This window comes from Oncorhynchus tshawytscha, linkage group LG32, assembly GCF_018296145.1.
Source record: "Oncorhynchus tshawytscha isolate Ot180627B linkage group LG32, Otsh_v2.0, whole genome shotgun sequence".
Lineage (NCBI taxonomy): Eukaryota > Metazoa > Chordata > Actinopteri > Salmoniformes > Salmonidae > Oncorhynchus > Oncorhynchus tshawytscha.
In genome coordinates this window covers 4655417-4716364 of record NC_056460.1, presented here as the reverse complement: position 1 = coordinate 4716364, position 60948 = coordinate 4655417, and the positions used below count along the sequence as shown (strand labels likewise).

The window sequence follows — 60948 nt, the reverse complement described above, 5'->3', positions numbered from 1 at the left end:
TTCAGATAACATTGTTCTAGGAGCAAACACACAAAAACAAACTCAATGAACCCAAATCCATTACTACTCATTATTAAAATGTGTCCCTAATGTTAATGATAACTACGGCTTATGATATACAGTTATGTTTACACTCATGCATATAGTTTACAATTAGCACATTGATAATCCAACATTGAGGATTATTCAGTCAGTTAACACTAGCACACTATGCTCACCACAGCGCTAAAGTGAACATCGCCGCACACCTGGACAAAGAATCAACAACAACGTATGACAACTTGACACGCAATACATTTTTGATGACTTTTCTATGAAAGAAGCACAACTGTAGAGTTTGTGTTGTTTTGTCTGTCACCTGTGATAGTTAACAGACAAAATGAAAGATGCTATGGACATCACATATATAAAGGGATTGGCAGTCTCTGTGTTGGAGATCTTGATAGTTTACTACAGGGATGGACAACGGAACTCATCATGAGGGGCTGCAGTGGTTCGTGGGTCTGCGTACCCCCCGCCAGCAAAGCACCCCTGTGACAGCGAAGAGAAACATTTGAAGTTTTAAAGTTAATTTCCTGCAATTCTACACATTTTGCCATGGGTTGTAGAGAAAATATTACCGTTTTAAAGCATGTTCTCTGCAATTCTACACATTTTGCCATGGGGTGTAGAGAAAATATTACCGTTTTAAAGCATGTTCTCTGCAATTCTACACATTTTGCCATGGGGTGTAGAGAAAATATTACCGTTTTAAAGCATGTTCTCTGCAATTCTACACATTTTGCCATGGGGTGTAGAGAAAATATTACCGTTTTAAAGCATGTTCTCTGCAATTCTACACATTTTGCCATGGGGTGTAGAGAAAAAATTACCGTTTTAAAGCATGTTCTCTGCAAATCTACACATTTTGCCACTGGGCAGAGAGAATATATTTTTATTTTATAACTCATTTCCTGAAATTCTACACATTTTACCATAGGGTGGATGCAAATATCAGCAGTTTTAATATGATAACTGATGATCAAAGGGCCCCACGCCGGTCGGTAATTCAACCATGCTTACTACAAGTTTAGATAGCTGGTCACTTACCAATCAAAAAACATTTAGCTGACATGGGCTAATTGAGTGACTGCTGATGCACAACCACATTTCTAAATTGCATCTTGTGTATTCTTTATTCTAACCCTCAACAGTGAGTTGAGACCCCGACTAAACTCCTAAGAATTTTTATTTTATTTTAATTTTTTAAGTGTAATTGATCCGCAGGCCTACAAAAGTTGCCCATACATGGCATACTATATATTTTCTGGACTTTATCTTCTTACTGCAGTATGATAGAAGTCTTAAAAGCCCTATTCACCCAAAAATGGAAAATCCATACTGTATAGGATATAATACTTGTCATAAGAGGTCTGATAAGAATATCAAAAGAGCTTCAACCTGTCCAACCACGCTAGAAAAGGTTGGTTCATTTTCCTAAAAACATTTTCAAAAATCTTTCACTGAATAATATCTAGGCTCATTCCTTCCAATTAGATTTTTTTTGTTGATAAAACAACTTGTTGATTTCAATTCACGCAGTTTATTTTTTGTTTTACAATGATATTTCATTTGTAAATTGTGGTAAATGCATTTTAGTGAAAATTTAGATCACCTTTTAACAAAAGATCTCGGTGTATTGTAGTCCACACTCTACTTGTCTAGTGTTATAGTATTGTTGCTGATAAATGTTTAGTGGGGAAAAAATTATAATATGTAACATGTGCATTGGTGACATTTTATATCAAGACATTCTTCTTGTAAGGAAAGTTTTTTTTACTTTCTATAATATTAGAGGTACAGTCATCACTGCAACAGTACAGTGGATATCATAAAATGAGCTATAGCCTCATTCAAGTTTTTACCTAAGTAACTATGCATTTTTCATCCATATGCTCTTTGCATTTAAACAATCACTCACGTTTCTGGCTACAGGAATATTATGACAAATTTATCTATTTTTGGGGGGGGAGCACTGAACAGAAATTGTGGATGCCAACCAGCAGCACTTTTATGCCCAGCTTTGAAGTTCTGTATAACCAAAAAAGCACACGTTTTTGCTTCATCTGAAAGTAACATTTTGGATACACAGCCTTAGGAGTCTTGATCCAATGAAAGTCAACAGATAGCTTAAACTTAAAATAAAGCTGCAACAACAGGATTGAAGGAGCTAGAGAACAAACACTAAATGAATAGTTTTTAAAAAAAAGTATTTTTGGGCCACCATCCGGCTGGTGTTGGTTCAGAGGCCTTAGTTGTAGTAGTGGATGCTTTGGATGTCTTGGATGTGGCAGTAGATGGCTTAAGCATAGGACGAGAAGGGTATGCAGAGTCATGGATGTTAGATTTAGGATAAAGGGACATGGAAGTCAATGGCGTAGGATGTCAATAAAGTGGTTCTTTTTAGAAGCATTTACATTTATTTTAGAAGATTTTAAAAGACTAAATAGCTTTAAAATATACTTTAGAAGCTTTCAAATACTTTTGAATAGCTTTATTAGACCTTATAGAAGCTTTCAAAGACTAAGAAGCTTTCGAAGATCTTTTAATGATCCCTTTTTGAATCTTGCTTTCAGATACTTTATAGAGAAGTTAGAAGCCCTTGACGTGGCAATAAGCTTCCAGGGAGGAGAAGACGATGTACATGAGCCACAGGCTGAAGAAGAGACATGTGGTTGCGATTTTGGGGCCACGGGGCCCACCCAGCTCGCCCCCAATCTCGGGCCGGCGCCGGTACATGAGCACGGCCACGGCGACAAAGGCGAAGATGGTGAATAGGGTGACGGAGAAGGCCAGGGTGCCCGGGTCCACCCGGAAGTCGTTGCCCTTGGAATTGTGGTAGATGGCAGCGATGGACCAGGCCACGCCGATGCCCAAGAAGACGTTGACGGCATTGCTGCCCGTTACGTTGCCGATGGAGGCATCGGCATACTGGTCCTGGATTGCAGCTACCTTGCTGGCAAATGTGTCTGGGGGAGAGAGAGAGATAAAGAGAAAGGGAGAGGACGAAAAATAAGAATTGGGAATGGTGATAGGGTAACACAGATCTGAAATTAGATGTCAATGCATGACAAGAGCTATGACATAGTGTACTATTCAAGAACACTTCATATAAACCCTACATACAGTGGGGCAAAAAAGTATTTAGTCAGCCACCAATTGTGCAAGTTCTCCCACTTAAAAAGATGAGAGAGGCCTGTAATTCTCATCATAGGTACACTTCAACTATGCCAGACAAAATGAGAAAAAAAATCCAGAAAATCACATTGTAGGATTTTTAATGAATTTATTTGCAAATTATGGTGGAAAATAAGTATTTGGTCACCTACAAACAAGAAAGATTTCTGGCTCTCACAGACCTGTAACTTCTTCTTTAAGAGGCTCCTCTGTCCTCCACCTGTATTAATGGCACCTGTTTGAACTTGTTATCAGTATAAAAGACACCTGTCCACAACCTCAAACAGTCACACTCCAAACTCTACTATGGTCAAGACCAAAGAGCTGTCAAAGGACACCAGAAACAAAATTGTAGACCTGCACCAGGCTGGGAAGACTGAATCTGCAATAGGTTAGCAGCTTGGTTTGAAGAAATCAACTGTGGGAGCAATTATTAGGAAATGGAAGACATACAAGACCACTGATAATCTCCCTCGATCTGGGGCTCCACGCAAGATCTCAACCCGTGGGGTCAAAAAGATCACAAGAACGGTGAGCAAAAATCCCAGAACCACACGGGGGGACCTAGTGAATGACCTGCAGAGAGCTGGGACCAAAGTAACAAAGCCTACCATCAGTAACACAGTACGCCGCCAGGGACTCAAATCCTGCAGTGCAAGACGTGTCCCCCTGGTTAAGCCTGTACATGCCCAGGCCCGTCTGAAGTTTGCTAGAGAGCATTTGGATGATCCAGAAGAAGATTGGGAGAATGTCATATGGTCAGATGAAACCAAAATAGAACTTTTTGGTAAAAACTCAACTCGTCGTGTTTGGAGGACAAAGAATGCTGAGTTGCATTCAAAGAACACCATACCTACTGTGAAGCATGGGGGTGGAAACATCATGCTTTGGGGCTGTTTTTCTGCAAAGGGACCAGGAAGACTGATCCGTGTAAAGGAAAGAATGAATGGGGCCATGTAATCGTGAGATTTTGAGTGAAAACCTCCTTCCATCAGCAAGGGCATTGAAGATGAAACGTGGCTGGGTCTTTCAGCATGACAATGATCCCAAACACACCGCCCGAGCAATGAAGGAGTGGCTTCGTAAGAAGCATTTTAAGGTCCTGGAGTGGCCTAGCCAGTCTCCAGATCTCAACCCCATAGAAAATCTTTGGAGGGAGTTGAAAGTCCGTGTTGCCCAGCAACAGCCCCAAAACATCACTGCTCTAGAGGAGATCTGCATGGAGGAATGGGCCAAAATACCAGCAACAGTGTGTGAAAACCTTGTGAAGACTTACAGAAAATGCTTGACCTCTGTCATTGCCAACAAAGGGTATATAACAAAGTATTGAGATAACTTTTGTTATTGACCAAATATTTATTTTCCACCATCATTTGCAAATAAATTCATTAAAAATCCTACAATGTGATTTTCTGGATTTTTTTTTTTCAATTTGTCTGTAATAGTTTAAGTGTACCTATGATGAAAATTACAGGCCTCTCTCATATTTTTAAGTGGGAGAACTTGCACAATTGGTGGCTGACTAAATACTTTTTTGCCTAATTATAATAAAAACCTGTCATGAGAGTAAAAGAGCTAGATGGTGTATGTTACTAGCCTGGTGTCCCAATGCCGCAAACACCAGACTGGTGACAGAGTCTTCATAAGACCCAGAGTTTGTGAATATGTCTTTGCGTGTGTATGTGTGTCTGGGTGTATTGCAGCATGTATGGAACGCACCTGGCACAGACGTCCCGAGCGCCACAAACACCACGGCGGTCACGGAGTCCTTGAGGCCCACGGTACAGCCAAAGTGGGAGGCCAGGTCTCCAATGAAGGCGGTGAGCAGGCCAATCATACTGATGGAGACCACGAAGCAGGCCCAGCCATTCCAGTAGTCGGTGGGCGGCACAAATGCGAACAGGAGCTTCCAGAAGACGGTGAGGAAGTGCATGACGTAATCAAAGCAGGAGGGCAGCTTCTCCTCGCCGCACTCGTCCTCGTCATCATCGCCTGAGACATTTTGAGGGGAGGGAAGATGTGTTGTTTATTTTATTGACCTTTTACTTAACTAGGCAAGTCAGTAAAGAACAAATTCTTATTTACAATTTAGGAAAAAGGCCTCCTGTTGGTACGGGTGCTGGGATTTAAAAAAATAAAAATACATCTACAGTTGAAGTCGGAGGTTTACATATACCTTAGCCAAATACATTAAAACTCTGTTTTTCACAAATCCTGACATTTAATCCTAGTACAAATTCCCTGATTTAGGTCATTTAGGATCACCACTTTATTTTAAGAATGTGAAATGTCAGAATGTCATCACATTCCCAGTGGGTCAGAAGTTTACATACACTAAATTAGTATTTGGTGACATTGCCTTAAAATTGCTTAACTTGGGTCAAACGTTTCAGGTAGCCTTCCACAACCTTCCCACAATAAATTGGGTGAATTTGGGATTGATTTGTTCTGGGATTGATTTGCACTTTTCGCACCAAAGTACGTTCATCTCTAGGAGACAGAACGCGTCTCCTTCCTGAGCGGTATGACAGCTGCATGGTCCCATGGTGTTTATACTTGCGTACTATTGTTTGTACAGATGTACGTGGTACCTTCAGGCATCTGGATATTGCTCCCAAGGATGAACCAGACTTGTGGAGGTCTACAATTTTTTTCTGAGGTATTAGCTGATTTCTTGTGATTTTCCCATGATGTCAAGCAAAGAGGCACTGAGTTTGAAGGTAAGCCTTGAAATACATCCACAGGTACCCCTCCAATTGACTCAAATTATGTCTATTAGCCTATCAGAAGCTTCTAAAGCCATGACATAATTTTCTGGAATATTCAGGCACAGTCAGCTTAGCGTATGTAAACTTCTGACCCACTGGAATTGTGATACAGTGAGTTATAAGTGAAAAAATCTGTCTGTAAACAATTGTTGGAAAAATGACTTGTGTTATGCACAAAGTAGATGTCCTAACCGACTTGCCAAAACTATAGTTTAAGAAGAAATTTGTGGAATGGTTGTAAAAATAATTTGAATGACTCCAACCTAAGTGTATGTAAACTTCCGACTTATACTTATGTATATAAATATAAGACAAAACACACATCATGACAAGAGAGACACCACAACACTACATAAAGAAAGACCCAAGACAACGACATAGCAAGGCAGCAACACATGACAACAACACATGGTAGCAACACAACATGGTAGAAGCACAAAACATGTTACAAACATTATTGGGCACAGACAACAGCACAAAGGGCAAGAAGGTAGAGACAATAATACACCATGCAAATCAGCCACAACTGTCATTAAGAGTGTCCATGATTGAGTCTTTGAATGAAGAGATTGAGATAAAACTGTCCAGTTTGAGTGTTTGTTGCAGCTCGATCCAGTCGCTAGCTGCAGCGAACTGAAAAGACGAGCGACCCAGGGATATGTGTGCTTTGGGGACCTTTCACAGAATGTGACTGGCAGAACGGGTGTTGTATGTGGAGGATGAGGCCTGCAGTAGATATCTCAGATAGGGGGGAGTGAGGCCTAAGAGGGTTTTTATAAAAACGCATCAACCAGTGTCTTGCTACGGGTATACAGAGATGACCAGTTTACAGAGGAGTATAGAGGGCAGTGTTGTGTCCTATAAGGAGCATTGGTGACAAATCTGATGGCCGAATGGTAAAGAACATCTAGCCCCCCAAGAGGCCGATCTATAAATTATGTCTCTGTAATCTGAATCAGGGTTAGTTTGGCAGCTGGGGTGAAAGAAGAGCGATTACAATAGAGGCAACCAAGTCTAGATTTAACTTTAGCCAGCAGCTTTGATATGTGCTGAGAAAAGGACAGTGTACCTTCTAGCCATACTCCCAAGTACTTGTATGAGGTGACTACCTCAAGCTCTAAACCCTCAGAGGTAGTAATTACACCTGTGGGGAGAGGGGCATTCTTCTTACCAAACCACATGACCTTTGTTTTGGAGGTGTTCAGAACAAGGTTAAGGGCAGAGAAAGCTTGTAGGACACTAAGAAAGTTTTGTTGCAGAGCATTTAACACAAAATCCCGGGAGGGGCCAGCTGAGTTTAAGACTGTATCATCTGCATACAGCTATGTTGTTGATGTAAATTGAGAAGAGCGTGGGGCCTAGGATTGAGTCTTGGGGTACTCCCTTGGTGACAGGCAGTGGCTGAGACAGCAGATTGTCTGACTTTATACTCTGCACTCTTAGAGCGAGGTAGTTAGCAAACCCCCGGTAGTTAGTTGTAACCCCAGCTTCGTAGTTCAATTTCAACATTTAACATGGTTAAAACCTCTGCTACAATGTTAAGGTTCTCTGCAATGTAAACTAGTCTTAAACTGTGAGTAGACCAGGAGAAACTAGCCACCACTAGTCCATTCTAAATTAAAACACAGACGTTCAGGCTTTCCTAGTAGTGTTAGCCGTTAGCCCTACTTTCCGTTAGCCCTACTTTCTTTGTCTCCAATTGAATTTGTGTTACAGTAAACATACAGGTTAGGGATGAGATCAACCATAGCCCATCTGCAGCAAAGACTCTGTGCCTATCCTAGTGGAAAGGGTCTTTCTGGATATTAACACAGTTCAGAACTCACGAGTACACACACACACACACACACACACACACACACACACACACACAATGGTCGTGTTCGAATACCCATACTTGCATTCTGAATAGTAGGAATGTTTGTATGTGAAATTTCAAAATGTTTGTATGCTTTAAATCGCAGGATGTCATACTAATTTCAGCTTTTCAGCCAGTAGAATTCGCTGTACACCTTTGAGGAAGAAAATCGTCTTTCGAGAACCAAGTGTCTGACAACAGCTGATAATGAGCTGAGGGGACGCGCTGTATCAAAATGAACGAATGGCAGGAATAAACGGAATTGCTCATTAGATTATGCATCCTCAGGATTCTAGTATGCTGATATTGGTTGCTTACTTAATACATTTTTTTGAACAGTATGTGATACTAGCACACAATATGCAGTTTAAGTAAGTAGTAGGAAAGCCCGATTCTGGACATGGCCACAAACACACATGTAGTTTAGAACCCCATGAGCAGACTAATTCATTACATGGACTTTTTAATGATCTCATTACTACTGTATCCCTGGAGGAATCTCCTCTGGAGTGCACTCCCATGGCTAACAAGCTTTGTTAGCCAGAGAGAAAGAGAGAGGTGGAGAAGCAGAGAGAGAGAGAGAGAGCGAGAGCGAGAGAGAGAGACAGTGGTGGAGAGGCAGAGAGAGAACGCAGAGCAAACTAGAATGCTATTTTGCCCTAAACAGAGTACACAGTGGCAGAATGCGCGACCACACACACACACACACACACACACATTTCCACTGAGGGCCTGACCGCTCAGGCCCTCAGTGGAAATTTGTGTGTGTGTGTATGTGTCTGTCTGTGTGTGTGTGTTCATGCATGTGTGTGTGTGAGATGTGTGCATATATGATTGTGTATGTGAGATTGTGTGGGTGTGTGTGTGTTGCTTGATGAGTTTGTTGTGCTTCAGCGCTACCTTGATGATAAATCAACAGTGCATTGTGTCTGGAATGTGCTTCGGAGGGCACCGCTACAAGAACTTCACAGTTCCCTCTAATTACAAAAAGCATTCCAATTAAGATTTGGGCAGATGGCTTTGTGATTGTGTAGCCAATTAAGACAAATGTGATTTGAAAGGAAAATAGCATAATATTTTCTCTTTTGGACAAGATTTGATTTTGCTCTGAATACATCATCCTGTATTGTTGTCCAAGAATCAGAATATAAGCTGGCTCCCAAATGGCAACCTATTCACTATAGTGCACTACTTTTCAACAGAGCCCTATAGGCCTTAGTAGTGCACTATAAAGGGAATATGATGCCATTTGAGACGCAGATATGGTATTTAAGAGGCTACCTGGAAGGGTTCTTCCTACTGCACTTCCTAGACCTAGGGAGTTTCCCCCTGCCACTCTAGTTGTGGTTTGCTCTTTTGGGGTTGTTAGGCCTGGATTTCTGGTTAGTCACTTTGTTACAAACACATTTCTAAAAAGCTCTATACGCTGCCAATTAAATGATTGATTGATTGATTGATTGATCTGCTTACCAGAGCTGACTGTGATAGCTTCCATAAACTGCTGCCTCCAGCTATTGGTTCCAATCAATAGAGCCAAGTTGGTCTTCTTAATCAGTTTATCCACTGTGTTCTGTGGGGCACCAGAACATAATATTTCAGTCTAATAATCCTCAATCCTGGTTATTTAGCATTCCACAAACATAGATACAAGCCCAATGAATACACCTTGGCAGTGCACATGATGCAAAAGTCTATACAATACAATAAAGACAAAGCAGTTTGATTTATCAGGCCAGACTGGGAACTAAACCATATCTCAACCCCTATATCAACCTCAAACATACCCCAACTTCTACCCCTAAAACTACCCCAAACTGCAAAGACATTTTTAATGCTCAAATCCTGAAATGTTCATCCTAATCACTGTCTCTTTCATGTGGAATATGGAACTTACAGTATCAGTATAGCTGGCTACCTTTTGGATTGACAGATGGCCATGTCATTGAAAGTTGGAGTTTGGATGAAATTAAACATTGAAAGGACTCCAGCTGGGCCGACTTAATACACGGGAGATACCACTTAAGACATCGGAGGTACGACTTAAGTAATGGGAGATACCACTTAAGACATCGGAGGTACGACTTAAGTAATGGGAGATACAATCTCAAGTGCAGCTGGTTGTCTTACTCCTTTTCCAAGTGGTGGAGTGAGTGGTTTTATAGTGCACTATTTGTTTTAGGGTCCTATCAAAGCTGTGACTTACTATTATTAAAGGTACAATTTGCGGATTTGTGCGCGACACAAAATATTTCAGATATAAATGAGAGTTAATGATTTGTCACTCTCACTGAAAGCAAGTCTGGTAAGTGGTAGACCTGTTCTTTGTGCGGTATGCCTTGCTTCCCCTCTGTACGTTGTTGCTTATTTTTATTTTCAGCTTTGTACTTCAGCTTCAAAGAGCTGAAAATACAATATTTTGGGTTATTCAAAATATATTTTCTCGTACCTTGAACTCATACGACTCCTCGATGACGACTTCCAGTTTGACGTGCTCCCCCAGGGTGGGCCGGCCCATCTCAGCGATGCGGCGTTCCTCCTCCTCCTTCTTAGAGAGAGCTTCCTCGTCCCCTTCCTCTGAGGGAGAGAGGGGGAGAAAGATAGAGAGAGGGAGAAAGAAAGGGAGTGAACACATTTGGGTGGTTAGTGGCCATGACAAGGACGGCACCCATAAAAGGCCATGCATGTATGTCCGTGAGTGGTCAATTTAGCTGTTGACTGCTCAACATCTGCTCTTGAAAACATTTACACTTTTCCAAATATTGTGCTCAGCTGTGCCTTGGATATTTTATTTTCACATAATCCTTTCTAGCACAGCTCCAGCTACTGTGTTGGATGCATAACCTGGCCAGTGCATAACAGTTCAGCTTGGTTCAGTTTAGCGAGGCTCATACGTGTGAAAATGTCACTTGAGTCCAGGTTTCTGTTGCAAGTGTACCTTCTTGTGCTCTGTTTATGCTAATTGATGTACGATAAAGTGAGGACTAAAAAAAGTGTAGTAGGAGAGGCACAAAGGTGTGTGAAAAAGGCAAATTTTCAATAGCTGCATGATACTGACTATTAGCTTTGCAGTGACAATCTAGCCATTTGACTGGCCCAAAGCTAGTCACCAAAGCAGAAGCACTGACGTACTGAGCTGATAAGAGAAAGGGAGTTCATTCAAAAAGAGTGACACTGGAAATGAAAAAGCAGACTGTTAATTCACAGAGATTTCCAGCCGGAGGCAGTATTGAGACATCCGTGATAAAGAACTCATGAGTCACATGAGTGAGATGATAGAGAAGTGAGGGAGGATAGAGGAGAGCGAGACGATAGCGAAGTGAGGGGAAGATGGAGAGGACAAAGGGAGGATGTATACCTGCAAGGCTGATAATGGTGGCAGGGACAGGGTTATCCCTACCCTGCACTTTCCGGTAGACGTCCCTGCCTGAGGGATAAGTTCACAGTTCAAAGTTCATTGCACAAAGAGCCCCCATTAGATAAAAAAAAACTGTTTCCCAAGGTTTCCGGATAAGTCAAAAACACTATCCAATATATGTCACTATATTATGGTGGACGAACACAGGTTTCATTTGAAAGGTTGTTGAGATTCTTTGATCCCACTGTAAACATTACTTTGTTGAGTACATTCATTTGAGTACATTTGCTTTTAGACTTTTGTTAAAGTTGCAGCTCTAGAGGAATCATGTTTTTAAAGTTATCCGGGGGAAACCAGTGACTGTGTTTGATTAAAAATATTATTTTTCATATAGCATTTCGATCACAAACACACCTGATTCACCTAATCCCAGCCCAGACTGAAGAGCTGAATGAAGTGTGTAGCCTAAGTGCTATCAAGTGTGTTAGTGCTGGGCTGGAACAAAAGCCTGCACAGCCAGTACCTCTCTTGAACCGGAGCGACCACTGATATAGCACATACAGCAATCACATGTTAGGTGAAATGGCTATACAACTGGTCACGCCTTACACAACAAGAACACATTCATAAACCATTTAGGAATAATTTGTAATACCTGAATTACAAATAAATCAAATCAAATCAAATTTTATTTGTCACATACACATGGTTAGCAGATGTTAATGCGAGTGTAGCGAAATGCTTGTGTCAAGTATGTAAGCTTTATGAGTGTCTATTTCCTGTAAAATAGGGGGAATTCAACTCAAGTTCCTTGGGACATGGGACAATGATCTGAATCAGAATTGAACTAGTTCCGTTTCGTTACGTTGTTATATTTACCTGGTCAGTAATTAGCCTACTGTATATAGTTGAGTAAGTACAAAGTGTTGGTGGAAATTGCATTCCCAAGAGACTTGATTGAACCCTGATGAATAGTGTGACCTGGCCATTAACGGTCCACGACCCAACCGTTAAAGGACCACAGAGTGTGCTCAGTGATACCAGTGAGTGTCTGATCACGGGCGTGGTGCATATCAGCCAAAGTGGACAGAGGGCAAAAGCTGTCTCTTTTGGAGGTCAATCTAGGCTTTGAATCATTCCATGAACCCCGGTGGCATGCAAATGACACGTGTCTCGACGCGTACACGCCAGTGGAGGCTGCTGATGGGAGGAAAGCTCATAATAATGGCTGGAATGAAGTCAATGGCCAGGGTTACTGTCCAAAATTGTAATCAATAAAGTAACTTTTGGATTACACAAACTCGGTAACTTAATCTGATTACATGCAGTTACTTTTAGATTACTTTCCCCTTAAGAGTCATTAGAAGAAGACAAAAATGTATGTTACCAATCGAATGACATCTATTGCAGGATAAATCAATGTTAAAGTTTACGTAACTGGCCATATATGGATGTTCAATTTTACTTGATGGGTTGGTTATGTAGGCTTCTTCTAACCCATCGCTTTTTACTACATATAATAATATGACTCAATTATATCTTTACATTAATATATATAATTTATAAGTCCAAAAATGGATGTACCAACTACAGATCAGAAGTGTGTGAGTTTGAGCATGTGTCCATTAGGCCTATGGTTGTTTTTTTTATCAGCATGAATTAGATTGAGCAATAAAATCCCCACTTTTATTCCATAGGCTGGGATCTGCACTATGCAGCTATTGCAAGAGTGCATTTTTCACTGGCTGTCCAATGGTTTAAAAAACAATGATTGATAAGCACCTTGAACTTGTTGAATTCAACCATTATTGGGTTCAAATACATATTTAGATTTGTGAACAGCCATCCACAACAACCACAATCTGTAAGGCGCAAATAGCTAAATGAGAGAGCAGTAGAGTGATTCACATCAATACGCTATGTCGATATCAATAATAAGTTATTTCCGGATCGCCGTAGACTACACCACTACTGTCATCCTTTCCTCCAAGCGTTTATTACATTTGATAATCTTCGGATGCCGACAGCAGGCGCACCATGGTAAGACATAGCTTGGACTGTAGCCTACAAAAGCTTGTTTGTGCTCTTTTCCCGCGATCCATCAAACATATTTGGTGTGTCATCATAGTGGTCAGACTGGGTCAGGTGGAACAAATTTAAATGTGCACCTTTTTCAATGCTGATTTGAATGTGATTGAGAAATCAAAGAAGTGTCAAAGATTTTTTTCGCAAACATCCTTTCTGAATTCAAAAGTAAATCCTCGAAGTCATCTAGTTTTTCAAAAGTATCTGTAATCTGATTACAGTATTTTTTTCTGGTAATGTACCGGATTACAGTTACCAGTTGTTTTTGTAATCCCTTACATGTAACAGATTACATGTAATCTGTTACTCCCCAGCCCTGTCAATGGCATGGTATCAAACACATCAAAGATGTGGTTTCCATGCGGTTAATACCACTTCATTGACTCCATTCCATTATTATGAGCCCCCTCAGCAGCGTTCACTGGTACACGCCTACAGAAACACACAGTGTGGTCACACGCAGTGAGGTCATTCATCCTCTTTCGCACACAGTGAAGTGTGACTCATTCAATGATAGGATAGGCCTACATGTTGAATGCCTGGAAGTGCAAACCAAAAAAACGACATTTCTAGTATTCATCAAAGAAAAGACTATAGTAGTACTACAGTAGTACACAGTAGAATATATTCATTCAAGTGTACACAGTGCTGTCTTTGGAGTATATTTGATAAAAATATGCCATGCTCAAATCAACTAAAGTCTATCAAAGCTGTATCAATATAATCAATCTATTACATTGGTTTATTATAAATGTCTATGTCTAAATAGACATAGTTACAAAGATAGTCTAAACAATGAAAGAGTAGCCTGGAAGGCTTGTGCCATTAGTAATGGGGAGTAGAACGCATGATTCGCATCAAGGTGACACATTTGTTACTTGAATTTAACTTGCTTTAAATTTCAACGATTTAAAGCAATTAATTACAACACTGAATTGTTTCTTACCATAAAGCCTTTTGTCTATTAAAATTAATAAAAATGACCCATTAATTAATTAATTAATCAATCAATCAATCAATCAATACATACATTGAATCCAAATAATATCATTTTTGTTTGCAATAGCAATATTCCATACCTGTCTTCACGAATCCACCTACAACCATAGAAAATAAAGAAAATAAATCAAACATGCCTTTTGGTTGCGAGTGGGTATTAGTTTACATGAAGTATCTTAATAGTATTATTCATTAATGACAAATTTTGATCAGCAAATAATAATTAAACTCTAGTAATAAAAATACTGTATAAGCCTACTTCCAACTCACTTAATAAGAACAATTACACATGTTTTCTTGCAACTGAGAACATAATTTAGGAAATTAATTTACCCTTCTGTAGAAGGTTACCATGTACACGGACTGCCAGTGTATGCACTTTTGACACTTCACTACAATAGTAACAGACAATGAATGGCATTTGAAGTGATAGGTGACTTCAGAAGCGAGGGGAAACAAAGAGTGACAGCACACCAGAGCAGACTAACGAGAAAATGTAGACTGCTTACCAATTTCTTGAAGCAACACAGCTGATAGGTTGGAAACAGATGAGATAAGAGACAGTTGAGCAGAGAGAAACGAGACATGAGAAACAAGATAAATGGAAACAAGTAACAAGGGAAACAGAGGAATGAATATACACAAGCCGGCAGCAAAAAGTTAGAGCCATCAGGCAAGTTAGTTATAATATATAGTTTTCGTGGTTAGGTTGTTGTTCACTACAGACTAGACATGTCTAGCAAGTTTTTGAAATTGAAATCAGACTTGTAGGACTCTAAATGTTATACATTAAATGGCAATGAAACACTTGGGCCAATCAAATCTCAGAGGTACTATATATTCGGCACAATTTAAATTCACAATATCTGTGAGAATTTTAAAATGTTACATATTCGGAAATAAAAACAAGGTATCAGTGTGGGTTTCATAATGGTATTTGTTACCCGCTAAATGTTTCCACTGGATGAAAGTTTAAACGATGAGAAATGATGCCTAAACGCACACTGAATAAGTCAAAATGATGCGCTAGCATTATCCTGCAGCGTATTGTTTTGGGCCCAGTTTCCTGAGATGGAACTGAAGTCTCATAAGAGCATTTTAACGATGCACCGTCCCTAATGTCCGAAAATGTAACGTTACAAAGGTTTTGGGAAGCAGGGCCTTAGGCTCTAGCATAGCTTCATTTGGAGGTATACATAAAAAATATGAAATGAAATGGCACCACAATAAACATGTACAGCAATCACTTCTCTGTGATGGCAAAGTTTCCATGATAAATTAACCACCGCATCACAGCCTTTTTATTTGAGTTATTTCCGTACATTGAGAGTGGTGATTCAGTATATTTATTGGTACCTTATATAGAGGTTAATATTGTATTATGTAATTCTAAAAATATATCTAATGGCATTTCTTCCAAAATCCTACAGTAAGGAGTTAATCAAAGTCCAACATGTATACTGAAAAACTTATGTTTTGAGTATTGTGAGTGTGTGTTCCAAGCAGCACCCCAAACATAAACAGTGGAACACAGTTAGTACCAAGGGGTGTGGTTGTAAAAGGGTAAACTTGGACCATTTGCTTGGCTGAAGACCACAAGAGCTCAAGGGCTAGAAAAGCACCTTCTTGAGCGTACTACCACTACCAGTCAACATTCCACCTTTGTTTATCAACCAAAAAGCTATTATCGCTCTGCACGCCTCATAGGATGGGACTCCTTAACAGGACGGAAATAAACTTCACTGACTCTGCTCCAATCCTGTTCCTGTTCCAAATCCTGTTCACTGAACAGCGGCGTTGACCAGGGGCAGTAGAAATACAAGAAACCAGAGGAGAGGGTAGGTAGCCTTGCAACAGTGGAGAAAATACGAGAGGGAGTAGAAGAGGGTAAGAAAAAGAACAGGAAAGATGGCAGTAAGAAGGAGTGGGAGGAAGAAGAAGAGGAGGAGGTCAGAAGCTTGAGCCCATCTACTCTTTTCAGTTACTCTCACACCTGTCAATCGCCTTTTCCAATGGGGCTCCTGCAGCTCTATGTAGAATCTGGCCTGTCTTTCATATTCGTCGTGGTCAAGTATTCTAACCGCTATGGTTTTCCTGCAAGGGGACACAAGACAAGGTATAAAACAAAAAGGGAAAGGTGAAAGACGAGGGCGGGAAGTGGGGGAAGGGGGAAGGATAGATTGTGCACGTTTCACAAACACACACACACACACACACAGCAAAAAGGATTTGGACTGGTTTCGATATCCACCTATCCACTGAGCCATCCATGGATGTACAGATGGAACAGTTTGTCGGGGTTCGGGGGTAGGGGGGGAAGTCGAGCTCTGTTGCACACTCGTACCACCTCATGGTGCATACATGGAGGGACAGTTGGAACTCTGTTTGGAAGCCTCTATGATCTCAGTTTGAGTTTAAAGATGAAAGCTTTTCATTGATCTTCACCTCTAAACATAATATCACTATTGTTAAGTCTGTGCATTTGATATCGTTATGTCCTGGTATTTACCTCTCATAACATTGATATTGTTTTGTCTAGGTGCTGAGGTCAATAAAAGGTCACAGATAAAAAAGTGACTATAAACAAGTGCTCTGTAGTCTCGGTCTGACTAAAATTGTTTTAGGCTCAATGCTGGTCCTGGAGGACCACGGGATTCATAATCAAGAAATCTACACCTGACCATTATACAAATATGGTTGAAAGGTAACAATGAAAAAATACAAAAAAAAGAGAATCCAGTGGGTAGGAAAACCTGTCTATTACAGTGTTCCTCTTGGACCAGGATTGTGAAAATGCTCCATGGAGGATGTAAATGTGGCCTTTATCCATGTATACCCAATACAGTAGGTCTGAGCGAACGCAAAGTAATAGTGGATGGATCCAGTAGGGGACGCCATACATGGTGAATGGAATGGGGGCGGGGTTAAGGGGTACAGGGTTGGGACCAAAGCCTGGGAAGGGAACGCCCCACCTTTCCTCTCACTCATCTCCAGCAGCTGAGGCTCTCCCATCTCAAGGAAGAAGTTCTTGTTTTTCTCATACTCCTCGTCATCGATTATATTGATCTGTATAGATTTGCTGAAACAGAGAGAGAGAAAGAGAGAAAGAAAGAACACAAGGTTGCAGATAGAAAAGCGTATGGAGAGTGCGAACATGAGGGAAGAAGAACGACGAGCCATGCATTGTCAAACGACACAAAGGCGACAGCACAAAAACAAATGGGAAGATGTGTTGTAGAGTGACCTCAAGCGATTCCGGTAGGGGGAGACAATAAATCACAAACAATGAAATCAATGTCTTTTATACAAAAATGTACTGGAAAAATGAAAACACCCCCATATATCGCCTCATCAAAATACTACATTTAAGTTCTGAATTAAAGTAATTTGAGACAAATGAGGGACACAACAATTCACAACAAGACTGAAATATTTTCAAGTGTGACTATGCAGTGCTGCATTGTACTGTTAGTGTTCTTATAGGCCACGGGCCCTACTGTATGTACAGACAGGCATGGTGGACATGTTTTCCCTCCAATACATATTACCTCATTTTTTATTCTCAACAACAGGCCAAATGTAAATTGAGCTTGGCTTGGCTCAGTAATGCGAAAAGGCCTAGAGAGTCTATCAGTCTATTTTATAGTCTTATACTGTGGCTCAGGCCCATGTTTGAGAATGACCAGGATCCTCTCAACAGCGATGCTACCCAAATATGGAGACTAAAACAACTCTCTGAGACAAAAGCAGAGCGCCCATGGGTTGAAGATGCACTCCTGCATAATGTTTATAAACTAAACCATGGGGAAATGATTTCCTGATCCAAGATATGTTTGTTCTGTATATCCAACTCATGACAATGACCATAGGAGTTGGCAAGACAGCACAAACAGATCTGGGACCAGACCAGACCAGGGGTAAGGTGAGAGGGAGATGATAGGCTTGTCGCTCTAACAGCTAGCCAAACATGTCTGAACATGTCTCCAAACACCACACTACTAATATACTTGGACAAAAGATGCAAGTAATGACAAAAACTATGTAGGCAGCTTTGAATCTCTCTTAACAGGAGATGACATTGTCAATGTATAAGTTATTAGTTGTCTGATTGCTACTGCTAAATAATGCAGAAACTAGCTGCTGTGGCAGATGGCCATTTGCTGTTGGATGTGAAATAACAGAAAATAATCACAACAGACTGTGATCATTTTAGGGATGAACTATTCACAAAATCCACGATTTGTTGACAATTTATCATCCTCAAAAAATAAACAGCCAATCCATGTGACAAACCAATTCAAAATGTAACCTTGTGGATGGTTGATGAACGATCTTTCAAGGCTGCTGTGTTTGCCATATTTCTCCCGTGACAAGATGGACCATTTCAATCTGGCAGATAACTGCATCTAATAACAGAACATTTCTGTGGTCTGACATGTATTTCCCCCATTAAAGGTAGGCTAAACACTGATTGTGAGTCCTAATAGAAATAGCATAAACACAAATCAAATCCAACTTAATTTGTCACATGCGCCGAATACAACAACTGTGGATCTTACCATGAAATGCTTACTTACAAGCCCTTAACCAACAGTGCAGTATTTACCAAATACACTAAAGTAAAAAAATAATAAAAAGTAACACAATAACACAACAATAACGAGGCTATATGCAGGGAGTACCGGTACCGAGTCAGTGTGCGGGGGTACAGGTCAGTTGAGGTAATTTGTACATTTCGGTAGGGGTGAAGTGACTACGCATAGATAATAAACAACGAGTAGCAGCAGTGTACCAAACAAATGGAGGGTGGTGTCAAAGTAAATAGTCCGGTGATGTCACGCCCTGACCTTAGTTATCTTTGTTTTCTTTATTATTTTGGTTAGGTCAGAGTGTGACGAGGGTGGTATGTGTATTTTTTTCCTGTCTAGGGTTTTTTGTAATTCTATGGGGTTTTGGTATGTCTAGGTATATGTAGGTCTATGGTGGCCTGAATTGGTTCCCAATCAGAGACAGCTGTTTATGGTTGTCTCTGATTGGGGATCTTATTTAGGTTGACATTTTCCATTTTGGATTTGTGGGTTATTGTCTGTGTAGTTTCCTGTCAGTACTTGTGTCGCATAGCGTCACGTTGTTTTGTATAGTTTGTTCAGTGTTTAGTCTTCATTAAAAGAAGAATGTATTCTTATCACGCTGCGCCTTGGTCTCATCATTACGACGAACGTGATAGGTGGCCATTTTATTAATTGTCCAGCAGTCTTATGGCTTGGGGGTAGAGGCTATTAAGGAGCCTTTTGGTCCTAGACTTGGCACTCCGGTAGCAGAGAAAACAGTCTATGATTCGGATGACTGGAGTCTCTGACAATTATATGGGCTTTCCTCTGACACCGCCTATTATATAGGTCCTGGATGGCAGGATGCTTGGCCCCAGAAATGTACTGTAGTGAATTGCGGTCAGATGCCGAGCAGTTGCCATAGCAGGCGGTGATGCAACCGGTCAGGATGCTCTCGATGGTGCAGCTGTAGAACCTTTTTGAGGATCTGGGGACCCATGCCAAATCTTTTCAGTCTCCTGAGGAAGAAAAGTTTTTTTCGTTCCCCCTTCATGGCTGTCTTGGTGTGTTTGGACAATGATAATATGTTGGTGATATGGACACCAAGGAACTTGGGTATCTGGGAGGATGCTGTTGATGTGAGCCATGACCAGCCTTTCAAAGCACTTCATGGCTACCGACGTGAGTGCTATGGGGTGGTAATCATTTAGGCAGGTTATCGTCGCTTCCTTGGGCACAGGGACTATGGTGGGCTGCAGGCATTAGGCTGTAGATATTACAGATTCAGTCAGGGAGTGGTTGAAAATGTCAGTGAAGGCACTTGCCAGTTGGTCTGCGCATGCAGGTAATCCATCTGGCCCCGTGGCTTTGTGAATGTTGACCTGTTTAAAGGTATTGCTCACATCGGCTGCCGAGAGCGTTATCACACAGTCATCCAGAACAGCTGGTGCTCTCGTGCATGCTTCAGTGTTGCTTGCCTCGAAGCGAGCATAAAAGGCATTTAACTAATCTGGTAGGCTTGCGTCACTCGGCCGTTCGTGTCTGTCTTTCCGTTTGGAGTCCATAATAGTTTTCAAGCCCTGCCACATCCAACAAGTGTCAGAGCCGGTGTAGTAGGATTCAATCTTAATCCTGTGTTGAGGCTTTGCTTGTTTGATGGTTCGCCTGAAGGCATAGCGGGATTTCTTATAAGCATCCGGATTAGTGTCCCGCTCCTTGAAAGCGGCAGCTCTAGCCTTTAGCTCGATGCGGATGTTGCCTGTAATCCATGGCTTCTGGTTGGGATATGTACGTACGGACCCTGTGGGGACGACGTCATCGATGCACTTATTGATGAAGCCAATGACTGAGGTGGTTAACTCCTCAATGCCATTGGATGAATCCCAGAACATATTCCAGTCTGTGCTAGCAAAACAGTCCTGTAGCGTAGTATACCCGTCATCTGACCACTTCCGTATTGAGCGAGTCACTGGTACTTCCTGCTTTAGTTTTTGCCTGTAAGCAGGAATCAGGAGGATATAATTATGGTCAGATTTGCCAAATGGAGGGCAGGGGAGAGCTTTGTGTGCATCTCTGTGTGTGGAGTGAAGGTCGTCTAGAGTTTTTTCCCCTCTGGTTGCACATGTGACATGCTGGTAAAAATGTGGTAAATCTGATTTAAGTTTGCATGCATTAAAGTCCCCGGCCACTAGAAGGGCCGCTTCTGTATGAGAAATTTCTTGTTTGCTTATTGCCTTGTAGAGTTGGTTGAGTGCGGTCTTAGTGCCAGCATTGGACTGTGGTGGTAAATAGACATCTACGAATAATATAGGTGAGAAATCTCTTGGTAGATAGTGTGGTCTACAGCTTATCATAAGGTACAATACTGTACCTCAGGCGAGCAATACCACGAGACTTCTTGAATATTAGATATCACTCACTAGCTGTTATTGACAAAAAGACACACACCCCTACCCCTCGTCTTACCAGATGTAGCTTCTTCTCTGTTCTGCCGGCTCTATATTATCCGTGTTGTTGTTCAGCCACGACTCGGTGAAACATAAGATTTTACAGTTTTTAATGTCTCGTTGGTAGGATAATTGTAGGTCATCAATTTTATTTTCCAGTGATTGCATGTCGTAGAATGGATGGCAGTGGGAGTTTACTCGCTCGCCTACAGATTCTCAGAAGGCAGCCCGACCTGTGCCCTCTTTTCCTCCGTCTTTTCTTCACGCAAATTACAGGGATTTGGGCCTTTTCCCGGGAAAGCAGTATGTCCTTCTCATCGAACTCGTTAAAGGAAAAAGCTTCTTCCAGTTCGTGGTGAGTAATCACTCTTCTGGTGTCCAGAAGTTATTTCCGGTCATAAGAGACGGTAGCAGCAACATTATGTACAAAATATGTATTAAAAAAAAACAAGTTACAAACAATGCAAAAAAACGGACAAAATAGCACAATTGGATAGGAGCATGTAACACGTCAGCCATCCTCTTCGGCCCAATCTTATTACAAATGTCAACATTGGTGCGATTTCAATTGCTTACACATATTCAGAGACTGGGGGATAAACAGGGTCATTAATTGGAGTGGAATTACACTGTCTCTTGATAAAACAGTGCTGCTTTGTAGCAATTGGAAATGTCAAAACCTTTTGGAAGGGAAAATTGCCATAGAAAATAAACACGTGCTGCATATTCAACCTGGTCTCAGAGCATTTCGTATTATTCTGTATGTAAATCGGAGACACTCCTATTTAGTATGATATCTTGGTAAGTATTCATTTGTGGATGTCCATCACCCATTTTGTTTGATAAGTGTATACATTTTAATACTTTATTTTGTACTGGTCCCCGTGGGACTCAAACACGCCACCCTGGCGTTGGTAGTGCATGGCACTTGCAACTGAGCTACACGGGACTACCATCCACCCTGACCAACCACCATAGTAAGTAAACATCTGTCTTACATAACCATACCAGACGTAACATATCATAGTAATTTGAGTATCTCGGATATACATTTTCTATGTTACGTCTACTCTAGGAGATCAGGCTGGTAAATGTGGGTTCCACAGTGATTTGTGGGTATATTCTCAAAGGCATATTGGAGGTATGAGGTTTTTGCTCTTACATTGTTCCTAACATTACATGGTTTTTGGGTTAGAGGCTACGAGTCAACTGGAAGCTAATCTTACACAGTGTGAATACAGTATGGGTGAATTGTCAGTAATAATGTAATATGTTACCTTTATTTAACTAGGCAAGACAGTAAAAAACAAATTCTTATTTGGCCTACCCCGGCCAAACCCTAACCCGGACGACACTGGGCCAATTGTGCGCCGCCCTATGGGACTCCCAAACACGCCCTGTTGTGATACAGCCTGAAAACAAACCAGGGTCTGTAGTGACGCCTCTAGCACTGAGATGCAGTGCCTTAGACCACTGCGCCACTCAGGAGTCCGAACACTTTGATTACTTTTTCAAAGCTTCATTAGGTGGAGGCTAGAGAGGGATTGACAAACCACAAACTAGTTCAAACTTATTGGAACCTCCAAACTGATTAGAATTAGGGCAATTATGTGGGATAGTCAACCTGAGCATGCAACACTTTAATTAATGTCTTGTTTGTCCATTCTGTGAGATTTAATTTGTGATTTGGTGTGGAAATGTCACATCCATCACGCTGGAATTGTCCATTACTCAAGTCAACTACTAAGTGACAGGGGACCTTTTTATAGAGTCATTAAGCTGATGTTCATGTGATTGACTAAGATTAACATGAATTATTGATCAACGGCCTCTTGGTGCCACGTAGGTGAATGAGTCTCTGGTGAAAGGAAATAGCAAGAGTCCTGCTGGGCCCTTGGGTGACATAACAGGGAGTCAGTCCCTTCCTCTTGTGACACCTCCTATTCACCCTCTCAGGCAGCCCTGGGTGTCATGGATTAAACCAGGGGTGTCTTCTACGAGGTACGGCGGGCCGCACTGAAAATTGGTTAAGTTTCCTTGCCATTGTTTTGGGAATTTGCTTCCTGACTGTCTAATGAATATTAGCGACTTGGACATTCAAGGAACTGTATGAATGTAGGTCCATTGACTGTGCACAGTAATTATTCGTGAGCTGGACAGTCAAGAAACTATATGAAGATATTGTAGGTCCATTAACATTTCACACAGTTTAGATTTGGTTCTAGTTATTTTAAAGTATATTGAGTTTGTTTCCCCCCTCAATTTTCAATCTACCTGTGGGCAATGTTCCCTCTAAGCTGCGGAAGGGCGCGCAGATCCTTCGGGACTAGCACACTGAAGAAATATGAACACGCACAGAGCAGCACGAGATTGAACTTTAATCAACTTTCTAGAGTTTTCTCCCTTAGTTAACACTATCAAAGTTTCCCTTTACTGTGGGAATTGTGTTCGAATCGACACAATATTAGCCACTTTTAATTCAACATAATGAAATAAAATTTACTACGCAAGACTTAGAATGCAAAACTAACTACGCAAGAGATGTTGTTGTAGGTAGAAGACATTGGAGTAGGATTCTATTGCATTGAAATGCATGACGCCATGCTCTTTTTATTTTACTAGGCAAGTCAGTTAAGAACAAATTCTTATTTTCAATGACAGCCTAGGAACAGTGGGTTAACAGCCTGTTCAGGGGCAGAACGACAGATTTGTACTTTGTCAGCTCGGGGATTTGAACTTGCAACCTTCCGGTTACTAGCCCAACGCTCTAACCACTAGGATACCCTGCCACTCTACACATACCTGTGTGGCATAAACAATCCACAATGCAGTAAGCAATAAACAATGCAGTAGACCTATATGCAAATAGGTATTTTCATTTCCCACATATGGAACTGTGCCAATCACTTTGAACTGGACTGTGTTTACAGCATGAGCGGTCGTGAGTAGATGCGTTTGTTTTGAGATCAAAGCAAGAGCTGCATGTAGTCATGTGTGCACATTTGTTAATATCCTTTGCTAGTTAGTGAGTTTTTAGCCCAGTTACAGATCATTTGTTGTCAGCAATGGGGGAGTGATTGCTTCCTACAAGAGCACAAAACGTGTACATTTCTAGACATCTGAAAAGCAAGTCCGGTAAAGAGCTTTTTTGGTCTTAAAAGGGCAGTGTTGCATTTTGAAACAGGCTTGAATAAGCTAAGTAGCCAATAGGCAGAGGGCAGGATAATTTGTCTGATTCTCAAATCAAATCAAATCAAATCAAATCAAATCAAATCAAATTTTATTTGTCACATACACATGGTTAGCAGATATTAATGCGAGTGTAGCGAAATGCTTGTGCTTCTAGTTCCGACAATGCAGTAATAACGAACAAGTAATCTAACTAACAATTCCAAAAAACTACTGTCTTATACACAGTGTAAGGGGATAAAGAATATGTACATAAGGATATATGAATGAGTGATGGTACAGAGCAGCATAGGCAAGATACAGTAGATGATATCGAGTACAGTATATACATATGAGATGAATATGTAAACCAAGTGGCATAGTTAAAGTGGCTAGTGATACATGTATTACATAAGGATGCAGTCGATGATATAGAGTACAGTATCTACGTATGCATATGAGATGAATAATGTAGGGTAAGTAACATTATATAAGGTAGCATTGTTTAAAGTGGCTAGTGATATATTTACATCATTTCCCATCAATTCCCATTATTAAAGTGGCTGGAGTAGAGTCAGTGTCATTGACAGTGTGTTGGCAGTAGCCACTCAATGTTAGTGGTGGCTGTTTAACAGTCTGATGGCCTTGAGATAGAAGCTGTTTTTCAGTCTCTCGGTCCCAGCTTTGATGCACCTGTACTGACCTAGCCTTCTGGATGACAGCGGGGTGAACAGGCAGTGGCTCGGGTGGTTGATGTCCTTGATGATCTTTATGGCCTTCCTGTAGCATCGGGTGGTGTAGGTGTCCTGGAGGGCAGGTAGTTTGCCCCCGGTGATGCGTTGTGCAGACCTCACTACCCTCTGGAGAGCCTTACGGTTGAGGGCGGTGCAGTTGCCATACCAGGCGGTGATACAGCCCGCCAGGATGCTCTCGATTGTGCATCTGTAGAAGTTTGTGAGTGCTTTTGGTGACAAGCCGAATTTCTTCAGCCTCCTGAGGTTGAAGAGGCGCTGCTGCGCCTTCCTCACGATGCTGTCTGTGTGAGTGGACCAATTCAGTTTGTCTGTGATGTGTATGCCGAGGAACTTAAAACTTGCTACCCTCTCCACTACTGTTCCATCGATGTGGATGGGGGTGTTCCCTCTGCTGTTTCCTGAAGTCCACAATCATCTCCTTAGTTTTGTTGACGTTGAGTGTGAGGTTATTTTCCTGACACCACACTCCGAGGGCCCTCACCTCCTCCCTGTAGGCCATCTCGTCGTTGTTGGTAATCAAGCCTACCACTGTTGTGTCGTCCGCAAACTTGATGATTGAGTTGGAGGCGTGCGTGGCCATGCAGTCGTGGGTGAACAGGGAGTACAGGAGAGGGCTCAGAACGCACCCTTGTGGGGCCCCAGTGTTGAGGATCAGCGGGGAGGAGATGTTGTTGCCTACCCTCACCACCTGGGGGCGGCCCGTCAGGAAGTCCAGTACCCAGTTGCACAGGGCGGGGTCGAGACCCAGGGTCTCGAGCTTGATGACGAGCTTGCAGGGTACTATGGTGTTGAATGCCGAGCTGTAGTCGATGAACAGCATTCTCACATAGGTATTCCTCTTGTCCAGATGGGTTAGGGCAGTGTGCAGTGTGGTTGAGATTGCATCGTCTGTGGACCTATTTGGGCGGTAAGCAAATTGGAGTGGGTCTAGGGTGTCAGGTAGGGTGGAGGTGATATGGTCCTTGACTAGTCTCTCAAAGCACTTCATGATGACGGATGTGAGTGCTACGGGCGGTAGTCGTTTAGCTCAGTTACCTTAGCTTTCTTGGGAACAGGAACAATGGTGGCCCTCTTGAAGCATGTGGGAACAGCAGACTGGTATAGGGATTGATTGAATATGTCCGTAAACACACCGGCCAGCTGGTCTGCGCATGCTCTGAGGGCGCGGCTGGGGATGCCGTCTGGGCCTGCAGCCTTGCGAGGGTTAACACGTTTAAATGTCTTACTCACTTCGGCTGCAGTGAAGGAGAGACCGCATGTTTTCGTTGCAGGCCGTGTCAGTGGCACTGTATTGTCCTCAAAGCGGGCAAAAAGTTATTTAGTCTGCCTGGGAGCAAGACATCCTGGTCCGTGACTGGGCTGGGTTTCTTCCTGTAGTCCGTGATTGACTGTAGACCCTGCCACATGCCTCTTGTGTCTGAGCCGTTGAATTGAGATTCTACTTTGTCTCTGTACTGGCGCTTAGCTTGTTTGATAGCCTTGCGGAGGGAATAGCTGCACTGTTTGTATTCAGTCATGTTACCAGACACCTTGCCCTGATTAAAAGCAGTGGTTCGCGCCTTCAGTTTCACACGAATGCTGCCATCAATCCACGGTTTCTGGTTAGGGAATGTTTTAATCGTTGCTATGGGAACGACATCTTCAACGCACGTTCTAATGAACTCGCACACCGAATCAGCGTATTCGTCAATGTTGTTGTCTGACGCAATACGAAACATCTCCCAGTCCACGTGATGGAAGCAGTCTTGGAGTGTGGAGTCAGCTTGGTCGGACCAGCGTTGGACAGACCTCAGCGTGGGAGCCTCTTGTTTTAGTTTCTGTCTGTAGGCAGGGATCAACAAAATGGAGTCGTGGTCAGCTTTTCCGAAAGGGGGCGGGGCAGGGCCTTATATGCGTCGCGGAAGTTAGAGTAACAATGATCCAGGGTCTTTCCACCCCTGGTTGCGCAATCGATATGCTGATAAAATTTAGGGAGTCTTGTTTTCAGATTAGCCTTGTTAAAATCCCCAGCTACAATGAATGCAGCCTCCGGATAAATCGTTTCCAGTTTGCAGAGAGTTAAATAAAGTTTGTTCAGAGCCATCGATGTGTCTGCTTGGGGGATATATACGGCTGTGATTATAATCGAAGAGAATTCTCTTGGTAGATAATGCGGTCTACATTTGATTGTGAGGAATTCTAAATCAGGTGAACAGAAGGATTTGAGTTCCTGTATGTTTTTTCATCACACCATGTCACGTTAGTCATAAGGCATACGCCCCCGCCCCTCTTCTTACCAGAAAGATGTTTGTTTCTGTCGGCGCGATGCGTGGAGAAACCCGCTGGCTGCACCGCTTCGGATAGCGTCTCTCCAGTTAGCCATGTTTCCGTGAAGCAGAGAACGTTACAGTCTTTGATGTCCCTCTGGAATGCTACCCTTGCTCGGATTTCATCAACCTTGTTGTCAAGAGACTGGACATTGGCAAGAAGAATGCTAGGGAGTGGTGCACGGTGTGCCCGTCTCCGGAGTCTGACCAGAAGACCGCTTCGTTTCCCTCTTTTTCTGAGTCGTTTTTTTTGGGTCGCTGCATGTAATCCACTCCGTTGCACTGGTTGTAAAGCAGAACACAGGATCCGCATCGCGAAAAACATATTCTTGGTCGTACTGATGGTGAGTTGACGCTGATCTTATATTCAGTAGTTCTTCTCGGCTGTATGTAATGAAACCTAAGATGACCTGGGGTACTAGTGTAAGAAATAACACGTAAAAAAAACAAAAAACTGCATAGTTTCCTAGGAACGCGAAGCGAGGCGGCCATCTCTGTCGGCGCCGGAAGTATTCTCTGTAATAATAGTGTGGGAATAATAATGCATTTTATTTGTAAAGTGGTTTCTTGCATCAAACAAGACAACAACCTTTGCAGTCACCTCCTTGTCTGAAGGACAAGTGGATAAACAGGTTAATGTCAAGCCCAGCATGTTTTTTTTCAAAAGTCAAGGAATGTAGGCCGAAATTGAGCACCCCCCATTGACTGCTTCTGTAGGCTGAATGATAGAACAGCTATTTCCATGTTAAAATGTTATGGATGCATTTTATCCATTGTTATTGATGGTAGACCACTCTGGTAGGCCTACATTACAATCAAATAGCCACCGTCTGAAACTGTAACTTAAAATTGGTACAGTTACACAGAATTCAAGTTTGTGTTCAGCAGACCTGAAATTTGCTCAGTGCCAAAAAAGATTTCAGGGAACATTGGACCCTCTCGTGGGCCGGGCCATATGTTTGACACCCCTGGATTTAAACAAAACAACAGGACACACAGCAGATGATGTCTGTGTGATAATCTCATTGCTCGTACCCGAGCCCTCAATAATAGTTTTTAAAGAAAGATTAAGAAGTTCCTTGTTTGGATTCAGAGTGCTTCTTCTGCCACCTGGCAAAAACGGTAGACAGGGTTACTAAACCTACTTAGTGGCTCTAATCTGAAAAAGTCAACAGAGAGACCCCCCTAGCGAGCCATTGTTACTCCCACAAGCATGGGAAACTGGGGATTGGACTGTCTCCACATTTCAACTGGCTTTTGAAAAGATACAGTACCCTTTTTCAAGGATGCACAACAAAGTAAAAGTTGGAGGCCAACAACTCTGTTGAGCAGTCGGTTTTGAAAAAGGAAGGGATATTTCTACTGTGTTGGCTCTGAGCAGGACTACATGTGCCAGCTTCCTCACAGCTTTTCCAAAGGCAGTTTAACTGACAGACACACAGAGAGAAAGATTGACAGACAGTGGGTGAGTCATGACAGAGCGACTGAATGGCAATGACAGTAAGAGAGGGAGAGAGAGAGAGTGGACATAAAGGGGAGAAGAGAAGCGAACAACAGAGAGAGAAAAAAGAGTGTGAGAGAGAGAACAGAGAGGAGAGAGAATGTTCCTTTGGCTTCTTAGTCATGTCAAGCCTATCCCTATGAGCCAGCCCTCCCACTGAGTCAAATCAGCCGATACGGTGTTTGACTCAGGGCCAAACACTAGCTGCGAGCCAGCATCTCCCCAGTACTTCCATAAAATACGCAGTGTCAACAGTCCCTGAATGTCAACAGCATTGACCTTGTCAAAATCAGTTCATTGGCAAATTTATTTTCCGTGAAAGTTATACCTTTTTTCATGGTATCCACTTGGTAGTTACAGTCTTGTCCCATCGCTGCAACTCCAGTACGGACGACACTGGGCCAATTGTGCACCATCCCATGGGTCTGTGGCAGAGCCTGGACTCAAACCAGGATCTCTAGTGGCACAGCTAGCACTGCGATGCAATGCCTTAGACCACTGCGCCACTCGGGAGGTCCCCAGAAAGTTATACTTTAGTGTCCGATTTGTGAAAGACTCAAGCTCATAGTAGGCTTTATTGTGACCAGAATTGAATAGAAATGAATGGTTTAAAACACTCGTGGAAATCGGCCTATTTGGATAGGGCCAAATGTAAATGTTTTTGTGCCAACATAAGAACTATAAAAAACATATGCATGACAATGGTAGCAACTGAAAGAAAACATTGGAGATTATGGAGAAATAGTTAGACCAAAGGTGAGGACACAAGACTGAACCCAAACATTACACTGTTAATTTTATGTGCATTTGACATTTTACTCTTAAGGATCATACCCTTTTTTTCAAATTTTGCCTGAAATGACATACCCAAATCTAACTGCCAGTAGCTCAGGACCTGAAGCAAAGATATGTATATTATTGGTATCACTTGAAAGGAAACACTTTGAAGTTTGTGGAAATGTGAAATTAATGTTGGAGAATATAACACATTAGATCTGGTAAAAGATAATAGAAATAAAAAAACGTGTTTTTTATTTTTTAAATGTCCTCATCTTTGAAATGCAAGAGAAATACCATAATATAATATTGCATTTCAAGCTAAATTTACAGTGTGTGTGCGCAAAGTTTCAGATTGATCCAGTGAAGTGCTGCAATTTTGTATCAAGTCTGCCCAAATGTGCCGAATTGGTCAATGTATACATTTTCAAGTACATAACTATAGAGAAAATACAAAAAGTATATGGTAATTTGGGGCAGCAGGATAGGCTAGTGGTTAGAGCATTGGACTAGTAACCAGAAGGTTGCAAGTTCAAACCCCTCAGCTGACAAGGTACAAATCTGTTGTTCTGCCCCTGAACAGGCAGTTAACCCACTGTTTCTAGGCTGTCATTGAAAACAAGAATGTGTTTTTAACTGACTTGCCTAGTTAAATAATTGTAAAATAAAATAAAAATACAACATTTAAGTTGACACACTCCCAGGAATGTGGACTCCCATAACGCTAATGATGGATCATTAGCTTATGCACTAACTTTCACACATCTAGATGGCCGGGTGGGGTTGCTGTGGAGCCATATATATATATATATATAATTTTTTTTAAACAATACTACATTTTATCTCTGATTTAAGTACATTATTTACCTTCAGAGGTGAATGTTTTTTGTTGTGCTTTCTTCTCAGAGTAGGACTAGTAATCGAGAGATTGCATGATCGAATCCCCGAGCTGACAAGGTAAAACAATTCTGTCATTCTGCCCCTGAACAGGGCAGTTAACCCACTGTTCCTAGGCCGTCATTGAAAATAAGAATTTGTTCTTAACTGACTTGCCTAGTTAAATAAAGGTAAAATAAAATAGCATGGTATTTTTTCACTGTAGTAGCTACTGTAAATTGGACAGTGCAGTTGGATTAACAATAATTTAAGCTTTCTACCCATATAAGACATGTCTATGTCCTGGAAAGTTTGCTGTTACTTACAACTGTCATGCTAATCACATTAACGCACGGTAGCTCAACCGTCCCGGTATAGGGACACCGATCCCGTACTTTTTTATAGCATTTGTCAATAACAACATTTTAAAATACTCTGGATACATTCAGTAACATAATAAGAATATTTACTGAAATGTTGGATTGGTGCAAGATAAGAAAAAACAATTGCAAGGGTTTGAGTGAGAGGTCTAACTGGCATCTCCAAATGCAAACACACCTCTCCAAACTGTGCACAGTTCCTAAGTAATTTCAATGCAATTTTATGATTCAAGGAAAGAGCTTTCAATCATAAGGAGCTCTCCTAGGTTTGCCATTGAGGAACTGAAGAAAGCACACTTATAGTTTTATGTTTGGAACACAGCACCATCAGACAATTACTGTTGCTGTTTACACAATCCAAAAACGTTCCTTTATAACATTCCTTTATCTGGGTGAGGTGGGCATCATTTGAAAACGTATTCTTAAGTTATAAAATAAGATCTTACAGTGTTAGGCATTAAAAAGGCACTTCAGACAAACAGATTGTAATTTTGTTGCGCATAGAATGGAGTCATGAGTGCATTCAAGTATGCATTCTGCGGCAAAGAAAATTCACAATACGACAAACATAAGTTCATTCTGTTCAGAACAATCCAGTGTATAACGCATGTCATCCTTGAAACTTTGGATCAGAAATAGCGATCATAAACATTGAAAATGTAAATTAAATGAGTTTTCAAATATGGAAACGTGAAGTACATTTTGATTCATGGGTGTGTGGTTTGCCCATTTGACATCAAAGGTATTTTTTATAATACTAAACATCTCACCTTCCAGAACACATCGACTCCTCTCGATTTACAGCATTTCCCTCACTCAGACAACAACAAATGTGCAAAAGTAGCCCAATTAGTTGGAGGGATGGGGGCATTCTTGTCTGTGTGGTGCTCAATTTTATAACAGCTGTCAATCAAAACTCATACAGCGCTGTGAAGTGGAGAACCTGAGCTCTGACGTCATATATTGCATATATGTTACTGTACAGTCACTGTAATCCAATTAAAGCACTTATCAATGACAAAATATTCCATTTTCAACCCACATATGAGATGACGTGCTGTGAGTGGAAAGAGCTAAACAAGTTATTCTAACTGAGTAAATCAAAGGAAAGACACATTGAGTGCTAAAGAATAGCTTAGCAAAGCCATTGAGTTGACCAGACCCAAATTAGTACTATTATAAGAACATGAACAGTCATACTAAATGAGACCAAACCAAATAAAAAAGGTTCTCCTTTTCCGCAGTCCGTCTCTCATTGGAGAGAGGAGCAGGCAGACCAATAAGTTGCCTTCCCTACCATGAATATAATTCGTTTTTCCCACCTCACATTCATTTTCTATTTCTGGCCCTGCTATACATCAAATCAAATTTTATTGGTCACATACACGTGATTAGCAGATGTTATTGCAGCTGTAGCGAAATGCTTGTGCTTCTAGCTCCGACAGTGCAGTAATATCTAACAAATTACACAACATATACCCAATACACACGAATCTAAGTAGCAATGAATTAATATATACATATGGACGAGCGATGTCAGAGCGGAACAGACTAAGATACAGTAGAACAGTATAGAATACCGTATATACATATGAGATGAGTTATGCAAGATATGTAAACATTATTAAGTGACTAAGATACCGTAGAATAGTATAGAATACAGTATATACATATGAGTGCCTTGCTCAAGGGCACATTGACCGATTTTTCAGCAGGTTGACATTTATTGTCATGAAACTTGCCCTGGGGGCAGATCTGAGCAACTTCTGCTAGATAGGCCAGCTGTAAAGTCAAATTGGTTTTACCATGGTAAAATGGTAGTCAGTTTGCATTGCTATTTGCTGCCTCACAAAATATACAATGCAGCTCACTGAACGTATTTCCTTGTCCTTTATTCCTGCTACTGCTACTGTAAAGCATAGAAAATGTGATTTGAGTTCATGCGGTCTCAGAATTTAAATTGATTTACAAAGAGACGTGGGTTCCCCTATCTGCAGTGTACATAATGTTAAGTATCCCTCTTGGGGTGGGAAGAAGTTCTATGGTATTACATCAGCAAAGCTACTAAAAAAGTCTAAATAATCCTACAATTTGTCATTTGTCACTGTTTTTCTTACAGCTATTCATAACCTATAGACTATACCCTTGTGAGTACACAAATGTAACTTGATAGAGAGGTAGCCGAGTGTTCCTAAGGGGCTGAGATGCAGAATGTAACAATGCTGTTTCTGACTATCGGGCATGTGTGTCCTATATTGAGTGTCTTTCCACTAAAATAAATGTATTTTGCTAAGATATGGTATGTTTATTTCATGGCATCTTCATTGATGAGCTTACTTGAGTAGCAGCCAGGGTCGTCAGTGTGATCGGTTTTTGCACCAAGTATACAATAGGATACAACGCTAAGAGAATCCGTCAGCACAGATGAGATGGGCATAATGAGTGATCAAACTGTGGATGTCTCTTCATCTCCCCCTCACCATTTGTAAGTAACATGCCTGCCATTATCTGCTCCCAGTCTCTGTGTCTCGGCCAATTAGAGGCCTGACAAACATTGTTTCAGCCATGTAGAAAGCCCGACAAACATTTCACCTGCAGAAAAATAAGACACAAATATGTCCATCACCCCTGAAGAGCTTAGCTCCCCAAAAATTGGGACATATGCACTGCAATGACCAACCCCCTCAAAAACATCCAAAGGCTGCAAGGGAAAATGTGAGGCGTATATAGACAGAGGTTTAGTCAGTGGAGTTGGCGAGTTTTTGTGTGTCCTCCTCCCTCTTCCTCCCAGGCCTGGGTTTGGATAGTATTTGATATCGTTCAAATACTTTAAGCATTTGCTTGAGCCTGCACCAGGCAAGCTTAATCAAGCACAGCTTGAAGTAATTTGAAAGATTTCAAACATGATTTGAACACTTGGTCTTATTGCTCCTCTATGGTCCAAAGTGCCATGGTCTCCTGCCTCGGTCTGTCGCTTGTCTGATGAAGCGGTGGTGACAGCCCCGCTGTCATGCAGCCCAAGGCAACACATCACTCCCCCAGCCATGTGATCCACAGGCCAGAGCCGCCACTGGGCTGCACGGGAAGCTATGCTAGCCCTGGATCATGACAGTGGTCTACTGAGCTTATAATGATAGAGGAGCACGAGGTCTGTCCTTATGTGAGAGCAGGCCAGAGACGAGAGGGCAAAATTAGCATAGGCAAAGAAAACGATGTAATTAGTTGTTTAAAATAGTACCTCCTCCTAAAGCCCAAAATAATCCCCTGTCAAGTTTCATGCTTGTCAATGTGTGTAGTCAAAGCAAAGCCATTAATTTCACTACATGTAGGCAGCGAAGTTAATAACATCTACATTACCAGAGGGCGGGTCTTGTCAAAATAAAAAAAGGCATGGTTGAACCATCATTCTCTACGGTTGAGGGCAGCAGATATGATCTTGTCTGATAAGGACAGTCGGATACAAAGGACACATTCCGGCTATAATAAATTGTGATGTAAAATGATGTCGTGTGTATTTAGTAGAGTTAAGTACAGTGGACCAAACCCAATTTTTGGAGAAAAGATCCAGTCGAAATGTTACTGAAATGGGTACTTTGTAGAACATTGTTAGTTTGATATTTCAAAGGTCGCTGAAAGGTCCTTGGCGGAGTACCCGGTGCTAATTCTTAAAAACCTATACTGGCTCAGTCAGGAGCTAAGCCCTTATTACACATTAATGTCCACCAATATCATCACAACAACTAACACTTGTTCCTACCAGCAAAACAAAGGACATGGTCCTGACCGTGTAGTTTCTTGTAACGATATAACTAGATCGTCTTTGACTATTCAACCACCCTTATCTGGATACGGGACACAGCAGGGTTGAGTGTAACCAGGTCTCTTGCTTTCAGTGACAAATGGAATTACCATCAATCACATTCTGTCGGTAGCGTTTGTGAATGATTTGTGCAGAAACATCAATAAATGTTTACATTGCGATGGACATTGCATGCATCTTAAAATAGGTTTGGAAATAACTTGCAACTGCATCCTCTCAAATGTGTCAATGTCAACGCGAATACATTTTCCAAATGAAAACTTAAGAACTGACTCCCCAACCGAGACGGCTGCCTTGTCTATATATGGTACTGCTTCTCTATGCAAAGCTTGCTGAACTGATTTACATTGCTCACTTCAAAGCAATCTGTTTGCCTCTGTATAAATGTGTGGATGTCTTAACTTAAAACAAGCACAGAGCCTTTTCCATTTCAACACGTTGGTGCTATCCTCAAACTGGCAATGTTAATCCTCTATGGAATACATTTGTTGTCATTATATCCCCCACCCCACAATCCATGGAAAATGTCTGGCCCAACTGCTATTCCAGGTATGTACAGTATACCTGACCATATCAGTATAGCATTCACGGGAGTTTCAGTTTGAAGAGGGGAGTGATAAAAGTGTTGCTGGATTTCCCACTGGAAAAGGCAAAAAGGCCTTACTCACATTCTATTCTGGTGGTTTTCTATAAATGATGAACACACTGATATGGAAAATCTGTATCGATAGCAGCTGCATTTTTTTCAATGTGATATTGATTAAAAACATTTCAATATTACAACTGCCTAGCTGACCTGTAATGTCTTATGCATGAGGAGTTTGTTTTGAGTTTAAATAAACAGGACAGACTGCGGACCAATTCAAGATCCAAATGATTTGAACTATTATGTAAACTGCATGTGGAGTGAACATGTAGGAGTCCTACAGTCTCATGTCTCATGTTCTCCACTTGTATCTCTCTGGAACCTATAACGTACTAAAATTAGTTTAGTCCTTTTTGGGAGCTCTTCATAAATAGTAACCGTTTGCCCGATAACTGTTTAGAGTCCATTATATCTTTTGATACACCTGTTATATGGATAGTATTTATCTTTATCAGGAAGGTATTCCAGTGTTCTTACATCGCATACACAAAATGATCAGCCAAAGAACAGCTGCTGCCACTGGGCTCCAACATATTCCATACCTAATCTAATCACGCAAACATGCTAACGCATCATTAGCATCAGAATGATAATTTCTTGAAGTGTTGTCTCTCTTTTGTCCAGCACCAGTGAGTTATCAAGTCCCGTCTTCAGAAAGACACGGTATTTGGTACACTTGAATACTCTCAATTGTACAGTATGTTCTATGTTGAAGCACTGCAGGTCATAAAATATCCAAGGGGTGTTGAGCGAAGGTGGATGAGAAATTGCAGAAAAAACCCTTTAACTGAAATGAAATCATTCAAGCCAGTTCTGCAATACTACAGTCCACAGTATCTCTACATGTGGTATGCAAAACAGTAATTGGTAGATTTGTAGACAGGGGCTAGTCAGGCAGTCAAATGAATGCTCACATGAATGATTAAAACAACAAGGGCAGTGAGGGCAAAGCTGAGAGAAAAAGAACACAAGACAGTGAAGCAGAAAGTAGTAAGTGGAAAGATAGATAGGAACTTAAGACAGGATTCCTTCTTGAACCCCAGAGACACTTACATCCCCTGAGAAAATGGAATCTAAGATAATAGATCAAAACAATAATTGGAATGGAATGCACATTGAAATGAATGGAATCTAATGACGAGGTCAACGGGCCATACAAGGTAAAACCCAGTGTTTCAAAACTGGTTGAATCAACGTTGTTTCCACATCATAAAGAAAAAAATTACATTGAATCAATGTGGAAAACTGATTGGATTTGCAAAAAGTCATCAACGTATTGGAATTTCATCTTTTTTCCATCCAAATCCAATGACATGATGACATGTTTGTTGATTTCACATTGAATTCAGAATTGGTTGACAACTAAACAAAGTGTAAAAAAAACATATAGGTTGAACTGACGTCTATGCTTAGTGATAGGCGACAACAGTAAGCTCTTTTCTTTATGAGACAGAAAGTCACTTCTGTGGGACATAGTAGAAACAGGGACATTGACTTTACTAAGACATAACAGTTGTCCAAATTGAACTTCAATGTGCTGTGGGCCACACCTCATTTACATGACAACAATATAAACATGACAATGTAATGTTAATAGCAAGTGTGTAACTTACAAAATCTCATCGTTCTGGAATTCCAGCGCTCCGTGCGTATCTTCAAAGTCTTCTCCCCCTCCTTTTGCTGTACCCTCCATGGTCTTGTAGGGTACGACCACTAGACCCCGCGCTCCTGAGGTACGAAGAACCTTTACTTCCATCATGCCGATACTTTCGCTTATGGTCATTACCGGTTCTTCAAAAGTAAAGATCCCGGCATGGTCATCGTCAAAGATAGTCACGGTGGCTGAGCAGGGTAGGCCAAGGCCCGCCAAAGTGTCCAAGTGATTAGCCCTTGGTTGTACGTAGCCAGTGCCCTCTGATATGACCTTCACGTTGCTAAGGTGGACTAGAAAATGCTCATCCTCCTCAAAGATGTCATCGTCAATGATGTCTATCCGGATCTCCTTCTCAGTCTCACCGGGGTTGAACACCACAACGCCCTCAGTGAACTGGTAGTCCGATCCGGCATTGGCTGTGCCGTCTTCGGTACGGTATTCCACTGAAACAGTGTTAGTCAAGTCCCCACCAAGGCGTACTACATTCAAGGCCACTGTACCGCAGTTCTCCAAGCACTGGTATGTACCGGGGTCAAAAAAGACCTTTGACGAAAAGTCATTCTCAGAAACTTCGGAGCGGATCTCGTACGCACCAACAGCTTTCCTAGCTTGGTCTGCTGCATGCTTCTTCAGTACGTTCCCTGCTCCCGTCATGATCCTGGTAGCCTGGCATCGGTAGAAGGCTCGACTCTTTTGCTGCTGTGTCAATACCTGGTAGTTGGCCAGTTCTATCAGCTGCTCCGTTTCCTTCTCTGGATGCTTCTGCTTCAGTTCCTTCAGGATCCGGACCATTTCCCTTCTGGCCTCCTCCTCATCCAGGTCCTTCTCATCTAAACCCATCGCTCCGTCCATGAAGCTCTCTGAGTTGAGCATTTTCCCGTCCATTTCAATGTCCATCTTTGAAGGTATTTGCGCCTCCCCTTCCGTCTCAATGATCACCCCTCTTCGTTTCCCTGCGCGGTAGCGTTTGTACATGTACTTATAGACAAGAAGTCTGCGATCCGCGACGTAGGCCATCCCAACACACAATGGGAAGAAGAACAGTGTGACAAGGCCCTCCCACACCTGTACGATGCCCGGAGAGATGACAGCCAAGATGAGATAAAGCCAGGTGTACGCGAATATACTCCAGGTGGCGGTAACAAAAAATACCCTCAAATGTTTGACTTTCCGGTGCTCTCCATCAGGAATGACAGAAACACAGAATCCAATGATAACGAACATGTTGAAGGCAGCACTACCAACGATTGTGTTTGGGCCCAGATCACCTGCGTCAAAGTTGTGACCGCACACCTCAACGACGGACAGTAGGATTTCCGGGGCTGAGGAACCCAGGGCCATAAGGGTCAGGTTGGACACCGTCTCATTCCATATACGCACAGTGGTTGTCACTTTTTCGCCATTTGGTTTCTTGATGGTGATCTCCCTCTCTTGTGATGTAATTACCTCGATGGACGCCATGAAGCGATCCGCAATGATAGAGACCCCCAGGAACATGTAAAACAAGGCCACAAAGTAAACTGTGGCTCTTGCCAGTTTATCACCAAAGGATGGGTTCTCTGGTAACCATATGGGCAGAATGACACCCACTTTGCATTCAGTATCCACTGAATCACACTTCTTATTAGTTTGGTTGCCAATGGAAGAGTTTGTTCCGAGGCTTGGGTTTGAATTCCCAGCTGTAACAAATTTAATTTCAGATGAGAAAACTCCCAACAACACTGTGAGTTGAAGAGCGCAGAAGAGGAAAGATGATGTCCCAGTTCGTCTCATGATTCTGAGGTGTTATGCTCCAACTCTTCCTTTCACCTATACAAAAAATAAAAGGGATTGATGAGAACAGAACTTCTAAAAACTGTACAAATTTGAGAAATGACAAATTACTGAAAGAGAAATATCAATTTTTCTAACTCCAGTGTTTCCCTAAGTTACAGTAGATATAAAGCAACATCCCCCAGAGCCGCCTCCAATGCACACATCACACATTTAATATTGAAGCTTTGTCAGATATGAGGGCGCTTCAGGTGTCCTCTGGGCTACCAAGTTAGGAGGGGGGACCTGTATAACCTAGTAGAGGAAACACTTCCTAAATAATTTCTAGAAAATAACACTGGTTTAACCAGACAACCACACAAGCGTACCACACACTTCTCTCTCTCTCTCTGATTGTGTGTGTCTGTCACGTATCACTGGAACTGTGTCATTATGCACACCTGGTCCCCATTCCCAATGATTGTAATTGTATAAATGTGCCCTTTGGTTCACGATTGGGCTGTCGATTATTGTTCCAATGTTCGTTGGTCGTGTGAGTACCTGTGCTGTGTTTTGGCTTTCGTGCCGCTTGTATTGCGCAGATGATTACGGGTCTCGTCCCGTTTAGAATCATTGTCTGCGTGTATGTTACGGGTCTCGTCCTGGTGTATTTCTTCTAGGTACTCCGCTTTTTTGTTTGGGTTTCAACCCCATGTTTTGTATACGTGTTTGTTTGGTCTTCGTCCCCGTGCCTTTAGGTGGCCCGCTGTAATTTGGGTGAAGTAAAAAAAAAATATTACGCATTCCTGCGCCTGTCTCCCGATCCCTTTATACAAATGTGACAGTGTCTTAGAGAGTGGTCACTTGCATTGTATTATTTGAATAACTGGTTTAGATGGCAAAATGGCACCAATGATTACATTTCTCCATACAATCTTTACTACGTCCTCTAGACATACTGCCATGGCCCCAACTATCTCGAAGCCTAAATGCACACATTTTTGTTCTCAAGCAAAGTAGGTGACATTTTTATTGCATTAAATCGAAGTTGCAAAGTGTATTTCATTGCAAAATATTTTTCAATATTTGAAAAAATATGTTGCAATGAAATACACTTTGCAACTTCGATTTATTTCATTGCAACATATTTTTTCAAATATTGAAAAATATTTTGCAATGAAATACACTTTGCAACTTCGATTTAATGCAATAAAAATGTCACCTACTTTGCTTGAGAACAAAAATGTGTGCATTTAGCCTACGAGATCGTTGAGGCCAGTTCCAGGCATAACCCACTGCGCACAAACGTCAGTTCATTACATTACACTACATTTTAGTCATTTAGCAGACTCTCTTATCCAGAGTGACTTACAGGAGAAATTTGGGTTAAGGACATCAACAGATTTTTCACCTAGTCAGCTCGGGGATTCAAAACAATTCAACGTCTAGTTTTAATTTACTTATTTTTTATTTTTTATTGTGTTACTCAGTTGGGGTCTCAAATTACTATTGAGAGTAAGAATAGTAGAATACACCAGGTGCAATTTCGAAATTTGGTGGTGCATCAGCAGTTTTTCTGTTGTTATGTCAGTCACTGACAGTCACTCAATTAGCCATGTCAGCAAAATATTTTTAGATTGACAGTTAGTCTAGCTAGCCATTTAAACTTTTAGTAATCATGCGGAATCCCGACCGGGCACACAGCGCACATGTCCAGGGGTCCTGACCTCCACATTGATTTTGTCAGTCATTCTCCCTCAGATATCATATAAACATTGCAAATTCATTACAAAATGTGTAGAATTGCAGAGAACTGCTTCAAAAGTGCAACATTTTCAATACACCCCCAGGACAAAATGTGAATTGCAGGAAATTAACTTAAAAAGAACAAATTCTCTCCACCATCAAGAGGGGGGTCACTAAAGTGTTTGCCCGAAGCGGCCCCCCAAACCAAATCTTGCTTAGGGCCCCCAGAAGGCTAGAGCTGGCTAAAGCAGGCGATAGAAAGATGTCTTTCATAGTCTTATCTTTCTTTACATAGGCTATTATTTTTTGAAAGGCTAGACCACATTTGTCCTAATTACATGATTCTCATTTGCAACATGAAATCACAAAGATACAGTATCAGCAATCTAGTCTGCAATTTACATCCATGCACATGTTCTTTTCAGGTAGGATTTAAAGTCAACTAGCCGATAAAGTAGCCTACAAAAATGCGTAACATTTCAAGTGACAGTAGTTGCCCAAATTGCAAGCCTACCGTTTTAATCCACGTAATGGGGAACGGGATTTATAAACTACTGAGAAATTATTTGAGGCTGAAAAAGGAAACAGAAATCCTTGAGAAATCCTCAATTTCCAACCCTTGATAAAACAATGGCGTAAATTGTGACATCGTCAATAAATCTTGAGTTGAGGTGTTGTATAGGTAAACCGTTTGTTCCAAAAAAATACAAATGTTCTGCCACAGTATAGATAGCCGACTAGAGACGATCATGGGCTCTCAGCGCACGCTTCCTCGGGACTGCTCTCTTTCACTCACTCTCTTGCTCTGTCCCACCCTCTCTCATTTTTCATCCTGGTTTTAATGTCCATGCTCTAATCTCTCAAGTGATGCAATAATGTTTTTTTTTGACGCTGATGCAAAGCAACGGGGGAATACATTTCCATATATTATTTGATTTGCTTTCTTGAGAAAAAATAATACATTTATTTTAACAGCTTATTTTAGGAATAGTTTCATTCTATCTAACCAAAACTTGAACATGAATCATGTTTGAACAAATCAGTATCGTTTCTTCATGTCATATATTTTAGAAGCATTTACTTGTGGAAACTACATTATTGGGACAATATTAATATACAGGGGGTATTGAGGTTAATGCAACCTACGCCTATGCAAACCTAGATATGCTCCATTTTGTTTAGCCATTAATGGTATATATATATATATTTTTTTTAATCCTTTATACAAAAAATATTTAAATCCAACTTCAATATTGTTATGATTGACAGGATTTAGGCCTAATGTTTTTTTACCCATTTGGACATGACAGGAGTCTGATCTCAAGCTATGTATTTCATTGAGTGTTTACAGAGAAACTCAGATGCAACCTGGACTCAGAGGTAGACGTAACATAGTAAACGAAAATACAATGTGATATGTTACATTTGTTATGGTATGTATTAATTTGTGGATGTCCATCATCTATTTTGTATGATATGGAACAAATTGCAATTCATACAGTATGTTAAGAATTGGCAATAGGTACGATACGTTACAATTTCCAATTTGTTGTGGCTAATGTTAGCTAGGTGGCTAACACTAACATTAGCTATTCTAGGGGTTAAGGTTATGGTTAACGTTAAGGTTAGGGTTAGGAGTTAGTAGGGATGTAACGATTAACCAATAAGCATAAAATATTTAAGATATGAGTGCATTGGCTTGCAGGACCCCAATCTGATCTAAATGTAGCATGCATCGGTCAGAAAATCAATTCAAACAGTACAAATCACTGGAACTTTTTTGTTGTTCCTCAAATTACTTTCTTTCAACCTTCCAAAAATATGCGTCCTTTCCTTCAGTGTCGAACTAAGCATGTAATTATGTTGACAGTCATTGATCTACAAGTCCTTTTGTATGCTGAACAACCCCAGGCAATATCAGTAACCTACTATATTCAAACTGAGTGCTGTGCTTCATGTGCTGACCAACTAGAGGTAGGCCTATTTCTGATCTGGCACATATGCGTGTAAACTTCAGCATTCAAATGTTTGTAAAATGGCTTGCACATTATTAGGCTTTATTAGTTGAGTGACAACCAATATAATTTGGTAGGTTATTTTTATCAAATGCACTGTGGAAATGGTGTTTTACCAGCCTAAGCTACAACACTCATCTGGCTATAGGTAGGCTATATGCTGATTACATTATATTTTTATTTCCATTGTTCGTTGTTCACCATCAGCAACAGTTTTGGTCATTTTGCTTGAAACAATCAGTATATGTGATTATTTTTCGATATACAGTGGAAATCTGCTAATTTCATAACAAAGACAGCAATCACTTTTGCTGCAATCACTGAATGGTCGAAGCAGGAGGAGAAGAGATGCTCCTAGTCCTTCAAAACTTCCAAACGGTCTAAATCATTAAATTATGAGAAGGGGGGGTGAAATCTAAAGTTCTGCTATGTATTCATTGACTATTTAATTGCTAATTGTTTTAGAAAAATATTGATACAAATACTAGCTCTTAACACTTTGAATCTGCAAAAATGAGAAATAAATTAGTGGGTGACGGTGATTTCAGATCAAAAGCTAGCATTGCCCCCCTCCCCATTACTGACAATGGAGTAGTAGATGCCTAGTGTCCCTTGCGGCTCAGCTTAAGTGCCTATACACCCATATACACACATATACACACATATACACACACACACACACACACACACACACACACACACACAGAGAATTCATCTCAGAGGCCCAGCATATGAACAGCAGATTTTAATTAAGAATGGAAAATGAATGTGTTTATGCAACAAATATTAGTGCATCGGTTCGTATCGAACCGAATCGCATTGATTAGTTCCTCTAATCAAACGAAATCTCACTGAATAGTTTCAAACAAAAATGTTGCGTTTCTGTATCATATCGGAGCCCATGTATCGAATCGTCTTGGAAGGGAAATAATGCACAGAACGAGCAGTATGGCTGGTGGCATTGTCATGCTGGAGGGTCATGTCAGGATGCGCCTGCAGGAAGGGTACCACATAAGGGAAGAGGATGTCTTTCCTGTAACGCACAGTGTTGAGATTGCCTGCAATGAGAACAAGCTCAGTCCAATGATGCATTGACACACCGCCCCAGATCATGACGGACCCTCCACCTCCAAATCGATCCCACTCCAGAAGACAGAACTCGGGGGGAACGCTCATTCCTTCGATGATAAATGCAAATCCGACCGCAACTCGTCAGTGAAGAGCACTTTTTGTCAGTCTTGTCTGGTCCAGCGACGGTGGGTTTGTGTCCATAGGCAATGTTGTAGCCGGTGATGTCTGGTGAGGACTTGCCTTACAACAGGCCTACAAGCCCTCAGTCCAGCCTCTTTCAGCCTATTACGGACAGTCTGAGCACTGATGGAGGGATTGTGTATTCCTGATGTAACTCCGGAAGTTGTTTTTGCCATCCTGTACCTGTCCCGCAGGTGTGATGTTTGGATGTACCTATCCTGTGCAGGTGTTTTTACACGTAGTCTGCCACTGCGAGGACAATCAGCTGTCCATCATGTCTCCCTGTTGCGCTGTCTTAGGCATCTCACACTACGGACATAGCAAATTATTGCCCTGGCCACATCTGCAGTCCTCATGCCTCTTTTCAGCATTCCTAAGGCATGTTCACGCAGATGAGCAGGGACCCTGGGCATCTTTCTTTTGGTGTTTTTCAGAGTCAGTAGAAAGGCCTCTTCCGTGTCCTAAGTTTTCAAAAGTGTGTCCTTAATTGCCTACTGTCTGTAAGCTGTTTGTGTCTTAACGACCATTTCACTGGTGCATGTTCATTAGTTGTTCATGGTTCATTGAACAAGCATGGGAAATATTGTTTAAACCCTTTTCAATGAAGATCTGTGAAGTTATTTAGATTTTTACGAATTACCTTTGAAAGACAGGGTCCTGAAAAAGGGACATTTCTTTTTTTTTTGCTGAGTTTAGTTACAAAGTTCATAATTAGCAAAAATGCTAAAGTTGTCCATGATGGGATTCGAACATGCAATGTTTGGGTTGCTAGACATTTGCATTATTTCTCTTATCAAACTGAATTCACACCGAATAATTTCTAATTAAAATGTATAATTCCTGTACAGTATCGAGGCCCATGTATCTAGATATTTATCAAATTGTCTTGAAAGGGAAAGATGCATATCTCAAAGAGTTAGTTTAAGGGTTAGGGGAAGGGTTAGCTAACATGCTAAGTAGTTACAAAGTAGCTAAAAAGTAGCAAGTAGTTGCAAAGTTGCTAACTTTTGTGTTGCTAGATGTTCGCGGTATACACCTACCTATCCACCCTGACCAACCCCCCTCTTTTCAGTTTTGCCTTAATTAACCTTCTGTGTTATGTAACCCTACCATACATAATATATGACACTAATTTGAGTGTCTGTGATTTTTGTTTAATATTTTACGTCTAGTCTATGAGACCAGCCTGTCAGATAAGCTGAGGTCAGTTATAACTCACTAAAGAAAAGAGTTTGCTGCTCCTGCATGTAACCTTGAGTCACTGCAATGTCAGGTCAAGTTACCCAACGCTGAGCTCTCTGACATCTTTTGTCTCCCCTTGTTAACTCCCTATATCTCCAGGCCTCTGGTAGAAGGCTAGCTTAGCAGCCGACAGATATGAATAATATGTCAGAGGATGCTACAATAGTCACTCTATGAATTAGCCAATGCTGCTCCAAATGCAGTACACACCATACAGTGACTAGCCTATGCAGAGTCACCAGAAAACGCTAACATTCGGTTTTCAGGGATACAGTATTTTCAACCTAACTTCCGTTTCCCCTGGAAAACGGAAGTGGGAAATCCAATCTCAGGCATCTTTCTATGCCTACTACATTAGGTTACATAGTGACTACTTTTCATTATTTTAAGCTTTAACTTTGAAATCAATTCACCTTAAGGGAGAGGCGAGAGCGGTTCCATCAAAGTTTCATCGAATGCGCAGTGCGTGATTTTGTTTCCTTTTGAAACAATGTAGATGCGTGTCCCTTGGCAGAGACACAGCATGCAGATGAACCTGACTCCATTCTGAGTCAGTGGAGTTTTAATGATACTGGGAAGCTTTCTCCCCAAATAACTTCATCCGAGGGAGAGTTGGGGTGAACTCACAGTTGAGTCAGTCATGTTTTTGCTCTTGGCTCACACAGACTGGACACACTTTACTTGAATGTCAGTCAGTCAGTTAGTCATTCGTGTTTTTACTATCAGTTATCTTGGCTTACAGGGTTATTTTGACTTACATGCACTTGGCCAGACTTTGCTTGTACTCCCTCAGTCCTTAAACAGTCCTTTGCATCGTCGCACAACACATAGTAAGTGAAAGATGATGTTCAAATATTTTTTATTGAACACACAAGAATGGTGTATGGGTATTTTGTAGAAAAGACAAGTATACAATTCTTATCTAAACATAAAAGAGCAGACAGAAACAAAAATAACCAGAGTTCTAAGTACAAAGTAAATAATACAAAATAAGACATACAGAACAAGGACAGGTAAACAGAAAGAGGGCAGATGTCACCCCCTTCCTATAAATCTGTCGTTCTGCCCCTGAACAAGGCAGTTAACCCACTGTTCCCCGGTAGGCCATCATTGTAAATAGAATTTGCTCTTAACTGACTTGCCTAGTTAAATAAAGATGAAATAAAAACAATAAAAAACAACACTCCCAGGATGATCAGAAGCGGATCTGGGTCAATTGAAGTCTCCAAAACTTCAGAGAAGATCCCAAAAATTCCACACCAATAACCATGCAAGTTAGAGCATAGGGCAAAGCAGTGGAGTAGTGTACCCTGCGCAGCATGACATTCATCACACATAGGGGATGTATCAGAAAATATCCTATGCAGCTTAGTTTTGGAATAGTGTAATCTGTGTAATACCTTGAATTGTATGAGACGATATCTAAGTTAATGGAGCAGGTGTGGATATACTCCAAGCTATCTTCCCAGTCTGCCACAGAAATGTCAGTCCCTAGCTCTTCCTCCCATTTTGCCTTAATGGCATCTGTAGAAGGTGTGCTAACAGATTGAAAAAGTGTCACATATGATGGACGTGCGTCATCCAGCAGAAACGCAACAGCGCAGAGGTTAGCGGCCCAATAGTACAATATAACATTTGGGAGAGACAATCCTTCTTCCATCTTGGATTTACAGAGGTGTTTTTTACCTATCCTCTGTGTTTTATAATCCTGGATGGATAATTGAGTCCAGTTGTTTATGAAAGGACTTAGCGATGAATACTGGGATGTTCTGGAATAGGTAAAGCAGATGTAGGAGGAAGACCATTTTAATGGCATTAATTCTCCCGAGCAAAGAAATTGGGAGAGTTCTCCAAAATGGTATGTTTGCCTTGAGTTTTTGCACCAGAGGGGACATTTTCTTTAAATAGTGAGGAGTATTGTTTGGTAACTACAATTCCTAGATAGGTAGATTTTTCTGAAGATAACTTAAATGGAAGAAGTTCTAACCAAGAGGTGTTTTGCAACCGTATGGGCATTAATTCACTCTTGTTCAAATTTATTCTGTATCCCGAGAAGGTACCAAACAAATTAATCAAATTAGGAATAGCGTATAATCTGCGTATAGAGAAATCATATTTAGAATATCTTTATCATAGCCGTGTATTGCTGTATGAGATCTGATTGGCGATAGCGCGCAACCTTGCCTTGTCCCTCTATAAAGGTTAAATCGGGGCGACAATGATTGGTTAGTGAGTATTCTAGCACAGGGGTTGCTATATAAAAGCTGGATCCATTTTATGAACTCATCTCCAATATTACATTTCTGTAGGACCTTGAGTAGATAGGACTACTCAACCTTTTCGGCGTCAAGCGATATAACGGCAAGGTCCAAGTTGGGTAAACTCTGAGAATACGTAATGTTGAAGAGGCGCCTGAGATTGAAGAATGCGTTTCTGTTCGGGATAAAACTGGTCTGGTCTGAATGGACCAATTTGCCCACTAAAGTGCTAAGCCTGTTAGCCAGAGTTTTTGCTAAAATCCTTTGGTCTGTATTAAGGAGAGATGTTGGTCTGTATGACCCTACCCCTTCTGGATCTTTACCCTTTTTATGTATAACTGTAATAAACACCTCATCCAAAGTAGGTGGGAGAGCTCCATCCTCATTGGCCCGAACAAACATTTTGTGCAGGTAGGGAGAGAGCATGTTGCTGAATTTCCTGAATTCACCAGGAAATCCATCTGGGCCCAGGGTATTGCCACTCTTTAGAGATGTAATTGTTTCTTGAATTTCTCCAAGAGATATTTCCTTATTCAGGAAGTTGCAATCTTTGTGGTTCAGGGCAGGGAGATTAGTCTTCTAAAAAGTTGTTGCATAATTAAGGGTTAGGATCTCCTTTAGATGTATATAGAGTCTCGTAAATCTGACAGAATCTGTCATTGATGTCCTTGGGGAAGAGAGTAATTCCCCAGTTGCAGATTTAACAGTGTGAATCATTCGGTCACTCTCAGTTTTTTGAAGTTGTCTGTTTCAGAAGTGTGTAAAGCCCTGAAAGAAATGTATTTAAAAAAATCCCCTGTCCCTGATGAACTAGACCCCTGCTTCTTACACCTAGCTGCAGACATCATTGCTCCCCCTTAACATGTATTTTTAACCTCACACTTGTTATGGAAATCTGCTTTTGTACTGCCTCTCCTGAAAGGTGGAGAACATTTGCTACTTGACAACTATCGACCCATATCAAAATTGTCTGTACTGTCAAAGGTACTGGAGTCCTTAGTTAGTAGGCGGCTAAAGGTCTACTTCCAAGAAAACAACATCTTAAATGGAATGCAATCAGGTTTTAGGTCTGGCCATAGCACTGTTTCAGCAACATTGAAGGTTTTAATGACATCCACTGTGCTCTTGATAAGAAGTTACATTGTGTGTCTGTTTTTATTGATTTTTCAAAGGCTTTTGACACCGTGGACCACGCTGTGTTAGTGCAAAAGTTAAAATGTTGTGGAATAACTGGTCATGCTCTAGATTGATTTTTAATGGCGGATGGTTGTAAATCTGAGTCCATAGAGGTGTGCTCAGGTGTTCCTCAAGGTTCTATTTTGGGCCCACTGTTGTTCATTTTGTATATCAACAACATTGGGGATCTTATTAAAACAGCGGATGTTCATTTTTATGCAGATGATACTGTATTTTATTCAAGTGGTAGTAGTTTATCTTTAGCTTTTGAAAATGCCCAAAGAGCTTTTAACATCATACAATAGAATCTGTATGATTTAAAGCTGATTCTAAATTCGGGTAAAACAAAATGCATGGTATTTTTAAATGCCAGGCATGATACAAATCATGTCATTGCTACATTGGCTGGACATACTATAGAGCAAGTTAAAGTGTACAAATATTTGGGTGTGTGTGTTGATGATAAGCTGAGCTTCACTGTGCATGTAGAGAACTTGATAAGGTAGCTCAAGCTGAAAATATAATTGTATTACCGGCATAAGGCTTGTTTTTCTTTTGAGGCCAGGAAGGAGCTGGTACGATGTACATTACTGTCGGTTTTAGATTTGAGTGATGTTATATATATGCAGGCCTCAGCCACTACCCTGAGAGCACTTGATTCAGTGTATCATACAGCCCTCAGGTTCATTACAAATCAGAAACGTCTAACACATCATTGTGATCTCTACAGCGCTGTTGGCTGGTCGTCATTGACCTTGCGTAGGCTTAAACACTGGTATACACTGATTTATAAGGCCACATTGGGTAAAATGCCATTTTATCAGCTTCTTTTTTAGTCAGGTCAGTAAATAAACATAAATTACAGTTCCATTCTGATTTGCTTCTAACAGTACCAAAAATTAGAAATTAGAATAGGACATGGTAGAAATAGTTTTAGTTACTTAGCTCCGTGGTCCTGGAATTCTGTCATGAACATTTGAAAATGTGATGATCTAGTTTCGTTGGTGGAGTTTTAAACACTTGATCGATGTCTATATCATAGAAGAGTGTAATTGTTTTTAGGCCAGCTGTTTTTAGTCAAGATGTTTGTGTTTTTAATGTACAATATTTTTGTTGAACTGTATGTGTGTTTATAGTTTTGTTTAATGTTGTGTTAGTGTATGTAAGTTGTTTTGTCTGAAACGTTGTTCCATCTGCTGCTATTGGACCAGGTCTCTCTTGGAAAAGAGATGTTATCACAATGAGAAAAAACCCATATAAATAAAGGTAAAATAAAAAAGTAATTTGTGTGGTTTGTCACCAAACTCAGAATATTTTTGCTTGGCAGAGAGAAAAGATTTAGCAATTTTAGCTGAGAGAATCTGATTATATTCACATTTTGAAGCTGTAATTTGTTTAATGTTTCTCCATAGATGGTGTGAGGAGCTGAGGATTCAACCTCCAGACCAACTAGTTTGATATGATGTCACCCAATCTCAGGGAGAAGGTGAGTGGACTGTGGTCAGAGATTATAATATCATGGTACCTCGCATTACAGGTGTAAGGGAGTCATTTTGCATCAACCAAAAAGTAGTCCATTCGGGTAGAAACATTGTGAACATGAGAGTAAAGGAGTATTCCCTGCCCGTTGGGTTACCAATCCCCCATTTATCAAATAAGTTTGAATTTTTTTATGTAGGTATTCAAGAATTTGCTTGAATAGGAGGTAGGGGTATGTCGGGTAGAGGATCTATCCAAATATTGGTCTAGCACGCAATTAAGATCCCCCTCTCCAATGACCAGGTTAGTATGGGAGATATCTGGAATCAGGGCAAAGACTCTTTTGAAAAAAATGTGGGCTCATACATGTTTGGCCCATAGATATTCAGTAGAGTTACAGAAGTAGTATGGATCTCTCCTATTACGATCACATAACAACCCTCTTTAGAAGGCCAGCCTCCCGGAATTGCCTCTTCACTGTTGACGTTCAGACTGGTGTTTTGCGGGTACTATTTAATGGAGCTGCCAGCTGAGGACTTGTGAGGCATCTGTTTCTCATACTAGACACTCTAATGTACTTGTCATCTTGCCTAGTTGTATACCGGGGCCTCCCACTCCTCTTTCTATTCTGGTTAGGGCCAGTTTGTGCTGTTCTGTGAAGGGCGTAGTACACAAAGTTGTACGAGATCTATAGTTTCATGTCAATTTCTCGCATGGAAAAGACTTCATTTCTCAGAACAAGAATAGACTGACGAGTTTCAGAAGAAAGTCCTTTGCCTCTGGCAATTTTGAGCCTGTAATCGAACCCACAAATGCTGATGCTCTAGATACTCAACTAGTCTAAAGAAGGGCATGTTTATTGCTTCTTTAATCAGGAACAACCGTTTTGCAAAAGGGTTTTCTAATGATCAATTAGCCTTTTAAAATGATAAACGTGGATTACCTAACACAACCTGCCATTGGAACACAGGAGTGATGGTTGCTGATAATGGGCCTCTGTACGCCTATGTAGATAGTCCATTAAATATCAGCCATTTACAGCTACAATAGTCATTTATAACATTAACAATGTCTACACTGTATTTCTGATCAATTTGATGTTATGTTAATGGCACAAAAATGTTTTTCTTTCAAGAACAAGGACATTTCTAAGTGGCCCCAAACTTTTGAACGGTAGTGTACACATACACAATAATAATAATAAAATGCTAAGAGAAAAAAATTAAGTACAAATAATAATTATATGTACACACAGCTACACATATATACACAAACACCACAGGAGGCTGGTGGGAACCTAATGGGGAGAACGGGCCCGCGGCAATGACCGAAGCAGAACGGCACAACACACCAACATGATATCCAGGTGTCTGATGCCACCCCATCTGCCCCGGTCCAGCCATCACCACCAGTCCCCTGCAAACAATAGATAAAAGGTATGATAATAATAATAGTAACCTAGTAATAAAACAAAAATGTGGGAATATAAGGATATCCATCCGAAAGTGTCAATGATCAAACCTGGCAAGCCACTCAAACGGGCATCACACTAAACCCCAACAACAGGTCAGTCGTCCAGCCAGAATGAAAGTGTAATGAGAGCTCTGACCGCCCTCTATTTGCCGGCTCAGCGTCTTACATGTCCGGGAGCAACAATACAACTTCAGTCGGCTCAGTATGGATTCGAGTCCAAGAGCAGACCCTAACACACAATGACAAGGCACTCTAACCCGTACCGGGGATTGGTGTATATTCCCGGATACATTTCTCTACGTCCAAAACTCAAGGAGAGACAAATCTTCTCACCAGAAGGAGGGGCAATTCTGAGTCTGGCAGGGAAGAGCAAGCGAGTTTGCAGAGTTTGGTCATGACATCCCTCTAGTCGGCGCGATGCTTTGCCACATCGGGTGCATAATCATCATAGACACGGAAGGGATGTCTTTCATGTAACAGGTTACTCTTCATTCAGCCTCACGCAGGTTAGGAAGGTTATGACGTCTGGACCGGCCCTCTAGGTCGACCATTTTCACAGAAAGCATCTGCACACTATCCTGCAAGGACGTGCATAGCTTCTCTAACTCGTCTATCCTACCAGCGTTGAGTTCAGAAGTCTTCTCAAGGTCCACAATACTCTGGCCCTGCGAAGCAACCGTTCAAATGGTGCTCTCGATTTTGGTGTCCAGTTCAGCAATAGTAGCCTTAAAATCCTCAGCTATAGCAACACGTAGTTCTCCCAGAGCCCGGACAAGTTCTGAAAGTGTCACATTATCACCTGTGCCTTCTGCCATGTCTGTCTCGTTGTTTGGTGGGCCTCCGATGAGGGTTTATTGTCCTTTAGTTGCCTATTACTCTGCATGTTCACATAAGAAGTTACAATATTGTATTAGAAAGAGACTAATGTTGTAAAAAGTGCTGTAAAGTAGGTTAAGTTAGATTCTTTCACAAAAAAAGTTGCGAGAGCCTCTCTCAAACACGGCCGTTCACTCCAACATGCTAGCTCTGCCCCAACCATAAGTGAAAGATGTGATGAGCAGTCACAATATCTAAAGTAGGTATTGATATCATAGGAATGCAAGCTTTCAAGGCTAGCTTGCTGCATAACTGAATGAAAGTTATGTTCAGAGGGTACAGTGTACACATTTGTAATTCCAAGTATGGATTGGGATCAGAAATCAGTCCCATAGCATTTCTCCACACCATCCCATTTTTGTGTGTGCACTTATTGATTGATGGGATGATCCACTAAACTACTTTGGGGCTAGTGTCTGTAAAATGTTACTGCAGACAATTAGCCAAATGATGATAAATCTGCTCAAAAATCATAATCACAGGCCATGGGCTGCAACACTTTTATTTATCCCTTTTTTAAAACAAAATTACAATGCAATATTGTTGATCCTCTGTATTTTCAAGTATTGTGGTGGCAGCATTATGTTATGCGTATGCTTGACACGAGCAGGGACTGGGGAGTTTAGAGGAAAACCCGCCGTGGCCTTCTGAAAACCTAACCCTGGGACAGAGTTTTATTTTCAGCGGCACAATTTCAGCTAAACTTTTAATACCAAAAAACACACCAGAATGTCTTTCCAAGAGGTGTTCCTGAATGGTCCAGTCTCGGTCCTGATTTAAATCTGCTTGAAAATCAGAGATAAGATTTGAATACTGTTGTCTATCAATGATTCCCACCCAATTTACTGAGCTTTGAGAAATTTGAACAAAATCAATTGATTTTTGATTGACATTCGGAAAGTATTCAGACCCGTTGACTTTTTCCACATTTTGAAATGTATTAAATCATTTCCCCCCCCTCATCTACACACAATTTCTTTGACCTTATGGCTTGGTTTTTGCTCTGACAACTGTGGGACCTTATATAGACAGGTGTGTGCCTTTCCAAATCATGTACAATCAATTGAATTTACCACGGGTGGACACCAATGAAGTTGTAGAAACATCTCAAGGATGGTCAATGGAAACAGGATGCACCCGAGCTCAATTTCAAAGTCTCAGGGTAAAAGGGTCTGAATGCTTAAGTAAATAATCTAAGAAACAGTTTTTCGCTTTGTCATTATGGGGTATTGTGTGTAGATTGATGAGGATTGTTTTTGTATTTAATCCATTTTAGACAGGACTAATGTAACAAAATGTGGAAAAAGTAAAGGCGTCTGAATACTTTCCGAATGCCCAGTATGTTGCCCTAAGAGTTGTCCAAGGTGAGTCGAACCTTGTTCAAAATGATTCACAGCTGTAATGGCTGCCAAAGGTTCTTCCACCAAAAGGGGATGTGAAGACATACGCAGTCAACGCATCTTAATAATAAATACAAAAATCTAGAACATTTTCAAACATTTGTCTTTCATTTTGAACCTTGTGAGTAGGTTGTGCAGATCGATAGGAACAACATCTAATGGAAACCTTAGATTTAAATTTAAGGCAGCAAAAATGTGAAGAGTGTGCAAGGGGTGTGTACACTTTCAGCGATTGTATATTCATGTTCTCCTAGTTTTTGTCATATCCAGAGTATAGGCGGCACAGTGACATATTCAGCCATTCTCATGCAGTACATTACGGTAGATAATAAAAAAAACTGGGAGGACAATAGTGTAGCATCAGGGTATGTCTGTTAACTGCATGCCATTTTAATTATGTTAACTGGGGGACATTAACTAACATTTTGATTTGAAAATGCTAATATTAACTGTTGGTGGCAGTCAAAAGTTCAACCAAACCAAAGGGTCCATAATCTGCTTTCTGGGTAATGGAGCAAATATATACATTTGTAATTTGGGAGAACTATCTCTTTAAAAGTCATACAAATGTATGTTTTGCATTTATTTTTTGTTTGTGTAATTATTCGTGTTCTAACTTTACCACTCCTATCCAGTGCATGAGCAGCATCAGTTAATTAGCTCTGAATCAAGATTTATCTGACCCCCTTTGCCTGAAAGTCCAATTTCTCACTGAATGTAGAGGACTTTTGTTCAGGTGCTTATGTCATCAATTGGATTCAAAGGCTGAAAATCAATAACAACCTCTATTATGGTATGGTTTGCTAATGTAATATTTGAATCTCCCATGATCCATGTTATAAACGGAATTAAGAAAATCATGCAAAAACGTAAAATTGAGGACACATGATGATTCCCCATCTGCTAGTCTACTGCACCATCATTCTTTCCAAGGTGAAGGACTTTCATGGAAGTCCAACCACCCATGCACCTCACACACAATCAAAAAACCAAAGCCAAACATCTCACCATGTTTAAGAAAAACTCCATTGGTGACAAACACATTTCAAATTTGTCAAAGATGAACATGCTGACCAGCCAAACAAGAACCTCTCTTACTCACCTCTGTTAGTCCCAATGGAGCTGTGAAAAAGACGTACTGCCTAGCGGGAAGAACAGCGTGCAATAACCACTCTGAATTGAACAGAAACAGACATTGTTCTGCGGATGCCCGGTCCCAAGGAGTCTCTCTAAACATGGGCTGCATAGCTGGGCTGGCTGCTGCTTATCGTCCTCCTCAGCCCGATCCATGGCCATACAAGGACTCTGCTGATGGAGCTTGTCACTCTGGGCTTCTGGAGTAGGCCGGCTATCTGGCAGCTCCTTGTCGCCACCGACACATGGGAGATAAAGGGTTTGGAGTGTTTGGATGGTGGGTACCTTTTAGGCAACGTTGAACCCCCCCCCCACCAATGGAGGAATGTGGTAGATAAGTGGTTCCCTCCAGGGTGATTTTCAACTGTTTCCAGGCCCTTTGACCGTGGAGGTGGTATATGGAGATTGGATATCTCCAATAATTCTCTTGAAGTCTGTATTATGAATCCAGGGGATGGGTGGATTAGAGGTGGATCCGTAGAGGAGAGGTGAAAAAAAAGGGGATGTTCTCCCCAATGTGTTTGTCAAAGTAACAACGTTTCAATCTGTCGATATGTTTGGAAGCGTTGTAACTCAAAAATGGGAACTATAGGGGTCCGTTGTCTCATTTCCTATCACTTGCAAACTTTATTGAATGTCTGTGAGTGTGTGTTCAGTCCTTTTACACATTGGTTCACAGTGTGTGACAGACTACATGGATCACATCATTTTACTCTCTTGTGACACTGTACAGCACGTGAACATTAGTTTCAAAGTTATGACCACTTGCTGCCAAATACATTTTGATTCATAATAAGCCAGAAGCATTTCAAGAGCCATTTCAATATAGCATAATATGTTCCTCCCTTTTCAAGTGTGAAGCCAACACACTCCCTATTAAAACTGAGGTGAGAGCAAGGCAGTGATTATTTGAAGAAGATAGCACACCCAATTGATATCTGTCTTTGTCATGAGCACACAGATATCAACCATCTTCTACTAGTGTCTGGTGGAAGAGTAGAGATATTGAGAGGAAGGGGTGGCAGCCTTAAAAGGGTTGAGGTTCATTAAAGCTACTGTAAAACAGGAACTCATTCTCTCGGACAAAATGATTGACATATCAGCGTAATTTGCTATTTTAGCCCTCATGCACTTTAATAGGAAGGCATGAATGTCAATGAATGAGGATGTTACATACCCTATATTCTGCTATGCTAAGTGTTATTAAACAATATGAAGCATATACAGTGACAAGAAAAAGTATGTGAACCCTTTGGAATGACCTGGATTTCTGCATAAATTGGTCATCAAATTTGATCTGATCTTCATCTAAGTCACAACAATAAACAAACATAGTGTGCTTAAACAAATAACACACAAATTATTGTATTTTTCTCGTCTACATTGAATATATAATTTAAACATTCACAGTGTAGGTTGGAAAAAGTATGTGAACCCCTAGGCTAATGACTTCTCCAAAAGCTAATTGGAGTCAGGAGTCAGCTAACCAATCCACGAGACGAGTCCAATCAACGAGACGACATTGGAGATGTTGGTTAGAGCTGCCTTGACCTATAAAAAACACATTTAGTTTGCTACTCAAAAGAAGCATTGTCTGATTTGAACCATGCTTCGAACAAAGAGATCTCAGAAGACCTAAGATTAAGAATTGTTGACTTGCATTTTTTTTTTTTTTAATTTAAAACTTTATTTAACCAGGCAAGTCAGTTAAGAACACATTCATATTTTCAATGACGGCCTGGGAACAGTGGGTTAACTGCCTGTTCAGGGGCAGAACGACAGATTTGTACCTTGGGGGTTTGAACTCGCAACCTTCCGGTTACTAGTCCAATGCTCTAACCACGAGGCTACGCTGCCGCCCCATAAAGCTGGACAGGGTTACAAAAGTATCTCTAAAATCCTTGATGTTCATCAGTCCACGGTAAGACAAATTGTCTATAAATGGAGGAGGTTCAGCACTGTTGCTACTCTCCCTAGGAGTGGCTGTCCTGCAAAGAATGACTGCAAGAGCACAGCGCAGAATGTTCAATGAGGTTGAGAAAAACCCTAGAGTGTCAGCTAAAGACTTATGGAAATCTCTGGAACATGCTAACATCTCTGTTGACAAGTCAACGATACGTATAACACTAAACAAGAATGGTGTTCATGGGAGGACACCACGGAAGAAGCCACTGCTGTCCAAAAAAAACATTGCTGCACATCTGAAATTCGCAAAAGAGCACCTGGATGTTCCGCAGTGCTACTGGCAAAATATTCGGTGGACAGATGAAACTACAGTTGAGTTGTTTGGAAGGAACACACAACACCAACATCAAAACCTCATCCCAACTGTAAACTAGGGTGGAGAGAGCATCATGGTTTGGGGCTGCTTTGCTGCCTCAGGGCCTGGACAGCTTGCTATCATCGACGGAAAAATATAAAGACATTTTGCAGGAGAATGTTAGGCTATCTGTCCACCAATTGAAGCTCAACAGAAGTTAGGTGATGCAACAGGACAACAACCCAGAAGACAGAAGTAAATCAACAACAGAATGGCTTGAAGTGGACCAGTCTGGAGTGGCCCAGTCAGAGTCCTGACCTCAACCCGATTGAGATATTGTGGCATGACCTCAAGAGCATTTCACACCAGGCATCCCAAGAATATTGCTGAACTGAAACAGTTTTGTAAAGAGGAATGGTCCAAAGTTCCTCCTGACTGTTGTGCAGGTATGATCCACAACTACAGAAAACATTTGGTTGAGGTTATTGCTGCCAAAGGAGGGTCAACCATTTATTACATCCAAGGGTTCACATACTTTTCCCACCCTGCGCTGTGAATGTTTACACGGTGTGTTCAATAAAGACATGAAAACATATCATTGTTTGTGTGTTATTAGTTTAGGCAGACTGTGTTTGTCTATTGTTGTGACCTAGCTGAAGATCAGATCAAATATTATGACCAATTTATGCAGAAATCCAGGTATTTCCGAAGGGTTCACATACTTTTTCCTGCCACTGTAGCCGAGCTTTGTAAAGCAAGCTGTCGTAGATAGTTTCACACCATTTGGTTTTCCTCTCCAATCGAGTAGTCGTCGTGATTTATTTGCAGTGACAATGCTCCCTCCTCCACGGTTCCCTTGAAAGAGAAACCTTATCTCACCCCGTCTGGGACACAGAATCTGTGTCTGAGCTTCATTTCATTTGGCCCCAAGCAGCACGCTGCTCTATTTACTGGACCCCCTTTGTGCTCCATCGACATCATGATCCAAGTTGGAAAATTCAAGTTGTGCCAAACGTCTGTTCCACACAGAGTTAGGACGCAAGCGTTAACCTCAAGTGGGAGCAATCGCTTTTGAAGCATAAATAAGCGGTGCTATTGGATGAGCTCAGATGGTGTCTTGGTAGCATTTGCGTTCGGGGAAAATATTCATTATCTTTTGCCCAGTGAATGGGACTTTGGTTTTGCCACTTTTAAGTTGTGTTGTGTTCAGAGGAAAATAAACATGGATATGTTTCTACAGAATACCCCATTATCTCAAAACACTTAATTTTGGTTTTGAAGGTTACTTACATCATGGAGCATCCACCATTTTGGAGGACAATGCTACAACATATTAGCTAGTCAAAAGGCTTGAGGCATAAACTGCCATTCAATCATTGCAGAAATGACATTTTCTACACTGCCTTTTCAGAAGTGTGTTTTGATTTGCACAGCATTTACCTCAGAAGGAGGAAGTTAACATATGATTTAGAAATGGGCAGTCTCGTGTTGTGACGCGTTCCGTATTGATGCCAAACCTGGCGGAGAAGTCATCCAGGGCACACAACAGCACTGCCAATGCCTACATCAAGTGTCAACTTCCTCCAGCCTGGACTTGCTACTGTAAAGGGCAGTGTGGAAAACTATCAACAGCCAGTCTTGATTGAAACATTGGAAATGCAATGCTTTTCCTAAATACATGTACATAATATCATTTTAGGTTGTGTACTTTGCTGCAACTGCCAATTGAGTGTTCAAGGATTTGAATCACAAGCTGAATGACTTGAAGTCATTTGATAGTAAAAATGAAAAAGTAATTGAATTAATAGATAGTCAAATGCCACATTCCCCTCACATCCAAGAGTTAACTTGATGAAGACAGAAATAACTACAAAGGCTAATGTGGATTTCTTGTTATTTATATTTGAATTACACATGCTTTTGGGGATTCAACCCCATTTCAAAGCAATTTGTTTTGAAAACTCAAATAAGACATTAATGGCCATATGAGTGCAGTTTCTTATTGTGAGGGTAAATCATTTGAATATACAGAGACAATAATATGTTCACTCCAGTAATGATGGAAGACAGGAAATCATTGTAATGAACCCATTGTGCCATCTCATTCTTGCCGCCTGCGACGTGACGCAAGATTTTCATGTGACTGAGGAGATGAGCTGGATCTGCTCAGGAGAGAGTCTTACACGAACCACATTTCAAATGATCCCAAAACAAAGGACCCATCAAAGAATAGTTCAATCTGTAAGAGAAAGAAACACTACAGAGGTAAGTAAAAAAAATATCTCCAGCCAAGAAGTTGTTAGATTGGACTGCTATGATGCATCGAATGTCGATGATTGGAATTGTGGTTGAACGCTTTCGTTGCATGCGTCACAGTACAGTTGTTTAAGATGTCACAAGCAATGTAGCCTAATTACCGATAACTCTTAAGATAACATAGTGTTGGTATGCAGGCTACATTGAAAGTGTCAACAATGCAGGCTCTCTCTTGTGATTGAGCACAAAATGTTTGAAACATATCTGGAACAGTCACTGCTTTCAACGCACGCTCACTCGCTCACCTGCACTCTCTCTCAATTCAATTTCAATTCAATTTAAGTGGCTTATTGGCATGGGGAAACATATGTTTACATTGCCAAAGCAAGTGAAATAGATCATAAACAAAAGTGAAATCAACAATAATACAAAATATAACAGTAAACATTACACTCACAAAAGTTACAACAGAATAAAGACATTTCAAATGTCATATTATGTGCAAATAGCTAAAGTACAAAAGGGGAAATAAATAAACATAAATATGGATTGTGGCCTGTCTTCTCTTGAAAGCCAGATCTGCCTACAGTGGCCTTTCTCAATAGCAAGGCTATGCTCACTGAGTCTGTAAATAGTCAAAGCTTTCCTTAAGTTTGGACCAGTCACGGTAGTTAGGTATTCTGCCACTGTGTTTAGGGCCAAATAGCATTCTAGTTTGCTCTGTTTTTTGTTAATTCTTTCCAATGTGTCAAGTAATTATCTTTTTGTTTTTTCATGATTTGGTCGGGTCTAATTGTGTTGCTGTCCTGGGTGGCGCGGCAGCGTAGGCTAGTGGTTAGAGTGTTGGGTCAGTAACTGAAAGTTTGCTATATTGAATCCCTGAGCTGACAAGGTAAAAATCTGTCGTTCTGCCCCTGAACAAGGAAGTTAACCCACTGTTCCTAGACTGTCATTGTAAATAAGAATTTGTTCTTAACTGACTTGTCTAGTTAAATAAAATATAAACAATTATGTGTGGTCTGTTTGTGTTTGTGAACAGAGCCCCAGGACCAGCTTGCTTAGGGAACTTTTCTCCAGGTTCATCTCTGTAGGTGATGTTTTTTTTATGGAAGGTTTGAGAATCGCTTCCTTTTAGGTGGTTTTAGAATTTTGATAATTAGCGGGTATCGTCCTAATCCTGCCTCTCTCTCTCTCTCACACACACAAACAGGCACACACACACACACAGGGTCCAGTTATGGATGCATCAAACATCAAACAGCTTAGATATATGAATACCTTGTTGTGGCATGATGCTTCCACACACAACACTGACTGCAGATTCTTAGTTAACACCAAGTGCTTTGGGGATCTACAGTAGGCTACTGATAATGAGGGGACACGGATTGTACATCATGTTTTATTCAAAAGCATTCAATCATTTGGATATTTAAACATGTATTATCCAGTTTCTATACATTACCACAGCA

At 41.1% G+C, this 60948-nt stretch overlaps 1 protein-coding gene across 2 annotated transcripts; it reads right to left on the bottom strand.

The window, feature by feature from the left end:
- Nucleotides 1-818: 818 nt before the first annotated feature.
- On the bottom strand, nucleotides 819-55045 carry LOC112230454 (sodium/calcium exchanger 1). Of its 2 annotated transcripts, XM_024396777.1 has the most exons (11): nucleotides 54932-55045; nucleotides 37121-38970; nucleotides 17254-17360; nucleotides 14791-14811; nucleotides 14362-14379; nucleotides 14229-14243; nucleotides 11198-11266; nucleotides 10289-10416; nucleotides 9313-9412; nucleotides 4936-5208; nucleotides 819-3008 (listed from the first exon to the last, which is right to left on the bottom strand). In XM_024396777.1, exons 2-11 carry the CDS (start codon nucleotides 38932-38934, stop codon nucleotides 2632-2634), a joined length of 2922 nt encoding a protein of 973 aa, XP_024252545.1. In that variant the 5' UTR covers nucleotides 38935-38970; nucleotides 54932-55045; the 3' UTR covers nucleotides 819-2631. The 2 variants fall into 2 exon arrangements, with proteins under 2 accessions (XP_024252545.1, XP_024252546.1); XM_024396778.1 differs by lacking the exon at nucleotides 14229-14243.
- Between the last annotated feature and the right edge of the window lie 5903 nt (nucleotides 55046-60948).

What these genes read in the sequence shown, in the direction of transcription:
- LOC112230454 (XM_024396777.1), bottom strand. Translation starts at nt 38,934, where the DNA reads ATGAGACGAACTGGGACATCATCTTTCCTCTTCTGCGCTCTTCAACTC. An exon ending in TTCCAGAACGATGAGATTTT is followed by an intron (nt 17,361 to 37,120) that starts GTAAGTTACACA and finishes TCTCTGTTTCAG; the next exon opens with CAAATCTATACAGATCAATA. An exon ending in CACCATTATCAGCCTTGCAG is followed by an intron (nt 10,417 to 11,197) that starts GTATACATCCTC and finishes TCTCTCCCTCAG; the next exon opens with AGGAAGGGGACGAGGAAGCT.